General features: G+C 48.5%; 5 protein-coding genes across 5 annotated transcripts; 1 reads left to right on the forward strand and 4 right to left on the reverse strand.

Moving 5' to 3' along the window:
- The first annotated feature begins 1010 nt into the window (after nucleotides 1–1010).
- Nucleotides 1011–9819, forward strand: LOC117042667 (zinc finger protein 397-like). Its single transcript, XM_033142256.1, has 4 exons — nucleotides 1011–1077; nucleotides 4398–5096; nucleotides 6518–6644; nucleotides 7916–9819. Exons 2-4 carry the CDS (start codon nucleotides 4467–4469, stop codon nucleotides 9277–9279), a joined length of 2121 nt encoding a protein of 706 aa, XP_032998147.1. The 5' UTR covers nucleotides 1011–1077; nucleotides 4398–4466; the 3' UTR covers nucleotides 9280–9819.
- A 7033-nt stretch (nucleotides 9820–16852) lies between these two features.
- On the reverse strand, nucleotides 16853–19144 carry LOC117042791 (zinc finger protein 239-like). Its single transcript, XM_033142442.1, has 2 exons — nucleotides 19072–19144; nucleotides 16853–17712 (listed from the first exon to the last, which is right to left on the reverse strand). The coding sequence occupies exons 1-2, from the start codon at nucleotides 19106–19108 to the stop codon at nucleotides 16928–16930; spliced, it is 822 nt and encodes a 273-aa protein (XP_032998333.1). The 5' UTR covers nucleotides 19109–19144; the 3' UTR covers nucleotides 16853–16927.
- Nucleotides 19145–25370: 6226 nt separating this feature from the next.
- Nucleotides 25371–32425, reverse strand: LOC117042415 (zinc finger protein OZF-like). Its single transcript, XM_033141961.1, has 5 exons — nucleotides 32351–32425; nucleotides 31390–31516; nucleotides 29911–30015; nucleotides 27237–28250; nucleotides 25371–25444 (listed from the first exon to the last, which is right to left on the reverse strand). The coding sequence occupies exons 1-5, from the start codon at nucleotides 32423–32425 to the stop codon at nucleotides 25371–25373; spliced, it is 1395 nt and encodes a 464-aa protein (XP_032997852.1).
- Nucleotides 32426–36986: 4561 nt separating this feature from the next.
- LOC117042745 (zinc finger protein OZF-like) lies at nucleotides 36987–41027 on the reverse strand. Its single transcript, XM_033142378.1, has 3 exons — nucleotides 40997–41027; nucleotides 40105–40218; nucleotides 36987–38489 (listed from the first exon to the last, which is right to left on the reverse strand). Exon 3 carries the CDS (start codon nucleotides 38413–38415, stop codon nucleotides 37087–37089), a length of 1329 nt encoding a protein of 442 aa, XP_032998269.1. The 5' UTR covers nucleotides 38416–38489; nucleotides 40105–40218; nucleotides 40997–41027; the 3' UTR covers nucleotides 36987–37086.
- Nucleotides 41028–48380: 7353 nt separating this feature from the next.
- On the reverse strand, nucleotides 48381–56993 carry LOC117042668 (zinc finger protein 436-like). The gene is made up of 3 exons (XM_033142257.1): nucleotides 56981–56993; nucleotides 52609–52736; nucleotides 48381–50376 (listed from the first exon to the last, which is right to left on the reverse strand). Exons 2-3 carry the CDS (start codon nucleotides 52734–52736, stop codon nucleotides 48387–48389), a joined length of 2118 nt encoding a protein of 705 aa, XP_032998148.1. The 5' UTR covers nucleotides 56981–56993; the 3' UTR covers nucleotides 48381–48386.
- Nucleotides 56994–57239: the final 246 nt, after the last annotated feature.

Genomic DNA, 57239 nt, shown 5'->3' on the forward strand with positions numbered 1-57239 from the left:
CCTTGACCACTGGTCCTGCTAGCTAGGGATGATGGGAGTTGTAGTCCAAATACAGCTGGTATGAGGCAGTTTCCAGTGCAAAACCAATCCCGTGTTGATGGCCTCATGCTGCTGCTTAGTCCCCGCCAACCCCCTCCATTCTAATACTCTTATCTGCAAAGGTTTTGGATGTTGCTCAGTCAGTTCCTCCTGATTTTCAGCGGAGCAGGCATTTCCTTGCTCTCTGGAGTGTCTCTTTTTGCAACCCCACCGACTCCCTCTTCTTGCACCAGTCACGGGGCGAGTGTTCTTTCTAGTACCACCCCGGACCTTTCAGATATCCCCTCTTCTGGTACCACTCACCCACTCTGTCCAGCCCCTTCTGGGGGCCAGGATCTGCACCCACAATTAATTGCACCAAAAAGGCATTTCTCCCTAAAGGGGGAGGGACAGGAAAAAAAGCCTCCTGCTTCTTCCCTTCCCTTTCCCTCCTTTTTATCATCGCAGCTACCCAATCACACGTTTCCTGCTTTCTCTCTCTAGGAATTTCAGCTCTGCTTGTTTAACCGTTTGAGCATCTTTCACTCTCCCACCAGTAAAACCGAGCGTGTGAACAGGGTCGTCAAGTGGCTAGACAAAACAAAACAAAAGAACGCATCGGCTGACCTGCTGCTGTATCTTTTATCAGAGGTTTTTATCTGGTGTGTGTGTGTGTGTGTGTGTGTGTGTGTAATGCCTTTTATATGACCTGGAGCTGGAAAGAAACGCTCGCTCAGGCGATGCAAAAAGGATAGGGAAAGCACAACGGGCAGTTATCCGAAAGGGTGGGAAATATAATTGGCGCTTTCCCACGGTGATGGAGGAGGAGGAAGAAGAGGAGGAAGGAGGAGTTGGCCTCGCCTTCTTCAACTCGGACTCTCTAGGAGCCTGCGATCTCTCTGGCCAGCTTTCAACCCCACCCACCTACCCTCCGAGAGAGAAAGAGAGAGAGAGAGAGATCACTTACCTGACTGTGCGAGGAACGACCTGGAGGCACCCGCACGCTGGACCTGTGATGCGCGGGAGGCGCACAAGGTCGGGGAATCTGGCCAGGTAAAGGTGAGTGGAGGAGCCCGGGAGGGAGGTGGGAGACCCCCAGCTGCAACAGTAGGAGGGAGAGGGAGCCGCCAAGCAGGAAATCCGTGGCCGTGGACGGATGGAGCTGTGTCGGCCAACGACCCGGGCTAGGGACGGTCTCCAAATAATTCTCCCCAGACCTCCTTTCCCTTCCGCGGACCGCGCAGCAGAGCGAGGCGCACGGATGGGCAGAGAGAGGGGAAGGCGAGGGGATTGGTTTGGGGCGAAGAGACATGGAATTGTAGAGTCGGAAGGAACTCCAAGGGTCATCTAGTCCAACCCCCTGCGATGCAGGAATCTTTTGCCCAACGTGGGGCTCGCACCCACGAGCCTGAGATGAAGAGTGTTCTGCTCTACTGACTGAGCAGCCTGCGCACGGATATTTCATGAACGGCCCACCCTGGTGCGTCTTTACTCCAAGGCAAGGCTGCCAGCCCGAGCCTACTCACATGGGACTAAGCCCCGTTGAATTTGGCAGGGGTAGACTTGTGCTGCAAGTCACTGCATAGGATTGCAGCCGCCTGGCACACTTCAGAAGCGGCTGGGGAGCCCGGCATTGAGTTCAATGAGACTCTCTCACACGCAGGTAAGTAAGGGTGCGTTTGGTGGACTGCAGCCCATGTACTCATCTGCCTGGGAGTAAACCCACTGATCTCAGTGGGATTTCCTTATGGGTATGTGTGTATGGATGGGGTGAGAGAATTGACGTATGGTGGTTTTGTGGTTATGCTGAGTGGTGGATTCTCTCCCCCCCCCCCGCCACCCACCAGGGAGAACCAGCCACTTTTTAAATCCCTGTTCTTAGCCATGAAGCTCACAGGGCCCCATGGGGCCGGTTGCAGTCACACCGCCTGATCTACCTTGCAGGGTTGTTTTGAGGGTAGGACCTGAACTCTTTGGAGGGAAGGCAGAATAAAAACGTACTAAATAGGGAATACGATTGCGAAACGGCCTCCCACAGAGCGGCTTGGCTGGCTTCTTCTCTGTAGCCTTTTCTGCACACCAGGCAAAGACATTATTGCTCTAACCTAACCAACTGAGCTAGCCATCCAAAGCCATAACTTCAATAAAAAGAACTGGTTAGGTAAGCTTTCCCCTTATAGATTCTTCCCCCACAGATACAGGGCTGGAAGGGACCCAGGGATATCACCCAGATTGTTCCTCCCTGCCCCAAACACATAACAATATACAGTGTGAAATAAAATCACATATTAAGATACAGGTCATGTATACTTATTCTTATATATTAACAATAAAAAAATAAATATGTTTAGAAGCATATTTATGCTTCTCTGAAGGAGACCCCCCCCTCCAATCTCTCCCCCCCCACCGCCCCCAATTTGACAGTGTCCTGAGGCCAGACTAGCTAATTTTTCCAGCCAGGCAAGTCTTCCCCACATCATGGTTGCAGAACAAGCAGGGGCAAGTAAGGGTGCCAGCCTACCTGGAGGGGGGGGGGGGGAGGAACCTAAAACTGGCTGGACTGGTTATTTCACTTTCAGGCTACTTGAAAGGAAAGGGGCAAGGCTGGCTCCCCCCACCCCACCCCATACTCCATAGTTTTACCTGTACACGTCAGGCAGGCAGGCAGATTTTGCACTGGGTTGTGTCCCAAGTATTGACAAACGCAGCTGTTTTCTGCGTGCCTCCCCTCCAAGCACAAACAGGTACTGACATTATTCGTTTCAAGAATCGGAAAACCCAATTTACAAGGTAGCGTGTCTGATTGAATTCGGCGGACTTCGCTTCCAGGTAAATAGGCACACTTACTACTCAAGTAGTAAATATTTTGCTGGGCTCAGTAGGGCTTACTCCCAGGCATGGGCGTAGCCGGGGGGGCAGGAAGGGGCAGCTACCCCCAAAATAAATAAATAAATAAAAATACATAGCTAGCTGAGGTTCTGCCCCCCCCCCCAAAAAAAATGCTGGCTACGTCCATGCGGGGGTAGTAAGTGTGTATCTCAGTGGGTCGGGTCCCCACCCTGCCTGGCTCCGGAAGCGGAAAACTCCTGAAAGCACATTAAAAACAGTAGCAAGGCACAGCAGCTCCTAAGGGTTGTTTTTCTACTCTTTGCACTTTCCCAAATGGAAATAATGTTTGCATTATTCAGAACTGAGTAATGACAGCCACAATGGCCTGGGGCTTGTTTATGAAGGTGCCAATGAAGGGCTATGAGCTGTGACAGCCACCTTCTCCAACAGTCTGTCAGCATTCCATGGCCTCTGAGCATGTTCAGAATTCAGTGGAGCATTTCGGAAGTGTTTTTTTCTTCTCACCTTTGGAAAAAAATTTTTTTAACTGCCTGAATATTTTTGAACCACTTGCAAACCTTGGGGGATTCCCTCAAGCCTGCCGATACATATTTTTGGCTACGTAAGGATTAACTCTTGTGCTTTGAACGTTGGAAATAGAAGGAGCAATGGCTGAATGGAACCTCCATGGGGAAGCGGGGGGGGGAGGGGCGTAGCAAGGGGGGAGGGGGCGGTCGGCCCCGATTTCCATAATGGTTGTTGTTGTTGTTCAGTCATTCAGTCGTGTCCGACTCTTCGTGACCCCATGATCAAGGAACAATTTTTTAAAAAATTATTGGGGGGGGGAATTGAATTTTTTTTTATTTTTTTTTAAAAAATGCCCGCTCCGAAGGTCTTATCTTACTATACTAGGGATTATATAGCTATATATGAAATTTCATGCATATCGGTTAATATCTTGACCCTCCTCCACCAAAATAGCTGTTCACTTGGCTGTTTTCCTATGTCATGAAGGCTGAAATGAAGGCTGAAATTTCAGTTCAGAGAACACTTTACTGTTCCCAACCCTAACCTTGTGGAAAGCCATCTAATTAGACTTTAATTTGATTTTGAAATGTTTTTAGGAGCTAATTTAATTATTCTTTGATTTTATACCAATGTTATGTACTTCGGCCAGGGAGGGTGGGATATAAAAAAGTTGTTTTTTTTTTTTAAATTACTTGTTATTATTCCTTTGTAAGAAAATATGAAATAACTTCAAACCATTTTTGCGGGGGGGGGGAATCAATGGGGGGGTTGACAAGAAATTTTCCGCACCGGGTACCACCTGACCTTCCCATGCCTGGGGGGGGGGGGTTGACCAAAAAAATTGCCCCCGGGTACCAATTTACCTTGCTACGCCCCTGGGGGGGGGGGTGGGACACAGCAGTGAAGTCCTGTCATATAGCTGGCCTTTGCTGGGAAGAGAACTCTGGGCCAATTGGACTCTTGGCTCGATCCATTTAGTGGATGGGTAAGTGGGTGCTTTTATTCATTTCAGCTTCTTCCAGGACAGGATGCATGGCCAGGAATAAAAGTGGCAGACCAGAACGTCGCTTGTGCCAGTTCCAGGAGAGAAAATGGAGGAAGGAGGAAGAGGCTCTCGTCTCGGCCAGGCTGGGAGGTTTCTGCCTGGTGTCGGCACACAGCAGGTTAAAGGGGAGCCAGATGAAGATTTGCTCCTCCAGCGCTGGGAGTGGCAGAAATCCCAGGAGGGAACTGGCTCAGAGAGAGGCATATCGCAGGTGCCCGGATTTGTAGGCTGGAACGACATGGCATTATCTTCAGCATCGCTGAAGGCCATCGCCGACGGCAACCGTGGGCCAAGAGGAAACTTGGGGTCTCGAACCTTGCTGGGTCTCGTTGGGAAAGTCTCCAGGAGCCAGGGTTCTTCGCTGAGCGCGGAAGGAGGGATCCTGGAAAGGGAGAGGCTACGCCAGGGATTCAGGCAGTTCTGCTACCGGGAGGACGAGGGACCCCGAGAGGTTTTGCGGAAGCTCCAGGAGCTGTGCCGCCGGTGGCTGAAGCCCGAGACCCGTACAAAGGAGCAGATCCTGGAGCTGTTGATTCTGGAGCAGTTCCTGGACATCCTGCCCTTGGAAATGCAGGGCTGGGTTAGGGGGGACGGCCCCGAGACCTGCGCCAAGGCGGTGGCCCTGGCAGAGGATTTCTTGCTTTGGAAGGAGGAGGTCGAAATGCAGGAACATCGGGTGAGGGAATTTTGTTACTTTGGCCGTCCCAGGTGACTCTGACGAAACGCCGGCAGCTCTGCCCTTCTTTGGTGTGATGGAGTGGCATTGCTGAAGGTTGGGTTTTCTATAAACCTTTGAACCAGAACATGATTTGAGGGTGGAGAGAGCTATCGATGGCTTCTAGCCATGATGGCTATTCTCTGCCTCCGCGGTTGGAGGCAACAATGCTTCTATTCTGGATCCCAGTTGATGGAAATCGCATGAGGGGAGAGGGCTCCTGTGTTTGGATCCTGCCTGCTGATTTCTCACAGGCATCTGGTTGGCCACTGTGAGAACACGATTCTGGACCATCGGCCTAGTCCAGAAGGCTTTTCCTGTGTTCTTATGGCCTCCCTGTGTCTCATTTATTATTATTATTGAAAAGGATTAATTGCTTGCTCCCTTAAAAGTCTCCAAATATCTTACCTCGAGATACATATGCATCGATTTATTATACCATAGAAAAGGGACGCGGGTGGCGCTGTGGTCTAAACCACAGAGCCTAGGGCTTGCTGATCAGAAGGTCAGTGGTTCGAATCCCCGCGACGGGGTGAGCTCCCGTTCCTCGGTCCCTGCTCCTGCCAACCTAGCAGTTCGAAAGCACGTCAAAGTGCAAGTAGATAAATAGGTACCGCTCCGGCGGGAAGGGAAACGGCATTTCCGTGCGCTGCTCTGGTTCGCCAGAAGCGGCTTAGTCATGCTGGCCACATGACCCGGAAGCTGTACGCCAGCTCCCTCGGCCAATAAAGCGAGAGGAGCGCCGCAACCCCAGAGTCCACCGCGACTGGACTTAACAGTCAGGGATCCCTTTACCTTTACCTTAAAAGTCTCCAAGTAGCTTACCTCAAGATACATATGCATCAATTTATTATACCATAGAAAAGAAAATTCATGCAAAACCCATGCAACGTGTAATAACCCACAATACAGCCCCCCCCTTCCCTCTAACAGCAATAGAAAACTTTGGCAATGCACTAATGATCAAACCGCACTTCCGCCCACAAACCAGCGGCTAAAAGTACAGAACTCAAACTCCAACACTCCCCTCCCTCGCCTGGAAGTCAGCCATGTCAACCCAATGATTTTTGGTTGCTTGGTTTGATCTTCCCACCCGACCAAACGGCAGCTGCCGCAGATCAGGGCAGAGGGCAGAAATCACAGCTAAGGAACCCCTCACAGATGGCCATCCAACCTCTGCTTATACATCCCATGAAGGAGAGCCCACCAGTTTAGCTGACCCTGCGGCTGCTGAGGATCCTAACCCCACCTTGTTGGCTACTGCTGAGACCACAATACTGCTAGGTCTGACGGATTTTGGTCCCGATCCAGTAAGGCCTTTTTCTTTCCAAACAGTCTTAAGTCTTCCAGGTCTTCTTACCATGCCCTGCACTGTGTTTCAGATTTCGGAGCCATTTGAGAAGGCAACCGGTTCCCCCCAAGCCAAACTCGCCTCTTCGGAGGTTACGAAGGCACAGTCCTACATGGAAGTGGAGCCAGTGGGTGATGGAGACCCCCACCTGCCACTAGGTAATGCTTCAGAGCCCCGATGCTGCTCACCTGTCCACCCCCTGGCATCACAAGGATGTCCGGTGACCCTTTTTCGCTTGCGTGGTCTGAATTCGAATCCCGGTGGCAAAAGGCATAGCGTTTTGCAAGTGCCAACAGTCAGTGCCTGCAAAGCACTGTGGATGGGAGGGGAATTGAAGGTGATGCCAGTCAGCTGATTGGTGGTGTTTGCAAATCCCCCTTATTGGCTCAGCCGTGTGTTTCCCCGCCCCACACCTGATGTCAGGCATGATGATGCGTGCAGGGCAGGTGGGTGTAGCTTGGCCCAAACTGCCCGATGGCTCAAAGGAGGAGACCTAGTGGGCCTGATCAGGCATGCAGGGCAGAGGTTCCCGACCATTGGCATAGGCTTTGCTTGTAACTGGAGCACTCGGGTAAAGTACATTTATTTATTTAATTGAGGCCGCTTAATTGTTGGCATTTCTTTTTTTCAATAATTTTTTTAAATGATTTTCACATATTGAAACAATTAAAACTTATTTTCTATAACAAGGAAAAAATGCACCTTATTTCTAAAAACATATATAAAAACTTTCTTATTCTTTCTCGCTTTGTTTCATGACTTCCTCTAATCCCTCTTTGCTGATTCCATTATAATACATCTTTAGCAGTCTTCCAAATAATTATTGGCACTTCTAAGCGGTGTGCACAAAAAGCAATACACAGAAAACGGGGCGATCAAACAATAAAAATGTGTGGAAAAAAAGCAAAAACCACCTTCAAATGCCTGGTTAAACAAGAAAGTAGTAGTAGTAGTATTTATTAGTCATGCACCTGAAGTTCAGCAGGGAACATTAGAAGATACTAGAAGAAATAATTAAACAGGGAATGAATGGGGATGACAGCTATGTCTGCCTTGTACTTCCTCGGAACCGTTGCTGCCCTGGCAGTCCTTCCTGCAATGGCAGGAAGCAGTAGTGGATTCTGGGAGCTGTGGTTTGTTAAGGGTGTTGAGAGTTGCTATGCCATCCCTATTCCCCTCACAGAGATACAATTTACAGAGTGGCTTGACTCTTTGCAAGGAACTCTGGGAATTGTAGTTCTGTAAGGGGAATAGATGGTCTCCTTACAACTCTCAGCAGTCCTTAATGAACTACAACTCCCATAATTCTTTAGGGAAAGCCATGGCTGTTTAAATTAGCATTGTAGTGCTTTAAACAGGGTGTGAATGTGGCTTAAGTCTCCACAGAAGGGTGTCACTCATGTCACTCATTGTGTTCTCTTTCTGTCAGGCGGGCAAGTGGCCGAAAATGAGGAGAAGCCTCTTGAGCCAGGAGCATTGATGGAGGCGGAACTTTCCGGTGGCTCATTGGACAAAGCCAAATGGGATTTCCCCCCATTTCCTCAAGTGGAAAATGTGCCCAAATGTCAGCAAAGGGAAGACAGGAAGGAGGGAAGCTACCCAGGGCGGAGAGGAGGAGGAGGAGAAAAACTGATTTGGGAGAAAGATGGTAATAAACTCCTAAATCACAACACCTTCCGGGACAGAGAGCACAAGGACAAGAATACTAGGATGAGCCCTGGCTGTGGAAGAAGCTTCAGCCAAACCCTTGATTTCCAGATCACACAAACTGAGAAAAAGCTACGCCAGCATACAGATGGTGCCAAAATTTGGACCTCAGCCCCTCAGCAGGAGAAAGTCGAAGCAGGAGAAGAGTTGTATATGGATTGTGGAACCAGCTTGGGTGGGAAAGCACATCTTAGTGATCCTCAGAGAATCCCTGCAGGAGAGAAACCCTATAAGTGCTCTGAATGCGGACACAACTTCAGCCAGGGCTCTGAACTTACTGGAGACGGTCTTTATATATGTTCCAGTTGTGGGGAAAGCTTTCTTTCCAGCACAGCCCCCAGAAAACAAGAGGAAACCCAGACTGGAGAGAAACCGTCTGAATTCTCAGAAAGTGAAAAGGGATTCCCACAGCCCGCCGATCCTCAACAGGAAGAGAAGCCGTATACGTGTACGGACTGCGGGAAAAACTTCAGCTTTAGGTCAAGCCTTGTTCGTCACCAGAGGCTTCACACTGGAGAGAAACCGTATAAGTGTTTAGACTGCGGGAAGAATTTCAGCCAGAGCTCGAACCTTCTTAATCATCAGAGAATCCACACGGGAGAGAAGCCATACAGCTGCACGGACTGCGGGAAATCGTTCAGCAACAGCTCGAGCCTGACGTCGCACGAGAGAACGCACAGAGGAGAGAAACCTTACAAGTGCTCCTGCTGCGGGAAGAACTTCAGTTGCAATTCGGTCCTTAGGATCCACGAAAGAATTCACACGGGCGAGAAGCCGTACGAGTGCCTAGAGTGTGGGAAAAGCTTCAGCCGCAGAGAATTCCTCGTCGGCCACCAGAGGACTCACACGGGCGAGAAGCCGTACGAGTGTTTGGAATGCGGGAAGAGCTTCAGCCAGAGATCGAACCTTATTAATCATCAGAGAAGCCACACGGGAGAGAAACCGTTTGAGTGCACAGACTGTGGGAAAAAGTTTAGTCATAAAGCATCCCTCCTTAAACATGAGAGGAACCATCTGCATGGTCTGACAGTGGAAAGGGGTTCAGGCAGAGTCCAAGCCACCTTGCACATGGCAGAAAGCACATAAGAGAACCTATGTAACTACTTGAGCTAGGAGAGAGCATTGCTGGTGGGCCACAGAGCTTCCCCTCACACTTTATTTTTTTCCATTGCCCTTCACATCTTCACAACTTCCCAGTTCCACATCTACCCTTCCTAATCTCTTCGACATACTATATTCTGGCGTCGTTCCTTCATGGGATCAGCATCTCACGCAGATTCCTGCAGATCTTTGGCCTAAGACTCATCGCTCAAACTGTGGCTGCTGTCGCCACACAAGGTCTTCAGTTGGTGGTGTAGTGTAGTGGGTGCAGCAGCAATTCTGCAACCGATTCGCATGGAAAACAAGGTGTGCTCTTTAGAAAGGGCCATAACTCAGTAGTAGAGCATCTCCCTTGGGCACAGAAGGTCTCGGGTTCAATCCTTGGCCTGTCTAGGGATTGGATCTGAAACCCTGGAGAGCAACAGTGTTAATAATACTAAGCTAGAAGGACAAATGTTCTGGCTCTGTATAAGGCAGGTTTTCGTGTCCCTGCAAACTAAACCGGCCTGGCCTTGCGCACCCAGCCAAGACGAGGCCTCTCCTTATTGTTATCCACAAGCATCTTGGGCGTCTTTCTCTTTCCCAGGTTTGCTACGAGTGGTCTAAACCACAGAGCCTAGGGATTGCCGATCAGAAGGTCGGCGGTTTGAATCCCTGCGATGGGGTGAGCTCCCATTTTCGGTCCCAGCTCCTGCCCCCCTAGCAGTTCGAAAGCACGTCAAAGTGCAAGTAGATAAATAGGTACCACTCCAGTGGGAAGGTAAACAGCGTTTCCGTGCGCTGCTTTGGTTCGCCAGAAGCAGCTTAGTCATGCTGGCCACATGACCCGGAAGCTGTCTGCGGACAAACACCGGCTCCCTCGGCCTATAGAGCGAGATGAGCGCCGCAACCCCAGAGTAGTCTGTGACTGGACCTAACGGCCAGGGGTCCCTTTAGCCCAGTTCAGGCCATACATTTTAGGTGCTTTGACACTGCTTTAAACTGTCATGGCTTCTTCCAAAGAATTCTGGGAGCTGTGGTTTTTCTGTGGGTATCGAAAGCTATCAGGAGACCCCTATTCCCCCTTCACAGAGCTACAATTCCCAGAGTGGTTTCATAATCAGCCCCTCTTCACAGGGGACTCTGAGAACTGTGGCTCTGTGAGGGGCCTCCTAACAACATCTTTAACGAACTACAGTTCCCAGAATTATTTGCGATGTGACTAGCCTGGGCAAGCCAAAGCCCATGGCAAAGGAGAGGTGGTTCATACTGCGTCCTTGCCAGAGCCTCACCACACACAAGCCCTCCTGTGAGTGCAGCAGAGGATTGCAGCTATAGGATTTTTCACTTAATTACGCTTTCCTTATGCTATCATTCTTCCGATGAGCTCTGGGTGCTAATCATGTCTCTCTTCAGTGTGGTGTAGTGGTTAAGAGCGGTATACTCGTAATCTGGGGAACCGGGTTCGCGTCTCCGCTCCTCCACATGTAGCTGCTGGGTGACCTTGGGCTGGTCACACTTCTCTGAAGTCTCTCAGCCCCACTCACCTCACAGAGTGTTTGTTGTGGGGGAGGAAGGGAAAGGAGAATGTTAGCCGCTTTGAGACTCCTTCGGGTAGTGAAAAGCAGGATATCAAATCCAAACTCTTCTTCTTCTGCACCCTTCCCATTTCATCCTTGCAACAGTCCTGCGAGGTAGTTTGGACTGAGAAACAGCAACTGTCACAACAGATTCCCCCATTCAAGCTTCGCCTCTGCCACAGATTCACTCAGTGGCCTCAGGCAAGTCATTTATTCCTTCATCCTTGACCTGCCCTCTGCTGCCACATACAGTGCAGAGGGTGATAATGTGGACCTACCTCGCAGGATCGTAAGGTTGACTGAGAAGTGCTTTGACTACTGAAGTGCCAAGTAGCTTAGCGCAGCCAATCCAGAAACTTCTTTTTCCTTCCTCGAGAGTGGAATGGGGGCAAGCTCCTTTGTTCATAGCCTGCTTCCAGCTTCTGGCAAGGAAGGGACCAACAGAGCAGTGGACCAACTCAATACATTAACCAAAAGGAACACACACAGTGAGAAGCAGCACTTTTAAACATAAAACAAGTGAGCATTAGAACGTTATATGCTGGGCCACACTGGGTGTAGGCATCCAGGGAATTTAGGCTTACCAGGTTTCTAGTCCTTCAGAGGTTGGGATTTGTCTTAAGTTGGTTGCATTGAGTGAAATTTCAGGGTGCGGGGACTCGAGTAGCTCTTTGTCTCTCCCACCAGCTCAGTAGAGGCGGGATAAATTGTGCAGACCAGCAAGAGTTTGCGAGCTTCTTTGGGGTTGAACTGGAAACTCGACCAACTTAAACTTCAGTTACATTCATCACCAGGTGCCAATGAAAGGCAAATACAAATTGCTAAAGGTGCTTGGAAATTTTTTGGAAGCAGTTTTGATTCTGGTGTATCACTGTATCCGTGAATGAAAAAGATTAAAGGTTGTATTTCAACCATGTCCTAGCTATTGCTTATTAGGCTGTAGACTTTGTTGCATTCAGACAAAGGAACCCTATTGAGTGAGTACGGGTGATGTCCAATGAAGGTCCTTTCTGTACTGTACATGTCACAATAAACGGTCATGGCTTCCACCAGATAATCCTCGGAGCCCATCGTTTGTTTAAGGGTGTTGAGGGTTTTCAGGTGTCTCCTGTTACAATTTTCTCCAGAGTAATTTAGCAATCAACCCCTCTGCCCAAGGAACTCTGTGGGGTTTGGGCTCATGAAGGTCTCCCACCCCTAGGAAATGCTATGCTGGGTGGATCAGTGGCCTGATTCAATGCAATGCAGGCCCTCTTCATTTACAAACACGAACCTATTCCTTTATTCCGCCCCCTTTTGCACCTTCAGGAAATCTGCACTGCCCAGTATAGAATCATAGAATTGTACAGTTGGAAGGGACTCCGAGGGTCATCTAGTCCAACCCTCTGCAATGCAGGAATCTCAACTAAAGCATCCCTGACAGATGACCATCCAAACTCTGTTTAAAAACCTCCAAAGAAGGAGAGCCCACCACTTCCCAAGGGAGACGAGACCATTCCACTGTCAAACAGTTCTCACTGTCAGAAAGTTATTCCTGGTGTTTAGCCGAAATCTCCTTTCTTGTAAGCCATTGGTTCGCATCCTACCCTCTGGAGCAGGAGAGAACAAGCTTGCTCCCTTAATAATAATAATAATAATTTATTATTTGTACCTCGCCCATCTGGCTAAGATTCCCCAGCCACTCTGGGCGGCTCCCAAACAAATGTTAAAACAATACAGCGTTAGATATTAAAAACGTCCCTAAACAGGGCTGCCTTCAGATGTCTCTTAAAAATAGGATAGCTGCTTATTTCTTTGACATCTGATGGAAGCGTGTTCCACAGGGTGGGCGCCACTACCGAAAAGGCCCTCTGTCTGGTTCCCTGTAACCTCACCTCTCGCAATGAGGGGACCGCCAGAAGGCCCTCAGAGCTGCACCTCAGTGTCCGGGCTGAACGATGGGGGTGGAGACGCTCCTTCAGGTATACGGGACCGAGGCCATTGAGATATTTGAAGAGGGATATCCTGTCTTTTCCAGGCTAAACATACCCAGCTCCCTCAACCAAACATTTCTCATAAGACTTGGTTTCCACACCTTTGATCATCTTGGCTGCCGTCCTCTGCACGTTCCAAGTTGTTAATATCCTTTAAAAAAAAAACAACTTTTTTTTTTGCTACTGCTGCTGCCATCGCCCCACTTTGCCAGGAGGGGGCGCGACGGGGGGGGGGGAATGTAGCTGGCGTCCTCTTTTCCCTCACTACAACTGCAGCACTCTGTTCCCTTAACTCATTAAGTGCCTTTCTGGGTCGAGAAAGTGAGCTGAGGAGGCAGAGGCTCCCACATCTTTTCAGAGGCAGAGCAAGGGCGAAGGCGTCTGGCCATTTGCATCCTCATCTGGGTGCCTGGTCTGGGTGCAAAGGAGGGTGCTTAAAAGCAATGCAACTGAAGAAGCGCTACATTTCCAAAAGGGTGAAAAGGTTGTGTGCAATTTCCAAAGAGAAGCAGCTTCAACGAGACCTCAAACCTCATTCGGCATGAGTGGAACCAGACGGGGGAGAAGGCGTACCAATGTCCTGGCTGTGACCAAAGTTTCAGCCAGAACTTGCATCTTCTCTGGCATGAGGGGACCCATGGGGGGGGGGGAGAGAAGTTGCACACTTGCATGGACCATGGGAAAAGCTTCAACCGGAGTTTTGCCTTCCCTTATTATAAGGGGTGAGGTGCCTGTGGCCCACCAGATGTTTGCTGGGAGTGGGCACCCAACTACCACCAGCCTCAGCCAGCACAGCTCAGTAGCCAGGGATGATGGGAGTTGTATTCTTGCAAAATCTAGAGCAGCCTTTCTCAACCTTGGGTCCCCAGAGGTTTTTGGCCTACAACTCCCATGATCCCTAGGTAGCAGACCCAGTGGTCAGGGATGATGGGAGCTGTAGGCCAAAAACATCTGGGGACCCAAGGTTGAGAAAGGCTGCTCTAGAGGGTCTCAGATTCATCATCCCTACTTTATGCAATGGGGGCATGATGGCTGTGATCGCTCCTACCATTTGTGCCAATCACAACATCAAACGTATATGCAGCAGCTTAAAAAGCCAATGCAAATCTGGGCTGCATCAATAGTAGTACAGTATAGCATCTAGATCAAGGGAAGTAATAGTACCACTGTATTCTGCTCTGGTCAGACCTCAACTGGAATACTGTGTCCAGTTCTGGGCACCACAGTTCAAGAAGGATACTGACAAGCTGGAACGTGTCCAGAGGAGGGCAACCAAAATGGTCAAAGGCCTGGAAACGATGCCTTATGAGGAACGGCTTTGGGAGCTGGGTATGTTTAGCCTGCAGAAGAGAAGGTTAAGGGGTGATATGATAGCCATGTTCAAATATATAAAAGGATGTCATGTAGAGAAGGGAGAAAGGTTGTTTTCTGCTGCTCCAGAGAAGCGGACACGGGGCAATGGGTTCAAACTACAAGAAAGAAGATTCCACCTAAACATTGGGAAGAACTTCCTGACAGTAAGAGTTGTTTGACAGTGGAATTTGCTGCCAAGGAGTGTGGTGGAGTCTCCTTCTTTGGAGGTCTTTAAGCAGAGGCTTGACAGCCATCTGTCAGGAATGCTTTGATGGTGTTTCCTGCTTGGCAGGGGGTTGGACTGGATGGCCCTTGTGGTCTCTTCCAACTCTATGATTCTATGATTCTATATTCCGCTTACAACTACCGCCTCAATATACAGGTGAAACTTGAAAAATTAGAATATTGTGGAAAAGTTAATTTATGTAAGCAATTGTCTTCATTAGCTACTGGAGTTTAATATTTGAGATAAGACTCATGACATGCAAAGCGAGTTATGTCAAGCCTTTATTTGTTATAATTGTGATGATTATGGCGCACAGCTGATGAAAACTCCAAAGTTGAGATTGTTAATTTGGGGTTCTCATCAGCTGTACGCCATAATCATCACAATTATAACAAATAAAGGCTTGACATAGCTCACTTTGCATGTCATGAGTCTATCTCATATATTAGTTTCGCCTTCTAAGTTGAATTACTGAAAGAAATGAACCTTTCTACGATATTCTAATTTTTCGAGTTTCACCTGTATATCTAAAAGGCTGTTGTCATTATTACACGCTAAGGGCTGGAGGGAAAGTAAAGAAAACTTGCAGGAGTGAAGGGTGTACAGTCTTTATTTATGTTCAGCCTCACAACAACCCTGTGAGGTAGGCTCGGGGGAGGGAGGGCTATTCCCATTTTCCAGGTGGGTTAAATGAGGCTAACTTGGACAAGACAGGAAGGCTATATATGGGCAGGACATGAAGCCAGAACATCCACGCCCAAATTAAAGCCTCTTATCTACTGAGGCATCCGATACAACAACAGAGTGATAAGGTTACTCAGAAAAATTAACATTCAGGCTTAAAAATTAAGGCTAGCACTAGAATTTTGAAAAGGGTGTGATACTGTGATTAAGAAATAGACCTGAAATAGACCCAAGTTGATGCATGCTTACCCATGAGCAAGTCCTGAGGGTGGAAAGTTAAGTGTGCATAGGATTGCCACCTTAAATGCATTTAAACAAATAGAAAATACCAGTGTGTGCGTTAATTTAGGTCTTCCATTTGCTATCAACAGGGAAGGACTTTTTTGTTTACCAAATAATATTCTTTACATGTATAAACAAAGACGTCCGCTAGCATTTCTAACCGAGGCAACTAAGAATACTTTTAACATGGCAGTGAACAACTCCATCTGATGCAGCCTTGTGTTTAACAGCTTACCTGGTCGCCACAGGCGAGCAGGAATTCCACGCAGGCGAACAAGCAAACTGGAGAAGGGACAGATTGCTCCACTCTTCTGGCAGCCTGCTTGCTTTCTGTTGTAGCCACAAAAAAGTAAAGTCTTTATCTCCACAACTGGCAGGAGACACCAGCAGGCTGGCACAGAAAGGAACAGAGCGCTAGTCCACTTTGGTGCAGTAATAAGAAACTTAGGTTTCTATGTTGACCATGGAGGGGGTCGTCCCTCCTCCATGGGCAGCACAGTATTGCAGTCTACAGTGGTACCTCAGGTTACAGATGCTTCAGGTTACAGACTCCGCTAACCCAGAAATAACGCTTCAGGTTAAGAACTTTGCTTCAGGATAAGAGCAGAAATTGTGCTCTGGCAGTGCAGTGGCAGCGGGAGGCCCCATTAGCTAAAGTGGTGTTTCAGGTTAAGAACAGTTTCAGGTTAAGAACGGACCTCCAGAACGAATTAAGTTCTTAACCTGAGGTACCACTGTACTTGCTTTTAAGTAGGCATATTAGAGCCAGCCTGAGCCATTTTAGCTGCTTAGGGTGGAACAAATGGCATAAAACCAAAGGCTGGGAGTAAAAAGACAACAACATAAAACCATTTGCTGCACTTTCATGACATCCAAAATTAGTTGCCTGAGGCAGCCGCATCACGCTGCCTAACGGTTGGGCCAGTCCTGAGGTAACTTCTGTGGCTTTTATTTACAAAGCTACTCTAAGAACATAGAAGATAACAAAAGCCTTTATTGGACCAGGAAGTTGACGATTCTCTGGTTTGAATCGCCTGATGGTTCCAGTAACAGGTTCCTGCCTCCCTTCTCCAGGTCCTCATGGGGAAATTCTGTGTTGAGTAAGGAGCAGTTGCCTCATTTTAAAAGTTTTCTCCCAGGAGGGAATCATCCCATGTACAAAGATAGCTAAACATCAGAAAACCTTGCCGCCGGGCCCACGACACACACCAACCAACCAACCAACCACAGCCTGTCAGCAGTGGCGGCCATTTTGTGGACTGTGAGAGCACAGGACTTTTGACTAGTATCTAGCTAGGCGTCAGGGTCCAGAGTTGTGCAGGCCTTGCATGCCCTAAACCGAGCACTCGCGGCATCAGAAGTGGAGAAACCTGTGACTTTCCTAAAAGTTATCGGACTCCAACTTCTTCCACTCCCAAAGAGTCGGAGATGGCGGACGTTGCAGCCCAGGAACTCCGGGAGGGCCGCAGCCCCCCCCCCCGATTCCTGACTTCACACGGTTTCAACGCCAACAAGCTTCATGCCTTTCGACCTTTCCTCAACGGAGTGAGGTGTTTTCACAAGGCCTCGCCGACATGGGCTCTCATGCGGCCCACCAGGCTGGCGTCAAAGCGCTTGCCGGGCTCTGGGAGTTTGGCGAGGCCCTTCCGCACGTGAGCCCGCTCGTGCTTGAGCAGGCCCGAGCTCTGCTTGAAGCGCTTCCCGCACTGGGGGCACTTGTAGGGCTTCTGCCCCGTGTGGTTCCTCTTGTGCCTCGTGAGGCTGGACTTGTTGCTGAAGGTGTTGCCGCACTCGGCGCAACCGTAGGGCTTCTCCCCGGTGTGGATCCTCTCGTGCTTCACCAGGTTGGAGCTCTGCGAGAAGCGCTTGCCGCAGACCGAGCAGCTGTACGGGGTTTCCCCCGTGTGCGTCCTTCTGTGGACCAGGAGGCTGGAGCTCTGCTTGAAGCTCTTGCCGCACGCCGAGCAGCGGTAAGGCCGGAGCCCCGTGTGGTTCCTCATGTGGCGGATGAGGCTGGAGCTCTGGCTGAACCTCTTGCCGCAGTCGGGGCAGCCGAAGGGCTTCTCGCCCGTGTGCTTCCTCTTGTGCCGCGTCAGGCTGGACTTGTTGCTGAAGCTGTTCCCGCACTCGGCGCAGCCGTAGGGCTTCTCCCCGGTGTGCGTCCGGTCGTGGGTCAGGAGGGCCGACCGCTTCTTGAAGCCCTTTCCGCACTCGGAGCACTTGTAGCGTTTGTCACCCGCGCCAGGTCTCTCGCGGCTCGGTGTGCCGCCAAAGCTTTTGGCATAGAGGGGGCAGTAGCGCGGGGTCTCTCCGGGGTAGATCTTTCCACTCTCCTCGCTGCCTGGAACAGAGAAATGGGCCGTCGGGTGTCAGGAGCAAGTCGGCTGTAAAATCACACCCTGCAAGTTTGGCGTTAACTCTTTATTTGTAAGAACGTGATCTGCACAGACCGGGCAGTATGTCAGGCCTAGTGAGCACAGCAGTCCATCCCTGGTAGGTCTTGTCCTCATGGATCTGTTGCAGAGACTGAAACCCCCCCGCCTCCCCACAGCTAAGTCTCTTCCTCTCCAGGGTTTTCCCCAAGCAATCGGAGACTGCGCCTGCATGCAGCCAACCTCTCCTCGGCCCTCTTCATGCCCCTGCCTAGACCTGTAAGACCACTCCAATCATCTGGGCATTTTATCTGTGACACCGCACCCTACAGGATATCATAGGGCGGTGACCCAAAAATGGGCATTTCCCGCTATTACCCCAGTACTATGGAATTCCCTTCCCTGTGCTAGACGTGAAGCAGCCACTGTCGGTGGCTTCAGTCTGTTTTCCCTGACTGACTCCTCAGAACCTGCTTTTATTTGCCCAAGTTCCCTGAATTCATTTTTTTTTATGCTACAGCTTTACTGTGTTTTTGTTTTAAGAACTGTTCGACTGTGGAACAGTCTCAGGAAGTGGTAGACTCTCCTTCCTTGCAGGTTTTTAAGCAGAGGTTGGATGGAGACACCTGTCATGGATGTTTTAGTTGATTCCTGCATTGCAGGGGGTTGGACTAGATGACCCTCTGCACCCAGAATAGTAGCCAAGCAGGAAACCAGAGAGAAGAAGCCCCCTTCCCTTCTTCCTTGCCTTGCACAGAAATGCAGCATGAAGCTCTGTGTGTGTGTTTTTGTGTGTGTGAGAGAGAGGGGAGCTGGATCTAGACACAGGAAAACAAACTTATAAATAAGTCAGAAATTAGATTGTTCTAACAAAAGAAAAAATCTCTATGGAAAATAGCATTTTAAAATTTACTGCTCTCTGGCGCCATCTGGTGTTGCATGTTTATAGTGCATTCAAATCGCTGTTTCTTTACTAATGTAGCTCAGTGCAGAGACTCGGGTCTTGCTTGAGGGCTTCATAGAGGCATCTAGCTGGCTACTGTGAGATCAGGCGGCTGGACAAATGGCAGGCCTCTGGCCTGATCCAGCAACACTCCTTTTAAGTCTGGAGGGACGGAGCCCTTACATCCTTCTCCATCTCTCAAATAGGGTAGCACAAAATGAAACAAATGGCAAGCTAGTTTACACGGGCCATTTGAATGTTTTAAAAGCAAACATCGTAAGGACAAAAACATACAAGCAGAAAACCCACATGCACCACAAGCAAGCATGCATCTGATGACAAATATTATAAAGAAAGCCAGGGGCTCTATCGAACGCATCCTTACCCAACAAGATGGCGTTGCCACCCTCGTCTGCCTGCATGGTGTCTCTGGATACAGCTCTTGGATATGAATCCAACAAACGGACTTGCTCCCCTGGGAAGGGCAGAGTCGTGTCACCCACGTGGAGATAAAGAAAGTTAAGAAAGAATATATATTAGCCCATTTGGGGAAATGTTCTGGGTGGGTTTGAGCATGGAGTCTAGATTAGCCAGGTCAAAACTGCACATGGCCCCAAGTTGAAATACTGCAAAGTACCGTACTCAAAACAAGGTATTGTTTTTCCTTTCCTCTCTCTGTATTTAGGGTATATGCAGCACCCTAACCAGACAGGGGGACACTTCATATATCTGATAAAGTTGTCTTACAAGCCCAGGGAGCCATCTGCAAGCAGCAGTCACAGATAGCCCAGGGTGGCAACACATAGCTGTGTAATGTTTTTTAAAAAAATAAAAATCCTTTGTATTGATTTAAACCACAAGGGACAGCACTAAGCATCTCAATCAACGTCTTGATTTTTATTGATGTTAAAATCACCAACCTGACTGAGGCACATTAAGTTCAACGTGTAGAAAAATTGGATAGAGGGAGCTCTTTGGAAGCTTTTAGCTGAGCAGGAATTTCAAGAATGAGAGGGAGTGGGTTAGCAGAGAAGGGAAGCCATCTCTCAACTCTATCCCTCCTCCTCCAGTCTCTTTAGTAGAAGGTTTTTTTAAAAAAAAAAACAGAAACCAAAAAAACCCAACAAGTATCCTGCAAAGAGGCTGAGGCTGCAATGTTGTTGTTGTTTAGTGGTCTTTGTGACCCTATGGACCAGAGCACGCCAGGCACTCCTGTCTTCCACTGTCTCCAGCAGTTTGGTCAAACTCATGTTGGTAGCAAACCTATCCATTCTTAAAGAAATCAGCCCTGAGTGCTCACTGACGACAGAGGATAAGATGGTTGGACAGTGCTCTCGAAGTGACTAGCATGAGTTTGGCCAAACTGCGGGAGGCAGTGAAAGATAGGCGTGCCTCAGGGGCGTTTCTAGCCCCCTGGCTGCCAGGGGCGGCAAGCCAAGAGGCACCCCTGGGGGCGGGGCATTGTGGCATGTGCATGCGTCATGACGCACGTGCACAGTGCGATGCCACGCCCTTGGGGATGCCCCCGCAGGGGGGAAAAAGGAAAGCAAAGCGGGCGCTTAAACGCGCCAGCTTTGCTTCCTTTTCTCTCCCTTCTGGCGCCCAAAGGGGCGGCCGAAAGGGGGGGGGAGAAGCAAACAGGCGCGTTTAAGCGGCCGTTTGCTCCCCCCCCCCTTTTCATTTTCGGACGCTTCTTTCGGCGCTGGCTGAGCTGCGCCTCTGCAGCCCAGCCGGCACCGAAAGAAGCGACCGAAAGGGGAGAAAAGCGCCCGTTTGCTTCCCCCCCCTTTTCCCCTTTCGTCCGAAAGTGAAAAGGGGGGGAAAGCAAACGGGCGCTTTTCTCCCCTTTCGGCTGCTTAAACGCGCCTGTTTGCTTCTCCCCCCCCCTTTCGGCTGCCCCTTTCGGCTCCGCAGCCCAGCCAGCGCTGAAAGGGGCGGCCGAAAGGGGGGGGGGAAGCAAAGCTGGCGCGTTTAAGCAGCCGAAAGGGGAGAAAAGCGCCTGTTTGCTCCCCCCTTTCCCTTTTGCCGCCGTTTGTTCCGTCGCCCCAGGAGCAGCAGCACCGCACACACTGTGCGCTGCTGCTCCCACGGCGACGGAGCGAGCGGCGGTGAGCAGGGTGAGCAGCGGCGGGTGGGGGTGTCAAGCGGCGGCCCCTCCCACCACTCCCCACGCACCACCGGTCACCCCGGGAGGAGCAGCGCTGCACGGACGGGGTGCTCGCTCGGCCGAGCGAGCACCCCGTCCGTGCAGCGCTGCTGCTCCCGGGGTGACGGAGGGAGCGGCGGCGCGTGGGAGTGACGGGAGGGGCCGCCGCTTGACACCCCCACCCTCCGCTGCTCACCCTGTCACTGGGGGCGTACCGCCCCTACTGCCCCTCCCCAGCGACGCCCCTGGCGTGCCTGGCGTGCTCTGGCCCATGGGGTCACGAAGAGTCGGACATGACTGAATGACTGAACAACAACAAGGCTTAGGATTGTGCCACAGTATGTATTGTTTTATTTAACAGATATTTATGTCGCTTTTCAGGCCCCAAGGTCCTTTCAACACAGCCCTCAATTAAAAAAAAATAATTGCAATCCAGCACCACAGTCTTATCAGTACAAAATTTACATGCAGGAAGGTCCACTCCTTTTTCTATTGCAGCTAGCACAGAAACACAGAATGTTAGCATCATAACATGCTAGTTTTTTTGGGGGGGGGGTTGTGTTTTTTAAGGCAGGTAACTTTTGTAGCCTTATTTACAAAGCTAGGTTGCACCTGAACACTGAAGTGAAACATGCCTCCTGCAATAAAATTTTGCTGCTTTGAACTTTGTTGCCCATCTGCCTTTAATATAACTACGGGGGGGGGGCTTGCACCTTTAGCAAGCTACACCTGTGGAAAATTACCACCAGCTCTACGCATCTCTTAAATGCAAGAGCATAGGAATGTGCCTTATATAGTGAATCAGATCACTGGTCCAATCGACACTGGCTGGCAGCAGCACTCCAAGATTTTAGGCAGGTGTCTCTCCCGGCAACCTCACCTGGAGATGCCGGGAATCACACCTGGCGCCTCTCCGTCGCTCTTAGAAGCCTTTCTTACCTGTTCAGACAGCAGCCCTTGACATCGCCCCTCTCCAGCAGATTTCTTCTTCTCGACCAGCAGCAGCAGCAGCTCGTTGACACTCGTTCACTATCACACGTACTTTCTACCCCGCGTCTATCAGTTAGCACAAATCTCCGACGCGCGCGCACACGCACCGGGCTCCATCCTCGCCGCCGTCCAGGTGTTGCGCACATGCATTCATTTGAAAGAACCGCGGCTGCGTGCTCGGAATGCAGAGCCCGCAAAGCAGCCCTGAAAACGCGTCCAGCCGGGGGCCACTAATCCGAATTAAGGCAGCTCCGGCGTACACGCGCGCCTGGCAAAGCAGTTTATGGCTGGAACGAGGGCGCAAATGGAGCTTTTTAGGAGCGGGTGGCTGGAGGAACGCAAATAAGCCTCGCTCAGTTGCCCCTTATTGTTGTGCTGTGTTTTGTTGGTTGCTATTTCCACCCCTCCTCCCGCTTCCAAAGGCGGGTTTTCTTTTTCTTTCCGCTTCCCATCATGTGGTTGAAGCCAAGCCAGAAGATGGGCAAGGCTAAGCCCTCACCAATCTGCTGTTTGAGCGCATGGATGAGGGAGGCTGGAAGGAGGTTTTGAAAAGAGATGCCTTGGGGCCACTTGGGATGCGTCCTCCAAACGAGCCTGAGGGCACCAGGTTGGGAAAGACTGTCATCCTGGTCATTGCCACATTACTTTTTTATTCATCCATGCTTATCATTTGCTTTCTTTGTATTGGATACAGCATGTAAGTTCTAAGACAAAGCAGTCCTTCCTTCTGGAACAATGCACTTTACAACAAACCCCTAAGAGCTGCATCTTTCCTTCAGCTTTGTTGCTGTGATACATAACAAAAGTGCTCCACTTCTCAGTAAGCAGATTATTTTGCTTCCGACCCTCGCTAGCTCTCGTTATGTTAATTTACCCATATATATGCTACGAACCTGAATTCCACAGCCCATGAGTGTTCTGAGTTTATGCTTATTCAGGGGTGTTTCTGTAAAAAGTAATATGATTATTATGAGCCTATAATTTGTTGTTGTTCAGTCATTCAGTCAGTCGTGTGTGTCCGACTCTTCGTGACCCCATGGACCAGAGCACGCCAGGCACCCCTGTCCTCCACTGCCTCCCGCAGTTTGGCCAAACTGTGCGCTGCTGCTCCCTCGGCGACAGAGCGAGCGGCGGTGCGTGGGGGTGACAAGCGGCGGCCCCTCCCCCCACCGGTCACCCCGGGAGGAGCAGCGCTGCACGGACGGGGTGCTCGCTCGGCCGAGCGAGCACCCCGTCCGTGCAGCGCTGCTCCTCCCGGGGTGACCGGTGGGGAGCGGCGGCGCGTGGGAGTGGCGGGAGGGGCCCCCGCCTGTCACCCCAACCCGCCGCTTTTCACCCTGTCACTGGGGGCGTACCGCCCCTAGCGCCCCTCCCCAGCGACGCCCCTGGTCAACCCTCCAACATTTCTCCAATGAAATTGGGGACGTCCCATTCCGTAAATGATAATTTTACTATTTATACCCTGCACATCTTACTGTGTTGCTCCAGCCACTCTGGGCAGCTTCCAACGTATATAAAAACGTAATGTAACATTAAACTTTTTTTCAAAGAAAAACCCTTCACTGTACAGGGCTGCCTTCAGACGGCTCAGGGGTCGGATAGCCCCATCCATACCCTCCAACATTTCTCCAATGAAAATAGGGACGCCCTAAGGAAAAATGGGACATTCTGGGATCAAATCAGAAACCGTTATGGCTTCTCCAAATCAGGCACTTGGAGGGTCTGCTAGTAACCTTGGTATTCAATTATTGCAGTGTCTGCTGTGTGGGGACACTCTTGCGCCTGGTTAGGAGGTCCCATTGCTGGAAAGCACTGGCTAGACCGCTGGTGGAGGCAAAATCTCACTGGCACATCACTGTGACGTTCAGAAGTCTGCAATGGCTGCCTACATGCTGCCGAGCCAGGTTCGAAGTTCTTCTATTGATCTACAAGGCCCTTATCAATTTGGGTCAAGTATCAGCTCCCTTACCCGATCATTGAGGTTTTTGGATGCTCACAGAAGCCATGCGCTCAGGACTGTGAGCTCAATTTTATGAAACACCCTTCCTGTTAATTTAGATCTGAATTAAATGTGTGGACACAACTCCGTTGAACTTCTGGTGCCTATTGAGGACTTTTTATTTGATTTTTTATTCCTGCAGGTATTTTAACTTATGTCTGGTTTTATAGTTTTAACTGATTTTTATATTTGTGGTTTGGTAAACCTCTTAGGAAGACAGGAGTGCCTGGCGTGCTCTGGTCCATGGGGTCACGAAGAGTCGGACACGACTGAACGACTAAACAACAACAAAACCTCTTAGAGATTATGATAAATAAGCGGAACAGAAGTTGTTTAATTACCGTATTTTTCGCTCCATAGGGCGCAACAGACCATAGGGCGCACCTCGTTTTTAGAGGAGGAAACAAGAAAAAAAATATTTTTGAGGATCAGCTAAAAGTTTTGCAGCTTTTTTTGCAAAGGGAAAAGCCTTGTTTTTTTGAGGATCAGCTAAACGTTTTGCAGCTTTTTTTGCAAAGGGAAAAGCCCTGGTTTTTTTGAGGATCAGCTAAAAGTTTTGCAGCTTATGGAGCGAAAAATACGGTAAATGAATGAATGTTCCCATCATCCCTCGCCATTGGCCATTGCTGATTGGGGCTGATGGGAGTTGGGATTGCAAGAACAACTGGAAGCCAACCAGGGTCACCATCTCTGCCCTAAAAGTATGTTGTGTGATCCAAAGGGAAAGGAGCAATCCGCAGGCTAGGTAAAAGATCAGTCAAAGCCAGGGTTCAAATTAACAAAACTAAAAAAGGTTTAATGAAGTTCATTTACGATTCCAAACGTCATTTATAGAGTCACAGATTTTGAAGGGACTTTTGCAATGCAACCCCCCCCCCAAAAAAAACCTCAACACAAAATCCTTAGCTTAGCTTTGCAAATGTACTAGAAATTTTGTTGCTGCACTGCTAGGAGGACATGTTGTTGTTCCCCTGAGCAAAACGAAATTCACGTGGCACCCAAAGAAGGAAGTGTTGCAGTTACGGGCAACTTCCAATTACCCTCACAAAGCCATCTTCACACAATGCACTGAGAGCACGATGGATTTATTTAGGGTTGCCGTATTTCAAAAAGTAAGAAACCAGGACACCCCAAATTGTTGAGCTTCAATTCCACCTTGGAAATCCCTGTAATGTCCAGGAAAATCCAGACAAAGGCCAGCCCTAATTTATTAAAATGATTTATATATCACTGTTAAAACCAGAAGTTACCAAGGCGCTGTACAACCCCGTAACTTAAGGAAGTCCACCAAAACACTCTTTAACACTCTTGAGACTATAATAACGTACACCTGCTGTATCTAAGGAACAATGCAAGCTTCTTCTCAGCCTTGGGTTTTGTAATCTCAGAAGGAATTTCTCCAGCTGTAGTCTTCTGCAATGCCCACGCCATGTTAGGCTTCCCTTCCGCGTGGATTCTCTATTGAGGAAGAAGGCCCAGCCTTTTCTCACACGCATGTCAGTCCCAGGGTTCTCTTTCCCGTGTGGCTCCCATGAGGTCTTGCCAGCGCTTAGCTCCTAACAAACGGCTTTTCACGCTTAGCACTGAAGTGCTTCTTCTTTTTCGAGTCATGGGCTGCAATTACTGAAATCAAAACAAGGGAGAAAGAAATGAAACCTCTGTCACTAGATGTCAACTGCTGGCATCTATTGTTCAACATGCCGGTTGTTGTTGTTCTTAATAATAATAATAATAATAGTAATAATATTTATTATTTGTACCCCGCCCATCTGGCTGGATTTCCCCAGCCACTCTGGGCGGCTTCCAACAAAAATCAAATACATTAAAATATCACAGATTAAAAGCTTCCCTAAACAGGGCTGCCTTCAGATGTCCTCTAAATGTCTGGTAGTTGTCTATCTCTTTGACATCTGAAGGGAGGGAGTTCCACAGGGCAGGCGCCACTACCGAGAAGGCCCTCTGCCTGGTTCCCTGTAGCTTTGCTTCTCTCAGTGAGGGAACCGCCAGAAGGCCCTCGGCGCTGGATCCCATTAGGGGTGAGACGCTCCTTCAGGTATACTGGGCCGAGGCCGATAAGGGCTTTAAAGTCAGCGCCAACACATTGAATTGGGAGCCAATGCAGATCTCTCAGGACGGGTGTTATATGGTCTTGGTGGCCACTCCCAGTCACCAGTCTAGCTGCCGCATTCTGGATTAATTGCAGTTTCCGGGTCACCTTCAAAGGTAGCCCCATGTAGAGCGCATTGCAGTAGTCCAAGCGGGAGATAACCAGAGCATGCACCACTCTGGTGAGACAGTCTGCGGGCAGGTAGGGTGTCAGCCTGTGTAACAGATGGAGCTGGTAGACAGCTGCCCTGGACACAGAATTAACCTGCGCCTCCGAGCACCCCGTCCGTGCAGCGCTGCTGCTCCCAGGATGACAGAGGGAGCGACGGCGCGTGGGAGTGGTGGGAGGGGCCGCCACTTGTCACCCCCACCCTCCCCTGTCACTGGGGGCGTACCGCCCCTACCGCCCCTCCCCAGCGACGCCCCTGGCTCAGCACCCTTAACAAACTACATCTCCCAGAATTCCTTGGGGGAAGTCATCCGAAAATAGCTTAGGGCTACCATTGCCTTTGTAGTTCCATCATCCTTAACTGGGTGGTAGAGGAGAATGTTTGCAGGAACAGCCCAATTCAGAAGGGATCTCAGGTAAGAGGGCCCAGGAAAGAGTCTCTACCTGAGCCTCTGGAGATCCACGGTCAGAGTAGATCATGCTGAGTTAGCTGCATTCCTGGTCTGATTTCATTACGAGACGGCTTCAGGTATTTTGGAGTGTTTCAAGTACCTCAAACTAAAGAATAGATTTCTCTCTCACACATCCACTCCATGTTTTTGAAACATTTGGGTATGCAGTAAGACATTTCCCAAATACTGAGGATTAATAAGTTCTCACCTCTGTGGGTTCTCTGGTGTCCAGCAAGATTAGTTTGTCGAGCAAAGCATTTCCCACACTCCAAGCACTGAAAAGGTTTCTCTCCCGTGTGGATTCTCTGGTGATCTGCAAGGGTTGTCCGTCGAGCAAAGCATTTCCCGCACTGGATACATTTAAAGGGTTTCTCTCCTGTGTGGACTCTCTGGTGTCTCATAAGGACTGAAAGATACGCAAAGATTTTCCCGCACTCTGGGCACCGGAAAGGTCTCTCTCCTACATGCGCTCTTCGGGGATCCACAAACTTTGCCTGTTGAGCAAAGCATTTTCCCAACTCTTGAAAGGGTTTGTCTCCCGTGTGGATTCTCTGGTGTCTTGCAAGGTTTGTCTGTCGAGCAAAGCATTTCCCACACTCCAAGCATTGAAAAGGTTTCTCTCCCGTGTGGATTCTCTGGTGATCTGCAAGGTTTGTCCGCCGAGCAAAGCATTTCCTGCACTGGATACATTTAAAGGGTTTCTCTCCTGTGTGCACTCTCTGGTGTCTCCTAAGAACTGACTGATAAGCAAAGCGCTTCCCACACGACAGGCACGGAAAGGGTTTTTCTCCTGCGTGCACTTTCTGGTGCAGCCCAAGGTCTGTCGGGCGAGCAAAGCATTTCCCACACTTGACGCACTGAAAGGGTTTTTCTCCTGCGTGCACTCTCTGGTGGAGAGTGAGGCTCGTCTGTCGAGTAAAGCACTTCCTACACTCCAAGCACCGGAAGGGTTTTTCTCCTGTGTGGATTCTCTGGTGTCTCGTAAGGACCGAGCGATAAGCAAAGGCCTTGCCACACTTCAGGCACCGAAAGGGTTTTTCTCCTGTATGCACACTCTGGTGTAATGCAAGGCTTTTTCGGTGAGCAAAGCTTTTCCTACACTCCAGGCACCTGAAGCTTTTCTTTCCTGTGTGGATTCTCCGGTGACTATCAAGGTGCAGCGGATGAGCAAAACATCTCCCACAGTCTAGGCACTGGAAAGGTTTATTTCCCGTGTGCGTGCTTTGGTGTAGAAGGAGGTTTGTTCTTTGAGCGAAGCCTTTCCCACACTCTGGGCATTTAATAAAGGGTTTCTCTCCCGTGTGGATTCTCTGGCAACTGTCAAGATGCGACCGTCGGATAAAGCCTTTCCCACCCTCCAAGCCCTGGAAGGACTTCTCTACTGTGTGGGTTCCCCGGTGGCTCACAAGGTCCATTTGATTAGCAAAGCATAAACACCGACAAGATTTCCCTCCTGTGTGGACTCTCTGGTGCAGCGTAAGGTTCCGTTTTTGAGTAAAGCTCTTCCCACACTCCGGGCACTGAAACGGCTTCTCTCCTGTGTGGATCTTGAGGGGCCCCACAAGCTGCGAATTGCGAGGGAAACCTGTCTTGCAGACCAATGGTTTCTCTCCTTTGCGGACTCCCTGGGGTCTAGGGAGACGTGACGTTTTCGTAAAATGTCCCCCAGGCTCCGAGCAATGTTCCTTTCTTGTAGAGTTACCTGCTCAGGGAAAATAAAATACGGACAGGGTTCACTCCTGTGAGCACAGAAAACAGTATACACACTCACCCAAACATAGAATCATAGAATCCTAGAGTTGGAAGAGACCACAAGGGCCATCCAGTCCAACCCCCTGCCAAGCAGGAAACACCATCAAAGCATTCCTGACAGATGGCTGTCAAGAATACACACACATATATGCACACAGGTGTGTGTGCACACCCCACCCACCCCCCATGTGGCAAGTATATTAAGATGCGCGTGGGTAGAAGCACAAAAGCTGTGAAGTTCCCAGGGGATTCCCTTCCCCTTCCCTCTCCTCTCCTCCTGGTTTAACAAGCTGCTCTGTGAAGCCCCTCCCCTTGCTATAAAAGCGGGTGAAGTTTGGGGTGAACTGTAAGGGGAGGAGAGGGGCTTGTGCGAGTTGCGAGGGGATCGGTCAAGGTGTGGGTGAGGCCCAAAGGGAGAGGGGTTTGATCAGCACACCCTCCAAGGGCCCCTATTTTCCAGGGAGGGTCCTGGATTTACAGAAGCTGTCCCGGTGGTTTCTGATTTGATCCCGGAATCAGTGGCGGAGCTAGGCTCCACGGCACCCGGGGCGGCAAAGGAAACGCCCCGGGGGCGTTTCCGGGAGTGCCGCCGCCGCTTCTGCAGCCCCCTTTTAAGCCGAAGAGCCCGCTTTTAAGCTCTGCGGCTCAAAAGGAGGCTGTGGAAGCGGCGGTCCGACGCTGCTGCTCCCGGGGCGACTGAGCCAGCGGCAGCGCGTGGGGCTGACAAGCGCCGGCCCCTCCTGCCACTCCCCACGCTGCCGGTCACCCCGGGAGCAGCAGCGCTGCACGGACGGGGTGCTCCCTCGGCCGTGCGCTGTTGCTCCTGGGGTGACGGAGGGAGCGGCAGCGCTTGGGAATGGCGGGAGGGGCTGCCGCTTGTCAACCCCATGCGCCGCCGCTTGCTCCGTCGCCCCGGGAGCAACAGCGCACGGCCGAGGGAGCACCCCGTCCGTGCAGCGCTGCTGCTCCCAGGGTGACCGGCGTTGCGTGGGGAGTGGCGGGAGGGGCCGCCGCTTGTCACCCCCACCCGACGCTTGTCACACCTGCCACTAGGGGCGTACCGCCCCCACCGCACCCCCCTAGCGACGCCCCTGCCCGGAATGTCCCACTTTTCCTTAGGACGGAGAACTGTTGGGAGGGTATGGAGTTAGCCGACCTCTGAGCCAACTGAAGGCAGTCCTGTATAGGGAAGTTTTGTTTAATGTTTAATGTTTTGCTATGTTTTTATATATGTTGGAAGCCGCCCAGAGTGGCTGGGGCAACTCAGTCAGATGGGTAGAGTATAAATAATACAGTTGTTGTTGTTGTTGTTGTTAGTAGTAGTAGTATAAATAATACAATTGTTGTTGAATAGAATGTCCCTATTTTCATTGGAGAGATGTTGGAGGGCATAGGTCAGGTGTGGGTGAAGGGCACTTTGCAAAGGGGCTGGTGGAAATGATCAGTGAAGCAAGCAGGGCTGGCAGGCCCTCATATTCAAATATTTTAATATCACCCTTAGATTATTATTATTATTATTTAAAAGATGCTTTCAGGCAATTCATAATTACGTGCTTGCAGATGGTTTGCCAGTAATGTACAGGCACCTAAGATACACCTCTTCCTTTTACCTTGGACTGATGGGGTACCAGTGACCCCCCGAAGGTCCGGCACCCATGGCTCCTCCCCTCGTTCCAGCTGGACAATGAGGTCAGGCTTGGAGACTGGAAATCCTTCTAAGGAAAGACAAATAAGTGGCAAACAATGACTGCCAGCAGGCAATTGCTACTTCCAAGTGTCCCTTCTCCAGCCCCCCCCCCTTTACTAGCTTAGCTGACACAGGGGCGTTCTTAGCCCCTTGGCTGTCCGGGGCGGGAAGCCAAGAGGCACCCCTGGGGGCGGGGCATCGCGGTGCGTGAGCAGCCGCTGCACGAAGGGGTGCTGGGCAGCGGATTCGGGAGTCTCTGCGGGCTGCAAAGACTCCCGAATCCGCCGCCCGGGCTCCCTTGGCGGAGTGCAAGTCGGGGCAGGGAGAGGGATGGGCCAGCGAGGAGGGGTGGCCCGCCCCTCTCCATGCCCCGGCTCCGCAAGCCAGCCAGCAGCGGAGCTCAGCATAGAGGCAAGGGACGGGCCAGCGAGGGGTGGTGACACCCCTCCTCGCTGGTCGCCCCTGCGGCTCCACCCCGGCAGTGCTGAAAATAGCCTAAAAAGATTTTTTTAAAAAAATTAAAAAGTAATTAAAAAACCCCCGATGTGTCACCCCCAGCAGGGGCACTGCCCGAGGCCCCCTGCCCCCTCCGCCCCCCTTGCTACGCCCCTGAGCTGACACAGCCCAAAAGACACTCTACAAAAGGAAGGTCTTAAGATCGCTTCACCAATATTTTCATAATTCCGTGTCATTGATTGGTTTGACGCAGAGGAATGGTAGGAGGAACCAGCTGAGGAACCCCTGAGGGAATAAAACTCAGGGCCCAGAAAGTGGTGGCGGGACAATGGTGGGTGGTCAGAGGGAGAAGACTGGGAGGAGGAGCTAGGCGTAAAAGGACTTAGTGTACTGGGAGTGTCTGCGGCAGAGACAAGTTCAGGAGCTGAAGTGGAAGCAGGAGAGGAGGAAGGCCAAGAGGCAGAGTGGAGTCAGGTTGGTGAAGAAGCCAGGGGGTCACTCCCTTCTGCTGAGACAAGCTCCCCTTTCCCCTGGTCTCTCAGAACCAGAAGAGGCGTGAAGAGGGCAGAAGAGAGGTTGCCTTCATGCAGGCGCAGTCTCAGATTGCTTGGGGGGAAACCCTGGAGAGGAAGGAACTTAAGATGACTGTTGGGAGGTGGGGACTTTCAATCTCACCAAACTGATTCATGGGGCAAGACCTACCAGGGATGACCTGCTGCGCCCATTAGGCCTGACACTCAGCCAAATCTGTGCACATCATGTTCTTGCTAATAAAGAGGTAACTTGGGTGATTTACTGCTGACTGGCTCCTGCCACTCCGTTTTTGATTATTATGATTTCAATCTTTCTGAAAACACAAGGGACTTGGGGTGGGGTGGGGGGAAGCATGGCAGGACCCTTGAGCATCCAAAGGTTCTCACTCCAGCTGAGGAAGAAACGTTCTTACCCAGCGAGGCAACGTTCTTGTAGTTCTCCAACATGACGCCCTTGTACAGCCGTCTTTGTCTGCGGTCCAGCAGAGCCCCTTGGCCCTCTGTGAAATACACGGCCACATCCTCAAAGGTCACTGGCCTCTGTGAGAACAAAGAGCCCCTCCTTCAGTCTCCCAGGAAGTTACAGTGACCCTCTCCCCAGGAAAAAAAGAACCCTCGATTAGGAGACATAACCATTTTGCCTAGGAACGTTCTCATGCATCCCATAGAGGAGAGAATCCAAGGACAAGCCCCAGAATGAAGAATCAAATGGTTTAAATTCATGGGCATCCAAAAGGGTGTGGGGTGTGGGGGAAGAAGGCAGGTTTGTCCCCCACATGCTACACAGTGAAACCTTAACTCCCTGATTCTCAACTTTTGTTGTGAGCCAAAGAGCAAGTTTCTAGCATTTGTGGAACCCTGAGATGTGAGACAGGAACATGCAGTGGTACCTTGGTTCTCAAACTTAATCCGTTCTGGAAGTCCGTTCCAAAACCAAAGCGTTCCAAAACCAAGGCACGGATTCCAATAGAAAGTAATGCAAAACGTATAAATCTCTTCCAGACTTTTAAAAAAACAACAACCCTAAAACAGCAATTTAACATGGATTTTACTATCTAACGAGACCATTGATCCATAAAATGAAAGCAATAATCAATGTACTGTACTATAAAATATTTTTTGTTTAGGCAAGCCTATCCACACATGTAGAATGCTCGACATATGTTTTAATCTGTTTTTTGCCGTATGGTTGTTTTTTATTACTTTTTGAGTATTTTAAATAGTTTTTGACTTTTTTACTGATAATTTTATTGCTTTATTCTTTTTGTAAAACGCTTTGAGGTTTTATTACAATTGAGAGGCATATAAATTTTGATGAGCTTGTTAAGTAAATAAATAAACAAACCTTCCAGCTGTTACCTGGTAACGTCCTACCTGAAATGGTTCCACTGCGCCCCTTTTCTTTGTTCTAGAAGGAAGAGGCAATCGGGACTGAATCCTTGTTGGCATTCTGCGCAAAGTCCTTGCGCATGTGGGGAGGAGGAGGAACAAGGGTGGAAGCAAAACGAAAGGGAGACCATTTCAGTAAAATACATTTTCGGGAACAGATTGTATCCGAGAGGCAATGTGATGTAGTGGTTAGAGCACTGCGCTAGGACCTGGGAGACCAGGGTTCGAATTCCCACCCATTTATGAAGCTCGTCACCTTGGGCCAGTGACAGTCTACCTCACAGGGTTGTTGCAAGCATAAAACGGGGTAGAGGGGAAACCACATATGCCATCACCGCAAGCTCCTTGGGGAAAGCTGGGATAGAAATCTAATAAATAAATGAGAGGCTGTTTGAGATCATCTGGAGTGAACAGACTTGAGGAGAGGGAATGACACAGACTTGCTGGGATTCGAAAGCAGCTCCAAAGGGAAGGCGCTGGGCTGCCGCTGAAGCATGGCAAAGGCTGAATCCATCTGAGATTCCTGCATTGCAGGGGGTTGGACTAGATGACCCTTGGGCCCCAACTCTCAAGATTCTATCATTCTTTCCTTTACATTTGTACTGCCGAGATCTTTTAATTATACCCTGACTTTGGGAATTGGTAGTGAAAAACCATGTTGTTTTTTTTAATCAATCACCAAAACGGCCCTCACATTTGACACCCCGCTCTCTCCCGCTGCCAAAATGCAAGCGCGCCTTTCCTCCTCTGCAATGAAGCGTGCAAAGCGAAAACAAAGGAATGCACCACTTCTCGCTGTCAGGCACGCGCAGCCCGGGCGGGTTGCATTTCTCTTCCCCTTGCACCTGCCCTCCTCCTTCCCCCTTGCAAGACCCATTAAACCGCGCGCGAGAGACCCCTGCGCCCACCACCCACCCGCTTCTTACTACAGGGAGGCAGCCAGCAGGCAAGAAACCTCTAATGCGTCGGGGAGCTGGTAGTCCTGCTTTCGCCTTTCCAAAACGCAAAGGGTTGTGGGCGTTGTAGTTTTCAGGATTGTTGCCGCTTTGTTATACCAAGGGTCCCCGCCCGTATGAGGCATGGCAGATAAACTCCGATTGCATATGGTCTGAAGGAGATGGCAAAAGCTGGGAATGTTTGAGTGCGACTCCCTTGTGTGTGTGCGCGCGCGTCTGTCTGTCTGTCTGTATCTCTCTCTCGCTCTCTCTCTCTCTCTCTGTGTGTCTGAAAGAAGTCCTTCAATTTTTTTTCCTTTTCTATTCCCACCCCCTTTTCTTCTATTTTTTGGCTTTCCTTTGGTGTTTTTCTTGTCTCTTTGTTTTTGTTTAGTTTCTTTTATTTTGTGGTATTATTAGTTTTGATAAAATCGTATTTTTAAAAAACAAAACAAAAAACCTGACCTTTTTTGGAGAAATACACCTGTACGGGGCTTTTCCTCTTTGCTTTCCCCCCTTTGCAAAAAAAGCTGCAAAACTTTTAGCTGATCCTCAAAAAAACAGGGCTTTTCACTTTGCATAAAAAGCTGCAAAACCTTTAGCTGATCCTCAAAAAATAGGGCTTTTAGAGGAGGAAAACAAGAAAAATATTTTTTCCCTTGTTTCCTCCTCTAAAAACAAGGTGCGCCCTAATGGTCCGGTGCACCCTACGGAGCGAAAAATACGGTATTTCAGTTACAGGTAGGTAGCCGTGTTGGTCTGCCGTAGCCAAAACAAAACAAAATAAAAAATCCTTCCAGTAGCACCTTAGAGACCAACTAAGTTTGTTCTTGGTATGAGCTTTCGTGTGCACGCCAAGAACAAACTTAGTTGGTCTCTAAGGTGCTACTGGAAGGAATTTTTTATTTTTTATTTTGTTTATGGCAGACCAACACGGCTACCTACCTGTACCTGTATGCTTGGATATTGCCATCTTTTTGCAGTGTCAAACTGATGCGGACATTGGCTGCATGGGCTACAGGCAGGCTTAACCCCAATCGTTGAGGCTGTTTGTTAAAAGATCCAATAAAAACTGATTTTTTAAAAATATTAAGTTATATGTGTATTTTATATAATACACAATTGATTTTTTTAAAAACATAGCACCACAGAATCTTAGAGTTGGAAGGGACCCCAAGGGTCCTCTAGACCAACCCCCGGCAATATAGGAATCTCGGCTAAAGTCTCCATGACAGGTGGCTATCTGACCTCTGCTTAAAAACCTCCAAGGAAGGAGAGTCCACAACCTCTCGAGGGAGACGGAGACCGTTTCACAGCTCTGTTAGAAAGTTTTTCCTGATGTTTAGCGGGAATCTTCTCTCTTGTAACTTGAAGCCATTGGTTCGAGTCCTACCTTCCAGAGCAGGAGAAAACAAGCATGCTCCCTCTTCCATGTGGCAGTCCTTGAGATATTTGAAGATGGCTCTCCTATCTCCACTCCGTCTCCTCTTTCGCAGGCTAAACATACCCAGCTCCTTCAACCGTTCTTCATAAGGCTGGGTTTATATTGCAGCCCTCCATTTGTTGCTGGACTGCAACTCCCATCACCCCAGGCCATTTGTGCTGACTGGGGGCTGATGGGAATTGGGAGTTTATATGTGTGTGTACGTACACAAACACACACACACACGGAAAGAAAATGAGAGCCCTGTTGTCTTATTACACCAAAACATGACAAAGTTGCCCCATTTTTCTATGAATGATTTATCTGCTGGTTTCTAAACCAGAACTTAAAAAAAAAAATCTCTACAGCATTTTGTTTTGAGTGTTGGCCTAAATGTTGGTAGGCCGGGGTCTAGCCCCACCCCCCACCACAGCCATAAAGCTTAATGGGTGGCTTTGACCTCCCTCAAATGGTTGCTGTGAAGATAAAATGGGGAAAGGGAGAACCACATACATACACGTAGCCAAAACTGTGGAAACCTTTTGGGGAAAGTGTATTTCTGAGGTTTGATTGCTCATAACACCACTTTTTGGGAGGCAATACCATAAAATTAAATAGCATAAAATACCATTTAAAAAAAAAAGGGATGCGGGTGGCGCTGTGGGTTAAACCACAGAGCCTAGGGCTTGCAGATCAGAAGGTCGGCAGTTCGAATCCCCGCGACGGGGTGAGCTCCCGTTGCTCGGTCCCAGCTCCTGCCCACCTAGCAGTTTGAAAGCACGTCAAAGTGCTAGTAGATAAATAGGTATGTTCTTCATAAGGCTGGGTTAGGTAAACGGCGTTTCTGTGCGCTGCTCTGGTTCGCCAGAAGCGGCTTAGTCATGCCGGCCACATGACCCAGAAGCTGTACGCCGACTCCCTCGGCCAGTAACGCGAGATGAGCGCCGCAACCCCAGAGTCGGACACGACTGGACCTAATGGTCAGGGGTCCCTTTACCTTTACCTACCATAAGATTATATATCAATGGAAAGATAATTTAATGAAGATATGTAATGCAACAAAGTTTGTTCAATGACCTGTATTCTGTCAAAAAATAGAATCTGTATTCTATCAAAAGGGACGCGGGTGGCACTGTGGTCTAAACCACTGAGCCACTTCGGCTTGCCAATCAGGTCGGCTGAGTGAGCTCCTGTTGCTCGGTCCCAGCTCCTGCCAACATAGCAGTTTGAAAGCACGCCAAAAAGTGCAAGTAGATAAATAGGTACCGTTCCAGTGGGAAGGTAAGCGCAGTTTCCATGCACTGCTCTGGTTTCGGTGTTCCGTTGCGCCAGAAGCGGCTTAGTCATGCTGGCCACATGACCCGGAAAAACTGTCTGCGGACAAACACCGGCACCCTTGACCAGAATAGTGAGATGAGCGCTGCAACCCCAGAGTCATCTGCGACTGGACATAATCATCAGGGGTCCCTTTACCTTTATCAAAAGTTATAGCCAAATAACCAGAAAAAGGAAACACAACTTCCTTAGGCTGATATGCAGTAGCTTTCCTTTATTTGAATGTAGCCAATGAGCACAAGTGTTGAGAAAGCCAATCAGGTGTTATGAGTCATCAAACCTTGGACAAAGCACCGTCTTTCGGAACCGCCCCCCCCCCGGAAAATCCAGACATATGGCAGCCCTACAGGAGAGAAAGGGTTAAACTCTCTCTTTTTAAATATGATTTTTATTAAATTTTGTGTTCTACAATCTCAAATAAACATTTTACATCAATGTCTTCCCTTCTCCTCTTTCCATTGATCATTTTACATATCTTTTAAAATATATATATGTAACTTTATTAGTAATAACAACATAATACAACAATACATGAAAACAAAAAGGAAAGATTGAGGCATAACAGAAAAAATTCACATCATACTAATCCAAACTCATCATGTCCAAAAGAAATCTGGGAAAAAAGTAAAAAGGAAAATTACAATAAAAAGGAAAAGGGAAAAAAGAAAAAACTAGACTAGCCTCTTCTCAACACCGTGAATATCTTTTACGTATTTTATATAACCACTATAATAAAATAAATAAAATACTGGTAATGACTTCCACTGATCACACAACACTTTGCGTCTTTTAATTTCATGACTGCTGTCACCATCTGCAGTGATCATGGAGCCCAAGAAAGTAATCTCTCTCTCTCTCTCTCTCTCTCTCTCTCTTTTGCATATTTTACAAAAACGATACCAATCAGTTTTCCATGGAATACATCCATCAAAACTTATTTACAGTTGTTCTTGAACATTCAAGGTGGCGTGAAAGATAGCCAAAAAGCTTCTCCCACGTTCTGAACAGTCATGGGGAGTATCTCGTGTTCAATGACGAGTGACCTTGCGGGAACGTTTGTTGGGCTTCTTCTTCGTGTGGATTCTCACATGTTGAACAAGGTTTCCTCTCTCGCTGAAGCTTTTCTCACAGTGGGGGCATTCATATGGTTTCTCTCCTGTGTGCATTCGCTCGTGTCGAACAAGTTTAGCTTTCTGTATAAAAGCTTTTCCACACTCTAAGCAAACGTAAGGTCTCTCCCCTGTGTGAATCCTCGCATGAATTATCAGCGATGACCTGCGGTCAAAGCTCTTTCCACAGCGCAAGCATCTGAACGGATTCTCGTCTGAATGCTTTTTTCTGTGATGATGTTGGAGAGCTGAACTTTTGCTGAAGATTCTCCCACAGTCTGTACATTTATTCTTATGCATTCTCAAATGCTTAACAAGGCACCATTTCTGACTTAAACGTTTGCCACATTCGGGGCACTGATATTGTTTCTCCCTTCTGTGGGTTCTCTTATGACTTATAAGAGTCGAACTGCACCGAAAGTTTTTCCTGCAGAACGAGCACTGGTAAGGTTTCTCACCAGTGTGGATTCTCCTGTGCAACTTGAGATATGAACTATCTCTGAAGCTTTTCCCGCAATCTGAGCAATTGTGCAGTTTTTCTCCTCCGTGCGTTTTCCTGTGCCTGCTATAGTTAGACAAACAGTTGAAGCTCCTGCCGCAGTCCAAGCATTTGTAAGGTTTCTCTCCTGTGTGTGTCCTCTTGTGAACTTTAAGGTGCTCGTTCGCTCTGAATCCTTTCCCACACTCCGAGCATTGGAACGGCTTCTCTTCTTTGTGGATGTTTTCGTGTCTAGCGACGTGCGCTTTGCTCCGGAATTTCTTCCCACAGTAGGAACACCCGTGTGGCTTCTCTCTGGTGTGGACGCGCCTGTGGAGCTGAAGGTCTCGGTTCCGTATGAAACTTTTCCCGCAATCTGCGCACGAGTGAGGCCTCTCTCCTGTGTGGATTCTCTCGTGTGAGCGAAGGTTTGACTGCGCGCTGAACATCCTCCCACAGTCCGAGCACGTGTATGGCTTTTCTCCCGTGTGGGACCTCTGATGTATAGCAAGGTAAGTGTTATTACAAAAGGTTTTCCCGCAGACGGAGCACTTTTCCGACTTTGCTACTCCACGTCTTCTGTCCGGGGCTTTAGGAGGAGAGTTTCTCTTTGGTCTGCTCTTAATTTGTGCCGGCTCTTTGCTTTTCTGGGCAGGAATGGCTTCGGCCTTTCGATTCCCAAGACGCTTTCTCCGAGGCCACTCGGCTCCGTGCCAGGTCCGAGAGCTCTCCCCATTTCTCTGGCTCGCTTCAGCCCTTTGCAACTGCATCTCATCTTGCTTCCCCAGGGCAAAACTTTCCGGCTGAACAGCTTTCTTTGTATTCTCACTCACCTGCCCATCTCCTGTTGGAATGAGACAGAAAACTGTCAATGTGTATTCTGAGGAGTTTGGAGGAGGAGTTTTGATTTGATATCCCGCTTTTCACTACCCGAAGGAGTCTCAAAGCGGCTAACATTCTCCTTTCCCTTCCTCCCCCACAACAATCGCTCTGTGAGGGGAGTGGGGCTGAGAGACTTCAAAGAAGTGTGACTAGCCTAAGGTCACCCAGCAGCTGCATGTGGAGGAGCGGGGAAGCGAACCCGGTTCCCCAGATTACAAGTCTACCGCTCTTAACCACTACACCACACTGGCTCTGAAAGGAGCTACGAACACTATAGGAGCAGGAAAAAAATCATGGAAGCTTCTCAGGAGCCATGGGCTACTCACAGCTAACCTATGATTTATGCATGGTGTCGGGAAAGCAAAAAGGGGGCAAACTTTGGAACAAACCCTTCTGACATCCCTGCCTACACCACAGGGTTGTTGTGAAGATGCTATGAGGGTAGAGGTGGGATACACAGCCCAGATGCCCTGTTCTCACATGGGACTTGCAGCAATCTCCCTTCCAAGGGACTAATTATCTCCAGGCCTGATTTGCTTCCCCACTGTTGCACAGGCCACATTTGGGGGGCTCCAAACCAAGTGTGCTAAAATAATAACTATTATTATTATTATTATTATTATTATTGAAACAGAAGTTTCTAAACAGTCTTTTTAGAAACAGCTGTATGTAGGGCCCCTGACCAAAATCTATTCCAGCTAGAGCCGGAATGCTAAAAGTGTCAGTTTGCATTTCTTACTGCAGAAAAGTATTGATCTGATGTATAGAGATCTTTCCTATTATACTTAATTCTGGAAGCTTCTCTGTGTGAAAGAAGCAAGCAGAAGGTCCATGATGTCTGGGTTATTCCTTCAGAGAAGCCAAGTACAGCTGGCTTAAACTGGTTCTCTTATCTCTTCTGTCAAGGTCATGCTGACTACAGTGGTACCTCGGGTTACAGACGCTTCAGGTTACAGACTCCGCTAACCCAGAAATAGCACCTCGGGTTAAGAACTTTGCTTCAGGATGAGAACAGAAATTGGGTGGCGGTAGCGGGAGGCCCCATTAGCTAAAGTGGTGCTTCAGGTTAAGAACAGTTTCAGGTTAAGAACGGACCTCCAGAACGAATGAAGTTCTTAACCAGAGGAACCACTATATAAAAGAAAGGCCAGAAGGAGCCTGGGTTTCACATTCTCTTTCTATCTCTTTTCCCCCTGGTGTGGTGTTCTGTATATAGATAGTGTTAAGGTTTAGTCTTATTATAGGTTATTTTAAGTTTAAGTTAAGCCTGCTGCAACTGGATTTCTTATGAACAGTGCCAGTGAAATATAATTGCCTCTGGTCTATTTTTTTTTTGGGGGGGGGATCCTGCAATGTGTTTAACTATACGGTGGAATCTGCTCTGGATCAATATTGAGTATAATTTCATTGAGAAACAGGAGCACTGGACTTTTAGCATTCTTTCCCTCCCCGTGAGGGGCACGCTGTGAAAAATGAACACAAAACAACCTGCAGGCTTGCATAAAGATCTAGTGTGGCATTGCGAATGGCCCAGCTCCGAATGGCTCCTTGCCAGCCTCCGTTTCGAAATCGCCCACCTGAGCTACTGCCTGGTGGGATCTCATGCTCCTCGTGTTCCTGGTGATCAGGTGCCCACAGCACTTCCCCTCGCTCCAGGAAGGAGATCAGGTCTGGTTTCGAAGGGTGAAATGCTGCTCATGAGAGGAAGAAAACAAGAGAGTGTGGGGGGAAAACATCGCCTGTTTTGGTATGTTACCGGAAATAAGAACTCCTATTGTTAGTTAGATTTCTTAGCTTTCACCACAAGGTCCCAGGGTGAGTTCAAACCACTTTAAAACGATGGAGGGCTTCCTGCAGATGCCATCTTATCAGGAGATAAGTTATAGGAATTAGACCTTTAGTATGGTGGCACTTGGCCAATGTTCAGCCCAGATGCGGAGGTCCAGCTCCAAGGGCCTTCTGGTGGTTCCCCCACTGTGAGAAGTGAAGTTACAGGGAACCAAGAAGAGGGCCTTCTCGGTAGTGGCGCCCGCCCTGTGGAATGCCCTCCCAGCAGATGTCAAGGAGATAAGTATTCATACAACTTTTAGAAGACATCTGAAGGCAGCCCTATATCAGGAGGTTTTCATGTTTGATAATTATGTTTCTGTTGGAAGCCACCCAGAGTGGCTGAGGCAACACAGTCAGATGGGTAGGGTACAAATATTATTATTATTATTATTATTATTATTATTATTATTATTATTACCCTTTGAAATTCCCTCCCGTTAAATGGCACCCTACAGAAGAACTTCCTCTTCCAAGAAGCCTTTTCAGTAAGTCGAACGGAATCCATTCAACTTCCAAAACTTTTGGAAACCAAAGCACGGCTTCCGATTAGCTGCAGGAAGCTCCTGCAGCCAATAGGAAGCCGCAGAACCCCACCCGACGCTCGGGTTCCAAAGAACGTTTGCAAACCAAAACACTCACTTCCGGGTTTGTGACGTTTGGGAGCCAAAATGTTCGAGTTGCAGGGCGTTCGGGATCCAAGGTACGGCCGTAGATATATTTCCCAGTCTGCATCTGTATTGGAATTATGTTTAGATGTTCACATTTCTTATGATTTTTTGTGCCTGCCACTCTGGGATCCTTTGGTGGGAAAGGCAGGAAATGAATGTAATAATTATTACTATTGATGACGATGCTATTGTTTAAAGCACCAGGCCCATGCTGGGTTCAACACTATGGCTCCGTTACGGAGACCTCCACGGATCATGGGTAACCCCCCCCCCACTGCACAAACGCACCATTTGCAAGCGTAGTCACACATCTGCCTCCTAATGTGCGCATGGGATCACCTATTGCTGCAAAGAGGCATTTTATAACCCCTGAGATCCAACCAGCCCACCCTCGCCAGCTGTTGCAAGGCAAGGGTCAAGTATAGGGAGTCCACATCCTGGACCAGTTATAGTTTCCAGATGTTTTTTTTCAAATGCAGCCACCTGTAGGGCATATCACAATAATCCAATGGTAGTACTGAAACACCTGCCCTCCTCGCCAGCCTCAAGTGTTGTTGTTTTTAAGCAGAAAGGGAGGGAATGTCTCTGTGGGCAGATCTATTGTTTCACATAAAGGGATACTCGCCCACGGAAGCCACGTTCTCATAGTTCTTCAGCATGACGTCCCTGTAGATGGCTCTTTGCGCCGAGTCCATCAGAGCCCACTCTGCTTTTGTGAAATACACAGCCACATCCTCAAAAGCCACAGGCTCCTAAAAGAAGGAGGAAACTTTTATTTTTTCTTTTATTTTTTTTAGTAAGAATTTATTAAATTTTAACAAAAGGAGGAAACTTTTAAAGCAACTGCCGGCCTGGGGCCACGCTTAAAAGCTAGGAGATTTGCAAATGGATTTTCTGTAGTTTCATCACCAGTTCAGCAACCTCTAGAAGGCCAAAGGCTCCCTGCAACTGATCTGAGAGCCAGCGTGACATCATGGTTAGAACGTTGAACTAGGACCGGGGAGACCAGGGTTCGAATCCCCCCTCAGCCATGAAGGTCACTTTTTGGGTCCCCGGCTCCCATGACCAACTCCCTTCTTTCTGCGGCACCCCTGTGGGGCTCAGGAGCCCAGTTACGTCACCCCTTGCCTGCAGAGCTGGCAGCCCCTCACCCTTTTTCGAACACCCTCCCTTGTGGGCAGGGGCGTAGGGAGCCGCCTTGCAGCCTAGGGCGGCAAACGCGGGGGCACCCCCTTGGGGGCGGGGCGCCGCTCCCTACACGGCGCATGCACCGTGACACCACGGCGCGCACGCAGCTTCCCGGGTGGGCTGCGCATGTGCGGACATGCGCACTCCACCCAAGATGGCGGGCGCGAGCGGCCGGCACCCCTTCTGTGCGGCGGCACGGCAAGTTTTAAGGCTGCAGCGCACGAACAGCAGCACAGATTTGTTGGGAAATGGGAAGTCTACAAAAGATATGTATTAAAATATAATAAAAGGTTTGCTACCATGCCAGCATTTTGAGGGTTAAGGGAAGGGAGGCAAGAAGAAGGAGAGAAAGTGGAGTAACCAATTTCTGAAGAATGTTCTGGAGAGTATGTACAGGAGAATTCGCTGTATTGTAAACATTCAAGTGAATTTTGGCAGAAGCAAAGGGATTTGTCAGGAAGTTGGATTTCTTTTTTAATTTTTCTTTTCTTATTTTCTTTTCTTTTCTGTTTTTGTTCTTTTTTTCCTTCTTTTTTTCCTTTTCCTTTTTCCATTATTATTATTGTTAGTAGCAGCAGTACTATTTTAGTTTTCTACTTTTCTTTCTCTCTTTTTTCCTGGTTTTTTTCCCCTTTCTTTCTTAATTTAAAAAGGTTTGGGTAAAATGTAACCGGCCTTGAAGGGTTAAAGGACGATACATACAAACAAAGAGTACTGTGTGTAATTTTAGTAAATTTTGGTATAGGTTTGAATAGGTCTGTGTACATGGCTGGATAAGATGTTTATTGACTTGATATTTGTTAATTTGATTTTTCTTATTTTTGTGATTTAAAACTTGGCAATGGAATATAAAATAAATAAATTAAAAAAATAAAAATAAAACTTGCCATGCCGCCACATGGTCGGAAGGGGTGCCGGCTTTTCTGCCAGCTTCCGGAAGCTGCTTCACATAGAGATAACAGAAACTCTCTTGGAGAGCTTTCTGAGAAACGAATCACCAACCCCCAAATGTTGTGAGGATGAAACAGAGGGGAGGAGAACCATGGACACCCCCTTGAGCTCCCTGGCAGGAAAGATGGCATATAAATACAATAAATAAATTAATCTAGAGCAAACTACATCCACAAAGGGAATCACGATAGGACAGGAGTTAAGTGGGCTATTTGAAAATGAGACTGCAGTTTTAATTTTGAATTTTAATCTGGATTTTAATCTGTAATTGATTGTTTTTATGTTTTTGCTGTGATTTTAATTAGTGTTAGCCGCCCTGAGCCCGGTTTTTGGCTGGGAAGGGCGGGATATAAATAAAATTTTATTATTATTATTATTATTATGAGTTGTGTGAAGAAATGCTCTCTGTGTGAGAGATGCAGGTATAGGTATATAGACAGGAATTTGTTTTTGAGGCGGGAAAATGTTCTGCGACAGGGTCTAAGGCCTTGTTCTGACACAATGCTGCAAGCCTGCGCAGCAATAGCAGTTGGGAGCTAACTTGTCAGCTGGAGGGGTTACCTGTCTGTTATGGGGTAAAAGCAGTCTCTATTAGAGCTGAGGAGATGGGAGCTGAAGGAGGTGTGATTTTAAAAAGAAACCTGAGATAAAAAAAGCTAAGGAGAACAGCTAAGGCTTGAGCATTATTGCCACGCAGTGTGCTATTAATGCTCACTTGGTGGGGTTTGTTGTTCGTTTTGTTTATTTGGTCACAAGTCGCTTTGGGTTGCCCTGGGCAAGTCAAAGCAACTAACAAATTTACTAAATCATCACCACCACCACCAGCAGCATGAACACACAATAAAAAGGATTTCTGGAGAGCCCCCGAGATAAGTGCTATTTCCACTTTCCGTCTTGCTATGAGACTAATCATCAGCTATCTCAAACCATTCTCGCACCTTGTTTGTCTCCACCGCAGCCATTCTGCGAACCATGCACCTCCTGTGAGAGGAAGAAAGTTAATTCAGAAAACACTGTGACCCTCCTTTTTCTCTCTCTCTATTATGGCTGGGCCCCTTACGCACACACCCCCCCCCGTCTGTCCGTCTCTCTCCTTTCTATACAGTATTGCAAAGCCTTCAAGCACCCCTTCACCCACCTGAAAACCAGCAGGTCTCTTATCATCTCCAGAAGCTCCTGGAGAACCCTGCCCTAACTCTTTACAATCTAAATATAATTTGAGCGGGTGGAAGATACAGGGTTATGGCATGGCATTCTAGAGCAGCAGACTCCTAGAAACAAACGGAGCCCTTACAGAACCACAGAATTCTAGATCTGGAAGGGGGATTCATAGGGTCCTCTAGTCCACCCCATCCCCCCGCAATGCAAGAATCCTGCCCACAGTCATCCCTGAGCGGGATCAAGCCATAAATTCCTCTTGGTTAACAGCCAGACACACGGACCCCATTCTGCCACTGGAGGCTTCTTAATATCCCCAATTAAGTTTCAGGGTAGCAAACTCTGCCAAGTAACTGATTGCATCAGTTATGGATGCAGATTCATACTACAGCCACATATTTTTTCTGGAACAAGAGCAACAAGAAATGCAAAGAGGGAGTAGTAGACGAGGGAAGGAACCCAGAAAATACGCCCCCCCCGACTTTCACTAAAAGGGGGGGGAAGTTTGCATAGAAAGACAGACAGGAATGTCTCTTGAGACCCAATCCAAGGAAGGAATTGGCTTCCTAGCAAAATCAGCAAGCCTCAGCACCCCCCATGCCCCTTCCCCCTATACCAGCAGACGCCTACTCTGCCCACCGAGAAGCAGCCCCGAAGAAAAGGAGAGCGAACCGTTTTGCAAGGCAGAGGAACGGAAGCAAGTCCTCCAGGCGACCGCGGGAATACCTATAGAAAGACCAAATGCCACTGAGCATGCTCAAAGGGAGTGCGCGCATGCTCAGTAGCAGCAACCGAAGCCTTTCCCCGCCCCTCTCACGCCCCCTTCTCTTGCCCTCACTTAAAAGCATATTCTCCTGGAGCCTCTATTCCACAACGTGAGCGAGGACGAAGAGAGTCCTGTTTCTGGCGAGCAGAGGAGGATCGCCTGCAGGGTGTCCTGTTAACAACCTGACAGTGCTAAGGGTGCAAGTGCAAGGGTGGGGAAGATGCGGAGATGCGGGCACGTGTGCACGTGCACACGCGTGTGCATGATCGATTGTTGTGGCCGCGCTTTACTCGCTGGTTAAAAGTTATCCCCGGTGACAAATGCAGGCGCGGGGAGGGCTTGAGTACCTGCCGTAGCTGCTTGGTTAGAGGGGATATAGGGGCTCTATGGTGGGTACGACAGAGGATGAGGTGGTTGGACAGGGTTCTCGAAGCGACTGGCATGAGTTTGGGCAAACTGCGGGAGGCAGTGAAAGATAGGCGTGCCTGGCGTGCTCTGGTCCATGGGGTCACGAAGAGTCGGACACGACTGAACAACAACATGGTGGGTCACCAAGCACTAAACATGCCCTTGTGATCTCACTTTTGAATATGGAGGAGAAACAGGAGTAGCATCTGTTCTACATTACCCCAGTTCCAATAGAAAATAAAGGGAATTGGGGTGAGCCCTGGTTGAAATTGTTGCCCTGCCACAAAGTTTGCTGGCTGCTTTTATAATAATATTATTATTGTAATAATTTATTATTTATACCCCCACCCATCTGGCTGGGTTTCCCCAGCAACTCCGAGCGGCTCCCAACAGAATTAAAAGCACAGTAAAATATCAAACATTAAAAACTTTCCTAAACAGGGCTGCCTTCAGATGTCTGCTAAAAGTCAGATAGTTGTTTATTTCCTTGGCATCTGATGGGAGGGCTTTCCACAGGACGGGTGCCACTATCGAGAAGGCCCTCTGCCTGGTTCCCTGTAATTTCACTTCTCGCAGTGAGGGAACCGCCAGAAGGCCCTCGGAGCTGGACCTCAGTGTCCGGGCTGAACAATGGGGGTGGAGACGCTCCTTCAGGTATACTGGGCCGAGGCAGTTTAGGGCTTTAAAGGTCAGCAACAACACTTTGAATTGTGCTCGGAAATGTACTGGGAGCCAATGTAGGTCTTTCAGGACCGGTCTCGGCGGCTGCTCCCAGTCACCAGTCTAGTTGTAGTTTCCAAGTCACCTTCAAAGGTAGCCCCACGTAGAGCGTGTTGCAGTAGTCCAAGCGGGACCACTCTTGTGAGATAGAATCATAGAATCATAGAGTTGGAAGAGACCACAAGGGCCATCCAGTCCAACCCCCTGCCAAGCAGGAAACACCATCAAAGCATTCCTGACAGATGGCTGTCAAGCCTCTGCTTAAAGATCTCCAAAAAAGGAGACTCCACCACACTCCTTGGTAGCAAATTCCACTGTCGAACAGCTCTCACTGTCAGGAAGTTCTTCCTAATGTTTACCGTAGGTGGAATCTTCTTTCTTGTAGTTTGAATCCATTGCCCCGTGTCCGCTTCTCCGCGGGCAGGTAAGGTCTCAGCCTGCATACCAGATGGAGCTGGTAGACAGCTGCCCTGGAGTCCCTGGACGCAGAATTGATCTGCGCCTCCATGGACAGCTGGGAGTCCAAAATGACTCCCAGGCTGCGCATCCGGTCCTTTTGGGGCGCAGTTACTCCATTCAGGACCAGGGAGTCCTCCACACCTGCCCACCCCATCCCCCCAAAACAGTACTTCTGTGTTGTCAGGATTCAACCTCAAGCCAGTCATGTCCTCTAAACGTGGCCTACCTCTCAGGGGGGTTGTGAAGACAAAAGCAGGGGGCGCAGGGAATGTACAGAAAGATTGTAGTGTTCTTTTTAAAAAAAAGTAGTTGAAAGGAGAGAGGTGTCACTGCGTACACGTTTAAAGGTATGCTAACTACTGACCTACTTGAATGTGAAGTGCTTTGATAAATTTATGGTGATATATAAAAGTCATGCTTTTGTAGAAATACACAGGACATATCTAAAATATTCATCTAAAACAAGTTTAATAAAAATTGTCAGGAGGGGGGAAAAACAAACCCCTCTTTAGTGCCCTGTATTACAGATCAGCCCACAGAGTCCAGACTTGTGTGGTGAAAGAATTGCTTTCTTGGAAGACAATATATTTCAATATACAATTCTTTAGAAAGGAATGCAGAAAATCGTAACACTACAAAAGAAGCAAATTACAAGCAGCATCTTGATGTCCTTGGCAGAGCGAGCAGGAATATTGCAAGGAAAATAGAGGAAAATGTACATTAAAATACCATCTTCCATACCCATTACTCCCCCATTTCACTCCCCATGTCTTGGGGGGGGGGAACAGTTTAGCAACTGTCCTATTAGTAGTTCAATGTAATGTGTGTGTGAATGTGCCTAATGCAAAGGGATTTATGTAAATAAAAGTGAAATGATTTATAAGAATGTTTGTGGATATAACTGAGCATTTAGAAGGCTGCAGATTCTCTATCCCTGAACTGCACAGGTCAGTTCACACATTATCCGCTTGGTACACAGAAAGGCTTTTAACACAGGAGGTACATTATTATGGGTTGTAATCAATGCCAGTCCTTCTTGACAAAGACCTACTGAAACTGATGGACAGTCCCAACCTAGTTGTCTTAATTTCACTGGGTCTACTCTGAGCAGGAGTCGCAATTGCAATCACCCTATAGGCAAAGTTCACACATGCTTGTGCAGTATAGTGCCGCATTTACATAGGGTGTGCATGTGCTGGGAAGCTGAAGTCAATCACACAGCCAGATGCTCAAACAATCATATGGTCCTCTCATGGGCAACTTAAGTACAGTACTAGCAGTCTAGGAACACCTTAACCATCTCTTCCACCCTTGGTGTAAACTAAGCCATAGTTTCCCCTGTGCGTGTATCCTGCGTCTAGCAAGAAATGATGCACAACGGGAAGTTCCCCCGCTGTAGGTTTCCTCCCTGTCTGGGTTCTTTAATGTGCAATAGAGAGCCAGTGTGGTGTAGTGGTTAAGAGTTGTAGACTCGTAATCTGGGGAACCGGGTTCGCGTCTCCGCTCCTCCACATGCAGCTGCTGGGTGACCTTGGGCTAGTCACACTTCTCTGAAGTCTCTCAGCCCCACTCACCTCACAGAGTGTTTGTTGTGGGGGAGGAAGGGAAAGGAGAATGTTAGCCACTTTGAGACTCCTTCGGGTAGTGAAAAGCGGGATATCAAATCCAAACTCTTCTTCTTCCTCTTCTTCTTCTTCTTCAATAAGGTATGTCACAGAATATTCATAAGGTTTGTCTCCTGCATGACTTCGCTGGTCTGTAATACAGTGTGAGAAGGCTGTGTGTTTATACCGTTTCCCTCAGGCACAGATTCACTTGGGTTCGAGATGACCAGATTCTGAACCAAAGTTTCCTCCTCAGCCTGAGCGTACGGCCTCAGCCCTGCGTGAGTCCTCCCATGCCTGACGAGGTGCGACCTCCGGTTGAAGCTTTTCCCACACTCCGGACAGCAGTACGGCTTTTCTCCCGTGTGGATTCTCTTGTGCCTAACAAAGTGCGATCTCCAGTTAAAGCACTTCCCGCACTCGGAACACTTAAACACCTTCTCTTCCCTCCGGTCGCCCACGCCCGTTGTAAGGAGCGAGGGACCCTTGTGGCTTTCATCGTTGCCACTTCGACATTTATACGCTTGACCTCCTACAACGATCCCCTCGTGGGCGTCTGCGCCGGTTAGGTAAAACGGGCCGCCGCGGCTGCAGCTCGAGTCGTTGCCCACGCATCTGTATGTCTGTTCCTGCGCATGGATTCCTTCTTGCGCATTGATGCTAGTAATGAGAAGGGAGCAGTGACTGTAGCTGGTCTCCGTGTTTGGCCATTCGTACAGCTGGCCTCCTATATGCGCTTGCCCGTGCGAATTCATGCCTGCGACGAGGAGGGAGCCACGACCGTAGTCCTCGCCCTCTAAGCATTTGTAGGGCTGGTCCCCTGCACAGAACTGCTCGGGCCCATTCACGTTTGCCACAAGGAGGGAACCGTTTTCATAGCTCGCTCTGCCGTCTGGCCATTTGTAAGGTTGGCCTCCGATGTGTGTCGCCCCGTGGGTGTTCAGGTGTGACCTCCGGTTGAAGCACTTCCCACAGACGGCGCATTTGTATGGCTTCTCTCCCGTGTGGATTCTCTCGTGTCGGAGGAGCTCGGAGGTCTGGCTGAAACTTTTCCCGCAGTCGGCGCAGGAGTAGGGCTTCTCTCCTGTGTGGATCCTCTCGTGCCTCATCAGCTTCGACGACTGGTTGAAGCTTTTCCCACAGCTGAAGCACGTAAACGATTTCTCCCCTCTGTGGGCGGTCTCGTGCCGAAGGAGGTTGGACCGGATGCTAAAAATTCTCCCGCACTCTGCGCATTCGTAAAGTTCTTTCTCCAGGTGGGTTCTCTGGTGCCTGTTCAGTTTTGACTTCTCGATGAAGCTTTTCCCACACTTTGCGCACTTGTATGGTCTCTCCCCTGTGTGGGTTCTCTTATGTGTGACAAGGTGTGACTTCCAGTTAAAGCTCTCCCCGCAAACGGGGCACAGGAAAGGCGTCTCTCCCGTATGGAGTCTCTTATGTGCTAGAAGGGATGAGCTCTGCGTGAAACTTTTCCCGCAGTCTGTACAGGAGTAGGGCTTTTCTCCTGTATGGATATTCTCATGTCTAATCAGAGTGGAGGCGTGACTGAAGCTTTTCCCACAGTCCGAACATTTATATGGCCTCTCTCCTGTATGGGTAACCCCGTGTCTAATAAGGTCCGACCGGAAGCTAAAACTTTTCCCACAATCAACACACTGGTACGGTTTCTCTCCGGAATGGGTCCTCTGATGCCTGTTGCGATTGGACCGTTCGGTGAAGCTTTTCCCACAATGCACACATTTATATGGCTTCTCGCCTGTGTGGATTCTTTTATGTGCCAGAAGGTTCGAGGCCTGAGCAAAGGTCTTCCCACACTCATTGCACGTCCTCGGGCCCTTAGATTTGCGGATTCGCTTTCGTGCTGGGCCTTTGCAAAGATCCTGGGGGCCACCCCCGCTAGGAATGGCACTAGCCGTTCTCCTTGACAGGTGGTGGTCCAGCTGCCTCTCAGGCCTGCGATGATTTGGCACAGTCTCTCTCCTCTCAAGGCACTGGGAAACCGCTTCTCCTGCTAATCCCGGTGTTGACCCCGTTGGTTTGTCTTGCTCAGAACTTTGTACCTGCATATCCTCTTCGTTCACATCTGCCTGCCCATCATCACCTGTTAGAAGGAACAGATAATCATGATCTGATGCTTATCTAGAAATGAGTCGGGAGATTTGGGGGGAAATAACTGAATGGTTTATAACTAGCGGTATGTCTCCAAAAGTAAACAAATGTACCATATTTTTCTTTCCATAAGACGCACTTTTTCCCTCCTAAAAAGTAAGGGGAAATGTCTGTGCGTCTTATGGAGCAAATGGTGGTCCCTGGAGCTGAATTGCCCAGGGGCCCACAGCAGATCCTGCTTTTTATTTTACAAAGAGAAAAGGGGGTGTTGAAAGGATCCCGCTCAGCAGCTGAGCAGCAAGAGATCGGGAGATAAGAGTCCCAGCTCCCTTTCAGCCCTGCCCCCTTGCCCAGACCTCCTTTGTTGAATGTGCTGCAGAGGGAGGTTGTTTGTTTCTCCAGGGACATGTGACTGGCTGATTAGATTATCTGTCTGGAAACAGTAGAAACAGCTCCCTTTCCTTAAGGTTTTTCAGAAATGTGAGTTGAACCCCATAAAAATGGGGCTTTTCCTCTTTGCTTTCCCCCCTTTGCAAAAAAAAGCTGCAAAACTTTTAGCTGATCCTCAAAAAAACAGGGCTTTTCCCTTTGCAAAAAAGCTGCAAAACTTTTAGCTGATCCTCAAAAAAAAAACCGGGCTTTCCATTTTGCAAAAAAAGCTGCAAAACTTTTAGCTGATCCTCCAAAAAACAGGGCTTTTAGAGGAGGAAAACCAGAAAAATATTTTTCCCTTGTTTCCTCCTCTAAAAACAAGGTGCGCCCTAATGGTCCAGTGCACCCTATGGAGTGAAAAATACGGTATTTTAGTTACAGGTAGGTAGCTGTGTTGGTCTGCCGTAGTCGAAACAAAATTTTAAAAAAAATCCTTCCAGTAGCACCTTAGAGACCAACTAAGTTTGTTCTTGGTATGAGCTTTCGACTTAGTTGGTCTCTAAGGTGCTACTGGAAAAAATGTATTTCATTTAATGGCGAAAACTTAAATCAAAACTATTTGCCTGGTCCAACCTGTCTATCCTATTATTATGTGCTGACAAAAACACACCATTTGTATGATACCCTCCTGAGATCCGGTTCTTCTTTTTCCTAAAAACTGTACCTTGCTTAAAGTTAGCAAAATGTTTCGCAGATGTTTTGTAATTGCTTTTGTAGTAGGAAGCCAATAAAATCAAATTAAAAGAAGACGACAGCAGAAATGAGCCGGGAGGATACAGCTGTGGCTTTCGAAAGCTCATGCTGCAGTGAGGCTGCAATTCCACACACCCACACCCACACCCCACACACATACTTCGCTGGGAATAAGCCTCAGTGAACTCAGTGGGTGTTACATCCAAGTAAATACGCATGGGATGGCACGGATCACTTTCTGAGTCACCCAGGCAACTCCTAGTGGGGTTATTTAGCACCTTCTGTTCATAAACTGTCCTGGCTTTTTTTCCAAAGAGTGCTAGCTGCTACTGCAAGGCACATTTCATGCGCTGGATTTTAAGTAAGAGGCATGAAATGCCCCATGGATACTTCTGTGATAACACAGGTACCTTGGACCACATTATAGCTGAGCACTGACCAAGTACCTAACCAGTTTAATACTCTCTTATAAGAGAACAAGGCTGGAGCATCGTTATGAAAATATAAAATGAATCTAGAAAGGTGACAATTGACACCTGTGTTCCTATTGATTACACAAGGCAAGATGTATCTCGGGGATGGAGAACCCTGGGCCTCCGGAGATCGAATGTGGCCCCCCAAACCTTTCTATCTGGCCCTCAGGACCCTCCCCAGCAACTTCCCCTCCCTTCACACACTCTTTATTTTGTGTCCTTAAACTCTGATAATGCCTCTTGCCTGCTTGGCTAGAAGACAAGCGTGGGATGTGGGACAAAGGCAAAATTTACATCTATTGCTGTGTCTACCTTTGCCTCTGGTCCCGCCCAACCGAGATGCCCCCCACCCCCACCTCGAACGATAAGCATTCTCATTGGGTTGTTTTGGGGTCCCCTCCTCGGTTTACCTACCCCCCCCCCATGCCTTTTTCTCTGCAAGCCTTGGGGTTTCCCCTGAGTCTGCCAATAGCTCCTTCTTGTTTGCAGGCAGTGCCATTCTGGCTGCCCTAAGCGTCAACACACACACACACACACACACACCACTGAATGTTGCAAACAGAGGTAATTATACATCTAAGACTACCCAGATATCCACTGAGAAAGGATGAAGGGCTCCTTACCCAGAAAGGCCACATTCCCATCATTCTCCGGCATGATGATGTTGTGCAGGATTCTTTGATCTGGATCCAGCAGAGGCCCTTGATCACCGGGGAAATGCACCGCAGCCTCTTTGAAATTCACTGGCATCTGAAAGACAACATTGCTGTCCAGTCAGGTCTTTGTGCAACGCCTGATTTTCAACCAGCTTTGCTTGCAGGGCTAAAATGCAGTCTAGCTCACATCAAGCACACTTACAGAGTGTTAGAAACTCAGATACAGTATACAGTATAAGCTAGGCGCCAAATGGCTCCTTAAACCAAGGTTGCAGTCGCCAAAACGGAATGTCTAATTGCCCTTTTGGGGCAAGACGGCGCTAAAGTCTTATTTTCCAAATGATGGACGGATTGTGATTGATTCCCAGTTAAACATCTGGCTAGTTCAGATGACAGCCTTGACCTAGGGCTCTACAGCTTTGAGAACTTAAAAAAGTAAAAGTCACTTGATCAGCATGGGTTTCTGAAAAATAAGACATGTCAGACTAATCTGATCTCATTTTTTGACAGAATTACAAGCCTGGTAGATGAAGGGAACGCTGTGGATGTAGCCTATCCTGATTTCAGCAAGGCCTTTGACAAGGTGCCCCATGATATTCTTGTAAAGAAGCTGGTAAAATGTGGGCTGGACAATGCTACCATTCAGTGGATTTGTAACTAGCTGACTGACCGAACCCAAAGGGTGCTAATTAATGGCTCCTCTTCATCCTGGAGAGAAGTGACTAGTGGGGTGCCACAGGGTTCTGTCTTGGGCCCAGTCTTAATCAACATCTTTATCAATGACTTGGATGATGGGTTTGAGGGCATCCTGATCAAGTTTGCAGATGACACCAAATTGGGAGGGGTGGCTAATACCCCAGAGGACAGGATCACACTTCAAAATGACCTTAACAGATTAGAGAACTGGGCCAAAGCAAACAATATGAATTTTAACAGGGAGAAATGTAAAGTACTACACTTGGGCAAAAAAATGAAAGGCACAAATACAGGATGGGTGACACCTGGCTTGAGAGCAGTACATGTGAAAAGGATCTAGGAGTCTTGGTAGACCACAAACTTGACATGACTCAACAGTGTGATGCAGCAGCTAAAAAAGCCAATGCAATTCTGGGCTGCATCAATAGGAGTATAGCATCTAGATCAAGGGAAGTAATAGTACCACTGTATGGTCAGACCTCACCTGGAATACTGTGTCCAGTTCTGGGCACCACAGTTCAAGAAGGATACTGAACAAGCTGGAACGTGTCCAGAGGAGGGCAACCAAAATGGTCAAAGGCCTGGAAACGTTGCCTTATGAGGAACGGCTTAGGGAGCTGGGTATGTTTAGCCTGGAGAAGAGAAGCTTAAGGGGTGATATGATAGCCATGTTCAAATATATCAAAGAATGTCATATAGAGGAGGGAGAAAGGTTGTTTTCTGCTGCTCCAGAGAAGTGGACACGGAGCAATGGATTCAAACTACAAGAAAGAAGATTCCACCTAAACATTAGGAAGAACTTCCTGACAGTAAGAGCTGTTCGACAGTAGAATTTGCTGCCAAGGAGTGTGGTGGAGTCTCCTTCTTTGGAGATCTTTAAGCAAAGGCTTGACAGCCATCTGTCAGGAATGCTTTGATGGTGTTTCCTGCTTGGCAGGGGGTTGGACTGGATGGCCCTTGTGGTCTCTTCCAACTCTATGATTCTAGGGACAGTCCACATATATTGCCCCATTCCAACCTCTTTTTCTTAATGGTGACTGCTCTTGCTCAGGATGCACAGAAGGAACAATTTGGTTCCAGAAATCCATTCTGCTTGTGCAGATAAATTATAACTGATAGAATTATACAGGGTTGGGGTATTAGTGTGTGAAAACAGTCCAGATCCAAGGATCCCCAGATGGTAGAGATGTCAGGTGCCACTCAGGCGCCTAGGCATCTTCACTTGGTTACGAGTGGTGGAAAGCCAGGTGCAAAATGCACCTGGCGCCTGGCTAATTTCAAACACTGCTTACAGTATCTAAGCAGTGCAGAAAGCAAGCAGCCATGCCATTGAGCTAACACATTCATAGGAACCTAAAGAAAACGGTTCGAGATCACACCTGAGCTCTATGTATCTTTGTTTGGGAAATCTGCTATGGCTGGAGACAAATGAGATTATCAAAGTAAAAAGCAACAATTTGGCAATGTGGAGTGCTCCTGTTCAAGATTCTAGCCAAGCTGCCATTCTCTTTCCCAGGATACTCCATTCCATTCCATTCCCAACAACAACAGTCAGCATTCCATGGAACGCGCTAAGTCCTCATTGAGATGTTTGTGGGAGGGCCTTAATTTCATTTCATTTTAATAACTTATATAACATTTAATGCAACAAAAGCCCCAAGCAGTTTACACAAATGAGCGCAAGCAAAAAAAATCAATACCCAATATCAAAATACAATAAAAATCTAGCAAAACACTAAAACAGAAACACTGACACTGTGGGCTGCTAACAATGTTTCGAAGGAACGACCCTATATGATCACTGGCAACAAAAGTAATATGCAGATGGGTGGACAAAATATCCTCTCTCGAGGCAGCTTCGTGTGTTCCTTTCATGGCATCATTTAAGGGCATTAATTTGAGAACCAAAAACTCGAGGAGTGATTCTCCCTCCCTTTATTTAAGTAGCGAACTCTTTCCATGAAATACAGGGGAGGGGGAAAAAATGACTCAGTTCTTAGATCCCAGCAAGTCTCTCTCTCCAAGTTCCCAACTCGTAAAATTTCTTTTGTGCTTCTGAAAACCTTGGTGTTCACCCAAGTTAGCTGAAAACCTCCCTCTTGAGTGTTCATGCTGCTGTTTTGGATACATAAAGATCCGCATTTGGAGAATGTGTTTGCCATGGGTTGTATGAGACTTAGCGCTAAATAAGCCTGTCAGCACAAGGGTTTCTGCTTGTGCAACAGGACTCCCCTCCTCTCCTCACCTCCTTAAACCTGTTATGGGGGTTTCCCCCCACAACCCCCCAGAGCAAATCTGGGGAAGGTGAAGAATGAGGGGGGGAGTCCCCTTGTACAAGCAGAAATCCTTTTGCATGTTAGCTGGACACCACCTTATTTGCTTACAAGATAATGCTTAAATTGCAGGCATAGTGCAATCAACCAGACTCATTTTATTTCCATCAATGACCAGTATTGTCATGATGCAACCCAAATCCCCAAGATCAGATAAAACCCAACTAAGGAAAACAACAGCCACAGAGCTAAATACAAGCTGCAGTTGCCATGGGCTATAAGAGTTCATTTACAGTATTGAAATAAGCCCCATCAATGGTGAGGGATGATGAGCATTAAAGTCCGAAAACGTGCCAACGGCTATAGCTTTCCCATCCCTGACTTAGCATAAAAATATATATATAAACCTGTATTTTAATTGTGCCTTTAGTCTGTAATACCCTCCAGCATTTTATACATAGTATTTTAATAGCTGAATTTGGTTCGTGAGCTTATGTTATGGGATGCCTATATCACCTCAGTTAATAAAATACCTTTTTTTATTACTGCATGAATTGCCTTTTGCATAAATCTTAAGGCAATTTACAAGCATATAATTAAAGCAACCTAAAATGGGTTTTAAAAGAAGACAAATAAACACGCGAGGCAGAGACCATATATATCTATATCTAGCTGCGAAAGCTTGTTGAGACAAAATGCCAGAAACTACAAATAGTTGGCACCTGTCATCTCCAGACAGGGGTGTTCCCCAAAAACAGAAGCAGCCACAGTGGGAATCCTGCTCCCAGTTGCTTCTGCTATTTTAAGAACTTCCAGTGAAGACTCTCCTGTAGAATTTAGTGACCCCATGTAAGGCGCAAGGCGGTCTCTCCATTAGTAAACAAAAACAACAAACAGCTCACATGCCACTTCGAGATCATCTCTCCCATTTCAAAGCGCCCTCCCCCCCCCCCCCAATGCAGGTCCAAACATTCCCAACAAGGACCGCCCAGCTATCCATCCATCCGCAGCCCTCTTCCGCCTTGCCCCACAAAGACTGCGCGCACACACACACCGTCCGTTTAAAGCGCATGCCACCGACCCACCCACCAAACAAAAGAACCCTGGAAACTGTAGTTGACCGGGATGCTGGGAACTGTAGCTCTGTGAGGGACACCTCTCAGGATTCTTGGGCTGTGTGTGCTTTAAATGGGTTCGCAGTCAAAGAAAGGCAGAGAGGCAGCATCACCCTAAACGCCCCCCCCCTTTTGCTGGTTTGCACGTGGTCTCTTTGGAGACCCTGCCCAGCGCCGGAAAGAGCGCAATGGAGTCGCTGGGAATAGGAAGGCCGAGACCCCCCGCTCTCCCATTTATTTCCCTGCCCACCTACCCAAGTCCCTTCTCGCTGCAGAAGTGTGCATGCACACGATAGCTCATACCAGGAACAAACTCAGTTGGTCTCTAAGGTGCTACTAGAAAGATTTTTCGATTTTGTTTTTACTCCACGCTGGCACCCTCTGTTCCCACGGCAAAACAAAACAAACTCCTCCTCTTCCTTCGTCTTTCTTTCTTTCTCACCCACCTCTAAAGTACTGATCCGCTCACTACGTCCTGGAGAGCGCGCGCCTCTAGATGCAAAATAAGTTCGG

The sequence above is a fragment of the Lacerta agilis genome, chromosome 2, assembly GCF_009819535.1.
Source record: "Lacerta agilis isolate rLacAgi1 chromosome 2, rLacAgi1.pri, whole genome shotgun sequence".
Lineage (NCBI taxonomy): Eukaryota > Metazoa > Chordata > Lepidosauria > Squamata > Lacertidae > Lacerta > Lacerta agilis.

Excerpts from the sequence above, each read along its gene's own strand:
- LOC117042745 (XM_033142378.1), bottom strand. The coding sequence starts at position 38,415 with ATGCAGTTGCAAAGGGCTGAAGCGAGCCAGAGAAATGGGGAGAGCTCT.
- LOC117042791 (XM_033142442.1), bottom strand. The coding sequence starts at position 19,108 with ATGCAGGCAGACGAGGGTGGCAACGCCATCTTGTTGG. Across the intron at positions 17,713-19,071 it reads TGGCAACGCCATCTTGTTGG|GCAGCGAGGAGAGTGGAAAG; the intron begins GTAAGGATGCGT and ends TCTCTGTTCCAG.
- LOC117042415 (XM_033141961.1), bottom strand. The coding sequence starts at position 32,425 with ATGCCAACAAGGATTCAGTCCCGATTGCCTCTTCCTTCTAGAACAAAG. Across the intron at positions 31,517-32,350 it reads GCGCAGTGGAACCATTTCAG|AGGCCAGTGACCTTTGAGGA; the intron begins GTAGGACGTTAC and ends TTGTTCTCACAG. Across the intron at positions 30,016-31,389 it reads CAAGAACGTTGCCTCGCTGG|AAGGATTTCCAGTCTCCAAG; the intron begins GTAAGAACGTTT and ends GTCTTTCCTTAG.
- LOC117042667 (XM_033142256.1), top strand. The coding sequence starts at position 4,467 with ATGGAGGAAGGAGGAAGAGGCTCTCGTCTCGGCCAGGCTGGGAGGTTT. Across the intron at positions 5,097-6,517 it reads TCGAAATGCAGGAACATCGG|ATTTCGGAGCCATTTGAGAA; the intron begins GTGAGGGAATTT and ends ACTGTGTTTCAG. Across the intron at positions 6,645-7,915 it reads AGACCCCCACCTGCCACTAG|GCGGGCAAGTGGCCGAAAAT; the intron begins GTAATGCTTCAG and ends TCTTTCTGTCAG.
- LOC117042668 (XM_033142257.1), bottom strand. The coding sequence starts at position 52,736 with ATGCCAGTGAATTTCAAAGAGGCTGCGGTGCATTTCCCCGGTGATCAA. Across the intron at positions 50,377-52,608 it reads GGGAATGTGGCCTTTCTGGG|TGATGGGCAGGCAGATGTGA; the intron begins TAAGGAGCCCTT and ends TCTAACAGGTGA.